This window comes from Amphiprion ocellaris, chromosome 5, assembly GCF_022539595.1.
Source record: "Amphiprion ocellaris isolate individual 3 ecotype Okinawa chromosome 5, ASM2253959v1, whole genome shotgun sequence".
In the NCBI taxonomy this organism is placed as follows: Eukaryota; Metazoa; Chordata; class Actinopteri; family Pomacentridae; genus Amphiprion; species Amphiprion ocellaris.
The window spans coordinates 2362617-2434705 of NC_072770.1; the positions used below are offsets into that span (position 1 = coordinate 2362617).

Below are 72089 nucleotides of genomic sequence, written 5' to 3' on the forward strand. Positions count from 1 at the left end.
TCATTTTTTGTCTTGTTTTTGTCATTTTCTGTCCCATTTCTGTCGTTTCGTGTCTTATGTACGTATGCCATTTGTCTCTTGTCCCATCCCTCTGATGACCAAACTGAATCTCAAATAAAACAGTTAAAATGAAATTAAAATCCCCATTTTTTAGTATTATTTTTTTCATTGATGTCTCTTGGAAATGTGGTGTTTTTTTTTGTCAAGATAATATTTTAAATAATAATTATTATGCATGAAATGTGTGTCCCACAACAACCTTGTTAGCATAACCTTTTTAGCTGAAAGCAGAAGAACATCATTAAACAGTTTTCCTACAGAAGATAAGATAAGATAAAGTTCTTTATTTCTCCCCACTCCAGGGGAAATTTACATTGTTACAGAATAGGTAGAGCAAAGCTATGTCCTCTCTTCTATTTTCCATCTTTTCATCCCATTGTCAGCCTTGATTGAATGTCTCACTCTACCTCATATTATCAGGATCAGACTAATTCTTTGGACTGTTTTCCATCAGTCAGTTTGTCCTCTTGGTCAGCAGTAACAGCAGCTAAATATCTAGCTTCTACTGCTGAGAAAAAGATCACATTAGCATGGATTAGCAACCCTGTTACTGTGATTAGAGTAGGGTTAGCAAACAACACAGAAAACATGGAATAAAAATGCTACCATTGATGTGGAAGCTGAGACAATCAAGCCTTTGATAGTTTATTACCTATTACTGATGAATATGGAGCAGAAAACTGTAAAAGAGAAGGTTGATTTTTCAAACATTTTCAAGAACCAAATGTCCTCCAATTTTGGAATGACCCTCATCATGGATTAGATTTTTCCAAACTTTGTTTCCCTGATCTTATTCTGCATCTTTGGAACTGTCTACAAACCACGTAAAATATTAAACCTGAAGCATCTGAGAGGCTAGAATTGTCATTTGAAGCTCAATCAATGAAATACAAAGTTGGCTTTGAAAATTGACTGTAGTATAATTTTCTGTACACAATTAATACATTCTTTATTCTTATGTAAAGAATAAAGAATTTGTAACAGACCACATCTTTATCATCCTTGCGTCTGTGAGACACGATGGAGATCACTAATGCTTACCTCCACTACAGCAACAAGAGGCACAAGGAATATTGTAGAACCAGTGAGGAAAGCAGTGACAACAAATGATAATAGATAACATCCATGCAGACTTACAACACAGTTCTCTGAAGCCCATATCCACAAACACATGACCTCCAACATACTTCACAGTCCCCATTGTCACTTTGGTGGATAGTCTCCCCAGCAACACGTGCTCATGACAAAGTCCCTGCGGTGTTGGACACTGACACTGTTACTGAGCTGATTTTAACCCTCGTGTGGTGCTGTGGGTCAAATTGACCCGTTTTAAAGTTTGAAAATGTGAAAAAAAAAAAACAAACATTTTCACAGTGAAACTTCTGATGTCCACATTTTCAACACTTTTGGGAAATTTCTTTAGTGGGAAAAAAAATGTTTAAAAAAAGTTTCTTAAGAACATTTGCAAAAAAATCAACCAAAATCCAGTGAAATCCACTGGATTTTGGTTGATTTTTTTTGGCGAATGATCTTAAAGAAAATATTAGAAGTTTTACTGATAGATTGATTTTAAGGTTCTTTTATTAGTTTTTAAATGTCTTAACGGCCTTGTGCCTTCTTATTTATCTGATCTCCTTTTAACTTATCGACCCTCGCGGATCCTGAGGTCCTCTGGCAGTGGCCTTTTATCCAGACCACAAGCCAGGACAAAAACCCACGGTGAGGCAGCATTTAGCCACTATGGCCCCCGCCTGTGGAACAACCTGCCGGAGAACCTCAGGACTGCAGAGACTGTTGATATTTTTAAAAGAAGGTTAAAGACTCACCTTTTTAATCAGGCTTTTAACTAACCTTTTAAATCTTTATGTTCTTATCATTTTGTATTTATTTTCATATGTATTTTTACTTTTTTTAACCTTTCACCTTTTTACTTATGTTATAGGTCTTTTATTCTATCTTGTAGTTTTAAATTTTTAGTTATTTAACTCCAGTGTTTTCCTCAGAGGGGTCCTCCACACTGGGGTCTATATCTAGTCTCCCACTGGGGGTGCTGTCCATGAGTCCCTTCGGCCCAGCTGGTTGGGGGGGCTCCCCACCTCGGTGTGGGGGTCCCCCTGTCCGTCGGGGTCGGGGGGTCTGTGGGTCTGGGTGCCAGCGCCCCCAGTGGTCATGGCCTGCAACTCCTCCCAGTGTGGACGACCCCAATGAAGGCGTTTTCCACAATTGTCAGTGTCATGCCATGTCTCCCTACAGTCAGTGGTGGGAGTGTGTGTCTGTGGGCGTGTGTGTGTCTGTGTATGTATGGGTGTGTGTGTGTATGTATGTGTGTGTGGACGTGTGTACGTGTGCGTGCTCCTGCAGTTGTGTGCATATATGTATATATGGAGGGAGGGAGGGAGGGACGGGTTTTCTTGTTTTTAATGTTTTTAATGTTGTTAAAGCACTTTGTGTTGCATTTTTAACTGTATGAAAAGTGCTCTATAAATAAAGTTTGATTTGATTAGATTTGATTTGATTAGATTTGATTTGATTTGATTTGATATATATGGAATCACTTTAGATATTTTTAGATTTTTTTTTTGGAAGATTTTTACTCATTTTTTAAAAATATTTACAAGAATTTTCTTGCCAAATTTGGGGGATTTTTAAATTTTGTAAAAAGTAAAAAAAAAAAAAAAAAACTTCTAAGGGATACTTTAAAGGAATTATTTGAATTTTCTTCCTGAAGGTTTTGCAAATTTTCTGAAATTTGGGGATTTTTTTGCTGTATTTTTGGATTTTTTCAAACAAGGAAACAATATTTTTTGGTGCCCATAAATGAGGACAACAGGAGGGTTAAAGGTGGATAGGAGCCTCTTCTGGTCCATGGCTTAGAACATTTTCCCAAAATTATGACTTAATGTCTCATTATTATAAGATAGTGAGTTATTATTTGAAGAATCTAAGTCATAATTAAGAGAAATGTCCCCATTTTTATGCAATATTAAGTTTTTTTTGGACAAAAGTCATATTGAAGACAGGATCTCATGACTATAAGAACAAATTCAGAATTAGAAGAAGCTTTCTGGGCTGTGCAGTGGCTTGGTGGTTTGCATTGTCGCCTTGCAGCTAGAAGATCCCCGGTTCCCAGTCTTCCCGGGATCTTTCTGCAGAGTCTCCATGTTCTCCTGTTCATGTGTGGGTTTTCTCCAGGTTCTCCAGCTTCCTCCCACAGTCCAGAAACATGCTGAGGTTAATTGGTGATTCTAAATTGTCTGTAGGTGTGAATGTGAGTGTGATTGTTTGTCTCTATGTGTAGCCCTGTGATAGACTGTTACCTGTCCAGGTGAACCTGTGATAGACTGTTACCTGTCCAGGTGAACCTGTGATAGACTGTTACCTGTCCAGGTGAACCTGTGATAGACTGTTACCTGTCCAGGTGAACCTGTGATAGACTGTTACCTGTCCAGGTGAACCTGTGATAGACTGTTACCTGTCCAGGTGAACCTGTGATAGACTGTTACCTGTCCAGGTGAACCTGTGATAGACTGTTACCTGTCCAGGTGAACCTGTGATAGACTGTTACCTGTCCAGGTGAACCTGTGATAGACTGTTACCTGTCCAAGTGAACCTGTGATAGACTGTTACCTGTCCAGGTGTCCCCTGCCTTCACCCTCAGTCAGCTGGGATAGACTCCAGGTCCCTGCGACCCTAATGAGGATTAAACGGTGTATAGATAGCGGATGGGTGGATTTTCAGAATGAGGCTAATTTTTAATGTCTGTTCATCACAGGAGTTGTCATTTGTCTGGAGAATTCCAAACTTTTGCGTTGTACTAAGAACCATGGTAAAATAATAAAATCCTTCTTCAAGACAGGGTTTCATTGTGAGGTAATACAGCTGGACCCGTTTTAAGGCCTTTATCATGTCAGTTTTATTGAGTAGTTCACCTCAGCTCAATGTTAAATCAGCTCAAACCAGCTAACACAGAATGTGGGCTACTCTTGGCTTCGTTTGATGACAGGAAGGTTTTTCTCTGAGATTTTTGCATCCACACCAGAATAACTGAAGTTTATGGTATTAAAAATGCTTGTCTCCAGAAAGTGTGCTCTGACTACCCTCTGACCTCACCAAGAGCCGCTTTTCCTTCTAATTTGGTTGACTGGACGTTAGATGCCAACTTTTCAGGAAACTAAGTTCAGAGTGCAAAGTCAGCCAAGACACAGCATCCCTGGAGTATCCCAGAGCCTGAAGCACTGAGCTGCTAAGCTCGTTGGAAGAAGACAAACAGGTAAACTCACCTTTGAGGATTTCTTTCTAACATCATGGATGCATAAGGCCTCAGCTGCTGCTGCTAATAGAAGGCTCTGCTACACAAACTGAAACGTGTTTAACTGTGCTTCCCTCTTGTGGCTAAAAAGAGGTCAATAGCTGTAATTTTCTGTTTGTGTCAACATTCTGCTCTTCATCATTTTAACGCAGGGCTGTCAAACTCATTTTCACTCCATAAGCATCATGGCTGCCCTCAAAGGGCCAGCTGTAACTGCAAGACTGTATGAATGTAACTACTTCTGAACATATTATTAAATTATCATCTCTGCATTCAATGTACAAATATTATGAATTCATTTACATAAAATATAAGTGGGCACATAGCTGTGTTATTGGAACAAAAATATAATATAATATAATATAATATAATATAATATAATATAATATAATATAATATAATATAATATAATATATTATATTATATTATATTATATTATATTATATTATATTATATTATATTATATTATATTATATTATATTATATATTATATATATTATTATATTATATTATATTATATCACAACAAGGCTCCAGACTAACTTTTCCACTGGTAGCACTGATTCTACCAACTTTCTTGGTTGGTCGTACCAGCTTATGATTTGGTCACCCCACTCCCACCCCCACCCCCACCCTCCTTGTTTTGACTGAGTATTGTCCCAGCTATTAATCCACAATGCATGCTGATGAACAACTGTTTCTGCATAACCAAGTTATGTTACATTGACTTTCAGTGATACAAGACTTGATATCTGTAACATATTGTAATCTGAAAATATATTTTTGTCAGGACTGCACAGTGGGGCTTGGTGGTTAGCACTGTCGCCTTACAGCTAGAAGATCCCTGGTTCTTCTCCTGGCCTTCCTGGGATCTTTCTGCATGGAGTTTGCATGCTCTCCCTGTGCATGCATGGGTGGTTTTCTCTATGTGTAGTCCTGTGACAGACTGCTACCTGTCCAGGTGAACCTGTGATAGACGGTTACCTGTCCAGGTGAACCTTCACCCTCAGTCAGCTGGGATAGACTCCAGCCCCCCATGACCCTGATGAGGATTAAACGGTGTATAGATGATGGAGGGATATTTCTGTCACCAGTCCTCTTCTAGTATCAGTCATGAACGGGGCACAGGCTCAACATTTCCTGAACACCTGCTAAATACTACATTTTCCTGATGGTCTCTAAATGCCTCACATGCTGGCTACAGTAGACACTGACAGGCGGCTGCAGTGTAGCACCAGTACTACTGTTCACTTAAAAAAGCCGTTCAAACGACTGACTGGTTCACAAACGTCACATCTTAAACACCTACCTGTGAGGCTGATGCTGTGGTCACTGAGTGGGATAACGTTGCATCTCTCTCTCCTAACGTTTAAAGCTTTGTTTTCAGTCAAGTAGAGGAAATAACACCCGACTATGAAAAAGTTTATGATTTTTTTTAATCCTATAAAAAGTCAGCTTTTAAAACACAAATAAAATGAGAGACAGAGGATTACAAAGATACATATCAGTTAAACGCAAACCATTTCCTAAAGTACATTTACAACATAATTACATACATTATTAGTGCTGGCACTGGTACAGAGGAGGCAGTTGTGTGTTCCTGTATCACTACTTCATCACTAATGTGTATAAAGCAGCCAACAAACAGCTCTGACCTGCAGTCTGAAACTCAACTAATTACTGCAGAATATGTTCCTCAGTATAAGAAAAGACAACCATGTTAACAGAAAATAAAAAGGCACGAAAATGGACTGAAAAAAACAACACTTCAAGTGAACCAGTTCATATGTAGTTAATGTATATGAGCACTGCAAAGGATCAAGTCTATTCTCAGAAGGTAAACTCCATCCTGGACACAAGAGTTTCAAACCACAAGCATGGCTATCTGGAGCTTCCATGTGTCACATCTGTCTAACTGACTGAAGTTAAGCAGCCAATCAGCTGCATTTGCCTTTACTCAAACATTTCCCATACTTCTTAGTGGCTCATGTGATACACAAAGCCATTAGTTAACATTTTCTCTACTGCTACCTGCCCCCTGATATTATGTTGGTTAAGACAGCTGATGATAGATTTACAGGCTCCAAAGCAGGCTGAATCCTCTAAACACACTTTACATTTGGAATTTATAAGGGTCTGAAAAGCTACTAATGCCAAAGTAATAATGCCCATTTTGCAGAAGTTGCTGAAAAGCATTGTGGCAAAGAAGATAATTCTAAATAGATTAAACAAGATAGGTGGAGGTGGCACAAAAAGAGTTGAGATGAAAGTTCATCATGAAATAATTGGTGGCATGGTGGACATCAGACTGTTCAGAAGTCAAATCAAACTTTGAACAGATTTTACCAACATTCTGTAGGTCTACATTACCGTACTAAAAGATCAGACAGATTATACATTACTTAATAATTGCTAATAGCACATGACATCATTCAGTGTATTTTACTACATAATGCCATTTCATGAAGCCATTTCCAATGCATATGCAACGTACAATAACAAGCCTCCATTACTGTAAGTGAAGGCAGTTTAACCACCAGTCTATCTTCCAGGGTTTATCTGCCCCAACAAAATGAGTCATTTGTCAAAAATCAATACTGCCAGACTGCAAAGGACACAAAGAACATGAAACAAAAATGAAAAAATAGAACACAACAGTAAAAATCAAGCACTGTTCAAATGAAACTCTGTTTGAGTTGAGAGATTCTGCTCTTTTGGTCTGAAGCATCAGAGGCAAATTGCCTTTTAACCACTAAAATATGACCAATCACATGATGAAACTATGATTCACCAAATTCATTCAAATATTTGTTACGTGATTTACAGGAATAAAATCCTAAAATGTAATAAAATGCAAACTTTAGTGATCCATGACAGGCTGTAGTTAAGTTCTACTTGATTTATTTAGATGTGAGAACTGAAAGCCATCACATCTCCATATCACAATTCTGTCATCATCACATAAAAGATAATAAAGAGTTTTACAGAAGTCTTACAGCACATTTGACAGAGGCATACGTTGTGTGTCAAAAGGCCATTAAAAGCAAAGTAGCAGCTACAACACATCATGTGGTGTCAGTAACTACCTGCAGATACCTTTATGTCTCTATGGGTCACAGCTGAGGCCATTCACTTGAGCATATCAGGTTAGCAAATTTGTCAAGTCAGCCCATTAGTTATGGTTATCACAATCCCTAATCAATACTGGTACCCTGATATATCTTACCAAAAGAGAATAAATTATGAAATGTTGCAGTTTATGTGTTGAAATGGAAATGCAACATAAAAATGCAAAACAGTGAAATCAAACTCACACCTGAGATACAGCAGAATTGATCAGAAGTCCTGAAAAGGAGTGTTCAAGTGTTTACAATCAAAGAAATGAACAAGTGGCTGTAGTATACATCAGAAGTGAGCACACAACTGTGCAACGTCACTACTGATCTTCTCTTCTGAACAACTGAAAACAAATTCTTTAAAAAGAATATACTGAAAATGCAGACTCCCCAAGTAGAAATTCAAGAAAATGAATACACACAAGAAAACCTGTGATCACTGAAACCAAATGACAAACACCTGTGATTTCCAATCAGCTGAACTGTATGACCACAGACCATGTATGTTAGAAAATGAGCTGTGAACATCAGAGCTTCTATCTGCCACCTGCATCATGGCTCCAGGTGGAAAAGAAGTGCAGAAGGATAATGTAAAAATCAGATTTGGAGACTTCAAAACAATGGAAAAGAGTAACAGAGAACTAAAGTAAAAATCAGTCAAAACACAGTCGCAGTAATAATTAGGTGGTGTAAAACAAACTGTAGTACGACTAAGAAGAGCCACAGAGACGGACAGTGTACTATTTTCACAATGTAGCTCTGAAAAACAGATGAACAGATGCTTCACATTTGGCACAGGAGTACTTAATGGATACTGGGAGTTTCTGTAACTGCTCTGACAGGAAAAGGACGGTAAATAACATCAAATGCTATTGATAACTTCCAAGGAAACCTTTGTTTACACTTTGGGACAAAACTGCAAGGTGAAACTTGGCTAAAAATATGAAGAGAAGTCAGATTAATACAGGGAGCAGACGATCAGATGATAGTCAGACGAGACCAAGATTTGTTTGGCTAAAAACGGGTCCAGCTGTTAGACGAGAACCCGGCCAGGAGTTCCACAATGAATGTATAGTTCCAGTGATAATATATGACATATACAGGTACCATGAATGAACTAAAAAATAAAAATAAAAAAGGCTGACAAGATGACTCCCAGTTGGCAGAAGCTTGGCAGTAGAGTAATATTCCAGAATGACAAATTCCAAAGCACAGTGGCAGCAGCTTCTAATAAAGAAAAAAAAGTGAAAACTATGACAAGTATGGTGTCAGACTTTAATGAAATGGAGCACTTTTGACCATTTCAGAGGGAACAGTAGAGCAACCCAACCCCTCCGGCAAATAGCAGCTGAAGATAAATCTCTGAAGAATGACAGAACAGCTGACCAGATACTTGTGGTATCCTCCATGCTGACAAGGACATTTAAGTGATATTGCACAGGGATGTACTTACTGAATGAATGAATGAATGAATAGTCACAAGAGGAAATTGTGCAAAACACAGAAATGAAACAACAATTTGGGAAAGACTTTAGACAAGAGCAAAGTGGCTAAGTGTGGTAGCAGCTGCTGAGGTAGCAGGTGGGTGACTACTGACAGCATCACCGTCATAGAAAGTGCCCTGATGAAGTAAAAACATGCATAACGAGTTAAAAACAAACTCCTCTATTACCCTGCACTTCATCAAGCATTCTGAAATGAATGATGGAGGGACGTACTTCATATTAATGAAATGAGTTTCAATCATTGCTTCCAGTTATTTCACAAGTTGTTGGTTCATTTCTAGATTTTACACGACGTATTCCTATGACTATTTGTTTATTAAATATCAAACGCCTGCTACCTTGCTGGCCAGAACCGGGATGACTGCTTTTTGTTCTTTTGTTCAGAATATGGCCATGCAGCATTATGTGCTTTATTTATTTTGTAGCACTCTTTAGTGTTGTGATGATGTCAGTACATGTGCACGGTTTGTGTTTCCTTTTTAAATCTTAAATCTGAAGTGTGTTTTTTAGATCTGGATCTGAACTATGAGTCTGTTCAAGGAAGACACGTCTTATACTTTAATTATTTTGGTTCTAGTGTTGGAAACAATTCCAAACTCATAAAGAGTGTCTACAAACCCAGACAGGGAAGAAGAATAAAATCTACGTAAATATCATCTGTGATCCTGAGCTTCAGTTGGGGTGGTGGATGATGGGACAGTGCAGCTGTGAGGACACAGGAGAAGACAGCAGCTGTCCTGCAACACCAGTGTGCTGTCTCAGCATTTGTGCCTGAGTGAAAGAGACTGATCTACCTGAAGTATTATCACTGGGCTGCTTGGATTATGGCTGTGGTGGTGGTGTGATGTTTGTGCTTGGTGGGGAGAAACAGCCTCTCACTCCCCTCCAGCATGTTTATTTCATACTGTGATGGATTCCTTTCTAAAACACTGCAGCCTTCATTCCAACACAACCACAGCCTCCTATGGAAGTGATAAGCTTTGTGCTTCTAGTGAATCCCATTGAAGATGTGATTGTGTAGCAGCTCCTGTTCATGATTGTGCAGGATGGGGTTGAGCTCCTCGTCCTGCAGCCGAGCATTTTTCCTGATCTCCTCCAGGGAGTAGTCCTGCACCAGGCTGCCGTTCTCAAACACAGTCACCAGCAGGTCCTGAAGGTTGCAAAGATAAATCATGAGACACACATGAGATACAGGAGGAGGGAGTCTGATGACAACAGTACTCACTGAGCACCAAGCAAATGCAAAATGTGCCTAATTTAAACATACAAGCACAGAACATTGTTTATTTAGACTGAAACATACATCCTTATTCTCCTTGGCTTTTGCATATTGTTAAATTTTGTACTCTTGATGGCAGTTGTACTATGCATACAGTAGTACTAGAGGAGCTTTGCAAAATGGAAATATGAGCCTTCATTGGACAGAAAGAGTCTAATGAAAGATGTATGGTTGCATTATAGGTACTGCAGCACCCAGCATCACTGCAGCTCCACCCATCCAAGGGACTAAAAGCCAGGGAAACATGGGCTTTCCCACTAGTTAAAATCTGTCTGTTGTCAGTTCTTATGTAATGGAGAAACAATTAAACTCCCAATGTGAAAGAAACATGCTAAAACAGAGTGAGCAGCTTTGAAGATAAAGCACACAACGCCCTAGTGCTTCCTCTAATGTAGAGAGTTCTGTAAGGAGGGACACAGACTGGCCGTTAGCAGATGCCACTACAACACGTATCTAACAAGTACAAGGTTCTAACACAAGTAAAAGGCCATGCTAGCCATTGTTGTAAAGTTTGCCAAGATATGACAGACTTATTTGTGCAGTCTGCTGGGGATGATTAGGACTGAAACATCAGTGAGCCTGGAGCAGCTGCTTGTCATACTTAAACGCTGTGCTTTGAGTTACAGAAATGTTAGAGGCCCTCTGCAAGTTTGACCATTTCCAAGGTTTAACTGTCAAGCTGAGAGCAAAAACATTTTGAAAAATTAATACTAAATGCTTAAAAAGTGGTTGAAAAACTTTGTCAACTTCAACTGTAAATGGGTTAAATAATCTTCTTTTAGGGGGCTCTTCATTTCTTTTATGCATTACAGCCTCCAAGGAAAGGAATATTTGAATAAAAATGATCTGATAAAATCTCTACAACCTAAAGCAACAGGTGAACATGGCTCTGAACAAGAAAGAGAAAAGATGGAACAGCAGGGAGCAGGATGAAGGACCAGTGAACTGAGCGAATAGATTAGAGCACCATTGATATGCGCAGGCTCAACACAGTTATTTACTCCTGCATTACAAGAAATAGAATGAATGGCAATTATGTTGAAATGTTAGAAATCTTTTAAACAATAAAAGCAGCTATTAGCTCCAACTAGGTGTCAACTTTGAATTTTTGCTTTCTGTACACGCAAACATTGGGAGGAAAACCTTGTCAAATGTGTTTTGGTGAATATTTTTGCCTGACACAAATGATACTACACACATCGATTATCTGTATTTTGTTTGGATAAACCACTTTGACCACTAAGCTTTCGAGCAGGCTGCTTCCAAGACCCCAAAAATCAACATTTATAATTTCAATCAGCATAAAAGTGCCTGAGTTGATGTAAATTCTTCTTGTCAGTCAGTCACTGCAGTTTCTATAGCTGCATTGTTGCATGCAGAAGGTTATGAACATTAAAAATTCCAGTCTAGTCTCAAAAGGACAAAACTGCAGCGCTAACAGTTACAGAAACAGAAGTTATGGAGACAGAGGGCAGTATGGCCTATATCTGTTAGCTTCAGAGCTCAATATTAATAAGATGAACAGAACAACTTTTTATCTGGTTGCTGTGTCCAGTGTGACTGACAGCACTGTTAGAGAGGCATAAGAGATGCTCTATGATGCTCATGGATTTCATGACTGAACTACAAGCAGGACACACACAGTTGCTCTGCCAGTAGTGAGGCATGGGTAGAAAAGCATCGGGATACCCTGCTGCTGAAAACAACACTTTTCAGTGGGAGAGTGGTGAGTGCAGCACTCTGCTTCCACTCTGCAGACATATCAGGTGGACCAATCACTGTTTTCTTTTCTCAACAACACACTACATCTATCGTTGGGACAATATGAAAGGCCAGTTTCCCAAAAAGTTGTCCACAAAATAGATGCACAAAGCAAAATATGGCATTATTTGGTTTACAGCAAACAGTCGGGACAAGATCACAGATAATACAAAGCCTGTCTGTAAAAGATGTTTTGCTTTTGCAGAGCTAGAAAGGCAACACATCCAACTTCTGCCAGCAGAAATGGCAATTTGTTCAGAGAGAGACTGCTTAGCAAATATGACAGATAACATTCAATTCATGCTCTTGACAAGTCAAAAAAAATGTGGTTTATTTTTTATTACTTTTTAGCTAACTTACCAATGTAGAAACCATTTCTATATGCAAATGCAACCTTCACACTGATAACATTAGTGTTGACATTACTGCAAGTTGCTTAAAATACGGCATTCACGCTCTGCAGTTCAAAAACACTAATGATAAATAAACAATCAAATTCTTGCACCAACAGTGAAAATAGGAGATTAAAATGTGCACGAGTTCTGCTGCACTTATCTTCTCAAGGATTGAACCTTTTTTTAAGCATCAGTGTGACAACTGAAGGTGGAGACACAAGAATGTGTTAAGAGCTGATCTTACTGAAGAGTTCCTCTGGTTTTAGTTGAAAATGAAAACATATGAACACACTGTGGCACAGCACTAGAGATGGGATTTGCGGCTCTTTGAAGGGAACCGGATTTTGAGGAACTGTTCCTTTCAAAGAGCCGTTCAGAACACTGGTTCATTGCTAAATTCATTTATTTTTTAGAAGTCAACCAGGGGTAACTGGTTTTCATCAATGCAACAATCAGTGGTATGTTGGGATTTATAATTTTAACTACTAAACTGAATGAAATCATTTATTTGTGATTTGATACTAATCATTACATTATCCCTCCACCACTGATTAATTACTAATTGTTATGTTATCTCTTCACTACTGATTAATCACTTAATCACTAACAGATCATTATGTTATCCCTGTATTATTAATTCCTTATTAATACACATGCAACTCACTTCCCTTTGATTGAGCACACTGATATACTTTGATATTAACCATTATGCATTTAACACAGACACACACATTACATTGTACGCATTATATCAGAGTTGTACTGGCCTGAGGATGGGTAAGAGGGTCACGAACATTACCTCACACTATATGAATTGAGGTAAAACAAAGTTGAAGAGCTGTGTCAAACAGAGGGCAAATGCACACCAGCTTACACCCAAGACACATCTGACGCACATACATACATTCCAGACACACACTGCTGACACGCTTGGTGCACACACAGAGACCTGGTGCTTCTCACTGAAGGCTGCACTTGTTTCAAGAACATTATGTGGATAAACATGGAGTGAGAACAACTAGAGACGTGCATCACCTCCATAAATAAGAACATAATCATTTAGGTTCATCAGACACATGACAAGATTATAAGTTCCTGCACATGATATACCTACACAAGCACACCTATCAATCTGTCACAGTTGTAAGGAGGATCTCCCCTCTTCCTACAGGAAGTCAGGAGTTAGTGATGATTGGAAGGATCGCTTGGCGGGAGAGGTGTACCAGGCTGACAACCAACGAGAGAATGCCAAGTCTAAACCGCAGCACTTCTCCATCAGTTTTTGACCAATGAGATTGTTGCACATTCCACAAATATGCACTGCATTCTGTATTCTGTATCCATTACTGGGAAGATGCTTGCAGATTAACACCCTTTGTTAACTCTGGTCCTCTAATCAGTGATGGTCCTTGATCAAGCTACTTGTTGGAGAATAAACAACTTTAACTGAGAGAAGTTGTTTGTCTTCGATCTCAAATAAACAAACACGCTCGACAGGTAGCAGTTACGATATGGGTCAGAATAATTCAGATTTACACATCCCACCAATAAATACTCTACTGAGTTTTATTTATAGTTTTTATATACACCACTGTTCAAAAGTTTGGGGTCACCCAGGCAATTTCATGTTTTCCATGAAAACTCCCACTTTTATCCATGTGCTAACATAACTGCACAAGGTTTTCTAATCATCAGTGAGCCTTTCAACACCATTAGCTAACACAATGTAGCATTAGAACACAGGAGTGATGGTTGCTGGAAATGTTCCTCTGTACCCCTATGGAGATATTCCATTAAAAATCAGCTGTTCCCAGCTAGAATAGTCATTTACCACATTAACAATGTCTAGACTGGATTTCTGATTAATTAAATGTTATCTTCACTGAAAAAAGTGCTTTTCTTTCAAAAATAAGGACATTTCTAAGTGACCCCAGACTTTTCAACGGGAGTGTACATATGTTATTCTTATTCATTATTTTTAGATTTTTTTTGTCTCTAATATCTCTTCCTCCCCGATGAAGCGGTAAATGCTCTCCAGTCTCCAGGCAGTCGGACTCGGATGGCGCTCACTCTCCTCCTCTAAGTTAGTTGCATATAGAGCTGCGCTCACATGAACAGAGCTGTTGTGGACAACTCAGACTCAGAGATATCATTAGTCGCTTATGTGAAGGCAGCGTGGACAACTCAGACTCATGGGGCACACAGGTGACATGTGGAGAAAGTGTGGGCAATTTGCTCATACTAACAACTTGTAAACGGTTCTCATCGTTCACTCATTAGAGCCGTTCAAACGACTGACTGGTTCACGAACGTCACATCTCTACACAGTACCTTCCTCCTGTTGTTCTGTGTCTTCATTTCACACTGCTGCACACTGACATTGTCAAAATATTTTCTTATTTTCTCTTTCAGTTGTTAAAAATGACACGTTTACTGCCATGTTCCGTCATGGCTTATTCCTTTACTTTATCTGATGTTATAGTTTTTTTCTGTGGTAATGTTTCAGTTATAGTATCGATACTTTCTGGTATCATGACAACACTATGTGCATGTGCACTGAAGTGCAATACAAAGGTGTATTTAGAGAAAACATCAGCAATAATTTTTTTATTGTAATTTACTAATTTCAATAACATAGTCTCTACTTAGAACAAACGAGTAATATACAGTACAGTAACCCGAATTTGATGTCAGCGAGAGTTCAAAAAGCCTCAACTAACCTCCTCTGGCTTGCCAGCTCCTCTCTCTATTGTCTCCAAGAATCCATCGGAGTTTCTCCTCAGTGATAATCTGCCCCTCTTTGACCCCTTGGATGGGTCGGTCACCGGCTGCTTGTACACATCCATCTGGAAGAAGATATAACTAGTCAAGTGAAAAGCCTGTCTTTGACATTTCATTTGTACAATCTGAATACATAAGCCAAAGAGATTGACTACCTTAAATTGAGGGATACTGCAATTGGGTTTTTACTGTCTGCTTGGTTTAGTAGCATGACTGATGTTTTAAATGTGCTTATCTTATCTTAATTTGATCTAGCAAGGCCAGAATAGATTTTCTAACATGTTTGAGATAAAAACTTAAATTATCCATATATAAAGCCAGACAGTGCTTCTGAAGTCCCGTGGCAATTCCTGGGATATTACTGTGGGTCCTTACTGCACTTGTAATGGTAATAATAATTACCACAACAGATAGCAGCGGAGACAAAATCCTGCTCTAAATTCATGCTTTATCTTTATAGTCCTTGAGATGTTGCTAATAGTCACTATTTCTGTATGTGGTTCAATCTAGAGCAAGTTTATCCACTTACTTCTCCCTCGGCCGAAACTAGGAATCTACTCTGCTCTATCAATGGAATTTCCGACATCCTGTGACAGTAAGGAAGTGTGTGGAGCGCCCTTTGGGTTATAAATAATATGTAAGTCTTCTGATGTTATGGAAGCCCTACCTGCCACAAATAAACCTGTTCTGATCATTTCAAATTATCCTTCAAACTACAATCTTTCACAAAACTTTTACATCTGCATTTAGGAGACTCACTGGCCTCACATGTATTTAGCTTAGAAGCTGTAACAGGATAGATTCATGAACTGTTGCAATGATACGTTATTCAAATGAGGAACATCATAGCTGTGCTGATCAAGTAACTTTAACCTTAACCTCCTGCGCTACTATATGCAGGCAGAAAACTCTTTCTTCAGCAAGACAGCTTGAATGAACCAGACTCTTGCCTTAATTTCAGATGGTACAACATGATTACTGAGCAAAAGGAGAAAATAAACTACACGATGAATCCAAGGCTATTTGTGCCCTGTAGGGCTCCTGGGGCATACTGTATGTCGAATAGCAGTCACACCAAAGCTGTCTACATTTTGTGACTTTGCTCTAATTTCTAAAAAATAAAATCTGTAAAAACATTAAATGATAATTCCTTTCCTCTATGGACGATTCACACTTTCTTACTTTGTGTGCTTTGTCACGATTAGTTGATCTTTAAGAGTCTATGAGATCAGTCTCAAATATCAGTCTAACCAATGTAATTCAATACTGTAACGTAATAAGCACCTTTAAATATATGTGCATTTCAAAGGGTCAAACCTGAATGAGTTCAACATTTAAGTTAAACCAGAATCCTGGCACTTACCCCCTTGCCATTGGTCTCTACATAGCTGCACTTGAAGGCACAGCTGAGTGTATCTCTGTTGAGTTTCTGAAGCAAAGCACTACCACAACCAAAGAACATGTTCTCAGCACTCCAGCCTTCATCACTCAGCTTCTGGAGAATCTACACAAAACATAAAAAAGGAAAGCTGAAAACACATAAACATATACCATAATGATTTTATTATATTTTGAAGCAGAGTAATACATATTCCTGTTTAACCTAGAGTAAGAGCTCAGTGCAGTAATAGCTGTAGCGGTGACAGTGTAACAAACAGAATAATATACAGTAGGAGCATTGCACTGAACTTTGTAGAAAAGCCGAACTCGTAAGGACTCTGAGACTAGAGACCGAAACTGCAACTTAACAAAAAGAGCCACTCCACTGTTAAATGGCCAGGATGGAATCTGTGGGATATAAGGGTTAACAATACAACAGAGCCTCCTCTCCAGCACCTTGGAATAAATGCTCCCAGGCAGGCTGACCCGTGTGATACCTTGATATTGGGGCACACCCTTCGGTTCCCTGTATTAAAAATAGAAACTATCCACCCTCGTCTGCCACTGTCTGTGTTGCTGTCTGTGATCTCCATGCAACAACAAAGACACACGCCGGCCATGACAGCCCAGCAGTGTCCTCCAGCATCTGAATTGAAAGCCCATCTATACGTGGCTCCTCACTGAGGAGCTTGCTAACTACCTCAGCGACCCTTAGCAGAGATGTGGGTGAGGCTTCTCCTGAGACTCTGCCTCATCAGAGGAGAAAGTGTTAGCTGGGTTTAGGAGCTCCTCAAACCATTCCTGCCACTGCATAACAATGTCCCTAGTCCATGCAAGCAGTTCCCCCTTGGCTGAACACAGCCTTGGGCTGTGGTGATGAGTTGACAGCTCTAATCTTCTCTTTACCAGAGCGTCTGAGACATATGGCTGCAAGTCTGATGACATAATAACAATAAATAATACATTTATTATAATATAATAAATAAGTCAATTGTTGACCTTTGGCCTAAGGTGCTCTGGTACAAATTACACATAAGAGAGACCTTATGTTCAAACATAGTGTTTGGTATGACCAGTCCATGGCATGCATGGAAGTCCAAAAAGAAAACAACACTATGGTTCAGGTAAGGCAAGGTGTTCATTCCAAACACTGCCCTCCTGGTGTCTCCTTCACTGCCAATGCAAGAGTAGAAACAGACCAGCTAATCTATGAAGTTCCCATGTGGAATTTCTTCTAGGACACCACTCAGAGACTCCTCAAAGGCTGAGTTCTCCAAGCTGCTGTTCAATGCATCAGCACAGACAACAGTCAGAGTCTGAGATTTCTCCGATTCAGGACAAAAGGGACAGGGTACTGGGATGCCCTTTTCAGTTAGGCTCTGGGAACAAACCGCAAGAATAAGTCCTGGGATCTAAGACTACAGCTTCTCATACTTTTATGACTGATATAGATATATAAATAAAGAAAACAGACCAAGAATAACTTTATAAATAATAGCATGCCAATGATAGTGTCTACAGATGGTCAAAGAAACCCACCTAGCTTAAGCATGTAACATGCAATGGTAACTAAGAGGTTTAAGATTTGTAATAATCCTCAGTGCTATGTGGTAGACTGTATCCAATGCATGTATAACACAGCACTATAACCCAGCACAAGCATAAATGTGGCGGCAGCAAGACAGTAAGACTTCATTTTGAAAACAAGGCCTAATGTTTTTAAACCAATGGACAGGTTGTTCCGACATTCACACTGATTAGTCTTGATACTGTTTGAGTGTGTGATTTTGTGAGGGCTTGAAGTGGTATTAAAAAAAAACACAATCATGACAGCACATTTTGATTGGAAGCATAAAAGTGAAAAAAAGTGAATTTGGACTTGTGTTTTATTCAGTGTTTGAGCAGCTGCTTAGCTTATTGCTCTCTGTTAGTGACAGTACTGTGTTCATGCGTGTTTGTAAAATGCAATGGCTGTCAGACAATGACAGAAACAAACACAGTGATGGCCTGCCTAATAACTAAATGACCGAAGGACTGGGACAAGAAAACTAAACCCTCCCCTGGAAGGAAAACAAAAACATAATTTTCTACATAAGATTTCAATAGTCAAGATCAAACCAGTACAGCAACCACACCATTTCTTACCTCATCTACTGAGGTGAGGTCAATGCCATCTCCTTGGATGATTCGCAAGTAAGAAGGCAGCACCTTGTATCCCACAGAGTTCAGAGAACAGCCAAAACACTCCTCCAAAATCTTGATGACCTACAAGTGACATAGCAATCATTTTTTATTTGGAATTTGATTCATACATGTAGGTATAAGTCATGTTAACCTCAGTTAATTTACATTTCATAACGTTCAGCAAAGACCAAGTAACTGACAACTGGACAATGATAAAAAAAATTAGTCCAATCTGCATGTCTTGTAATGGGACATATGTTTAAATGCTGAAGCAACGCCCAACAAGGTGCTGCATTGAGCATTAAGATTGTATATTTGTAATCTGAGGGATGACCATGGCAGATATATTCAACAGTAAGGAGCTGCTCAAGACAAGCATCTGTTTATTAGGATTTGTTCTTCATGCAACCACCGTATGAAATGTGTCTGTAACAAAAAAAGTGGGAACTCAGTTTATTGTAATGAGCATTTTCATCAAAGCACAACTGGATTCCTGAATACTACGCCTGTGTCCAGAAAAAAGTTTGGTTGAGGGGAAAGATGAACCCCTGACAGAAGTCACCCGCATCACTGTCAGTTTTAATGTGGTGTCATACACTAAATAGCCAAACTATTCCCTTGTGAAGGACTAGAAAAGTAATTTACATTTGTCTTTGGTACCTGAAGAAGAAACCAAACATGCCCGCATAGGTTATATTAAAAAAATTACAAAAAATTACAAATTTTGTCTACCTTTAACTTATAATACCAGGTGCTTTAACATCACCACACATTTTCAAATAGTGTTTTGTTGACAAAAAGGTGCATGCTTCTACTGTACAGAACAGCAGTTATGATATATATATATATAGCTTGCAAGGGTCAAATTTGGGTTCACTGAAACTCTGGTATCTTGTAGAATTTAAGCATGCCACACATCAACCACACATCAACCACACAAACATTTGTCCAAACATGAATTGTTGACTCACTTCTGCTGCCAGCTAATGTTCCCATTTGAGATGAAGTCACCTTTCCATTTCATTGTCTATGAATTTTTGTCAGCACATCACTCTCTTACCATTGTTTTTATATTCGGTTTGATATATCTATAGTGCCTTTTTATGTTCATGCAGCTTAAAGCACTACACTTTGGTGTTGAGCCTACAATTCACTATAGCATGGAAAAACCTGGACAAGATTAAAAAGTCCTTCAGTCTCGACATAAGAAACAATCCGTTTTTTTTAAAATGCAAAAACAAATTTCCATTAGTTTTCACTGCTTCCAGATTGCTGATGTTCTGTGGGTTTCTGTGACAATGAAAGTGAATAGCAGAACTGAGAGCTGTGCCCTCAATTAGAACATTTTGATATTTTATTTGTATGTGAAGAGCGGGGCCTGAGGAACTAAGGACAGTTATAAGAAGTTTTTTTTTGTCTGAGTAACTAATGCAGTGCATACATTGTGCTATTATGACTGCTTTTCATGTGCACAGCACACTTATCACTAGTGAAAAAGTCAAAAAAATATTATTCAAACTCCTTCTCCTGGTAATCAATTGAAAATAATCCATACTGCTCCACCCTGATCACACTCTGCTCAAACACTGTAAAACTACTGTACATTACACAATGACAAGTTATAATATTGGAGTAATGACATACAGACAAACAAGAAATCAACTCTGAAGAAGAAGAATGATACAGAAATTCCCTCTTCACAATGTGACAGGATTGGTTTCTAAGCTTTGTTATGTATTAAAGTCTGGCTTACTGGATCTGTGTTTTTTTTTTATCATCAGTACACTACAATTTAAATGTGGAAATGCTCAGCAGTGGTGTTGACTTTTTATTTCACTGATGATATGTCTTTTAGTACACAAACAACACCAAATGGGCATGTCAACATGGTAAAAACTCAATTTTTTCTGAAGGGTTTCTGAAAGTGAAAGATATCAAAGGAATGGCTACAAACAAGTGCAGTGATGGACTGTAGAAAGTAGAACTGGAGGTCTTGAGTTTCCCATACGGAAAAACATTCAAATTTTACAGACTTCTGTAAATTTCATTTTGGAAAAAAAAGGTAAACAACATCCGAATCATACAAAACACAACAGTTATGATAAAAATGTAATGCAGAAATCGCTGTACTGATCTAGTCATACTATTTACCTCAATAAGAGTCTCTGTTGGGTCTCCAGAGTCTGGACGGATCACCAGACAGGAATCCTGGCTGCGCTCCATGACTTGCTCCTTTAGCTTGTCTCCCCAGATGTGCTTACAAGCATTAAAGATGTCGTAGCTGTCACTGACCACTGACACTGGCCCAGAGGAGAATTGGTCTAGGACTCTCTCAAAAGCCTCCTTCTCCCTGTTCCTTCCCCATGAAATGATGGTACTGGAAAACAGAAGAAAGAAGTAGTGACCAGTCTTGTGGTGCTGTATATATCAATACTGGTTCAAAATAAAATAAAAAAAAGCAACCAGTTATGGTAGTTTCCTCACAATTCTCAACTCAACATATATTTGTATATTTAATGCCAAAATACTATAGTAAGTTGCAGGCAGGATAATCGTATGCACTTCAGTAAAAGGCAACTGAAACTAGACTTCTACTTTGATTCCTAAAGACGTTTCACCTCTCATCCAAGAGTCCTCCTCAGAACTTCAGTAAACTTTTAAAGTAAAGCAGTGAATTGGTCATCTACCTCGAGGTGCAACTGGAAGCCTAAACAGAGGCAAAATGTCTTCAAGACTTCAACACGTCCTGTTGCTTTCAACTGAAGCAAATAAGATCACCATGACCTGGATGACTGACAACATACACAAATACTTGCCAGCAGAGCCTTTTTAAACTAATTATGATTTTGACACAGACTACATTTATTGATACACGGTTTAGTTTATTTATACACTACCGTTTATAAAAAAGTTGCATACTCTAATATTTCATTGGACCGCCTTTAGCTCTGAGAATGACACCCATTCGCCACAGCATCGTTCCGATAAGCTTCTGCAATGCCACAGCATTTATTTTTGTCCAGAGTTGCATTAATTTTCTACCAAGATCTTATATTGATGACAGGAGAGTCGGACCGCTGCACAAAGTCTTCTACAGAACATCCCAAAGATTCTCAGTGGGACTGAGGCCTGGACTCTGTGGAGGCCAGTCATTGTGTGAAAATGATGTTTCATGCTCCCTGATCCACTCATTCTCAATGTGAGCCCCATGAATCCTGACATTGTCATCTTGGAATATGCTGGTGTCATCAGAGAAGAAAAACTCTACTGATGGAAAGACCTGGTCATTCAGTATCTTCAGGTAGTCAGCTGACCTCATCCTTTGGAAACATAACATTGCTGAACCTGACCAACCCCAGATCATAACCCTAACCCCCACAGGCTCTTCTTAATCTGATGCACCCATCACTTTGGAACAGGGTAAATCTGAACCTATCAGACCATATGACCTTCTTTCATTGCTCCAGAGTCCAATCTTTAGGTTACCTAGCAAACTGAAGCCTTTTTTTCTGATTAGCCTCACTGATCAGTGGTTTTCTTAGAGCTGCAGCTGTTTAGTTCCAGTCCTTTGAGGTCCTTTCGCATTGTGCGTGTAGAAATGCTCATACTTTTACTATTAAACATAGCCATGAATTCTACTGTTGATTTCTTACAATTATCTAAGAGTTTGTTCCGACCTCATCTGTTCGTGGAAGATGATGGTTCTCCACTACCCTTCAGGTTTTAATGATGCGTTGGACGGTTCTTAACCTGATTTTAGTCATTTCATCACATTAGTTGTTTTCTTTGCTTGATGCAGGTCAATAATTTGACCCTTCTGAGACAGATCAACATCCTTTCCACGACCACAGGATGTGTCTTCCAACATGGTTGTTTCAGAAATAAGAAGCTCCTCACTGTACCAAATAGGGTTAAGTTGTTGTCAGCTGAAACATATTCATCACTGCAGTAATTACTCAATGGAAGGCTCTGAACTATTTGCTTAGTAATATACAAGTGGTGACTATTTTTTTGGACAGGCAGTGTACATCATGTGAGTGATACCTGTGCTCAGCTGCTGGAATGGAGAAGCCAGCCATTGGACAGGCATAATATCGTTGAGCCATCAGCAGTCCAGCAACTGTGTCTGTACTGCAGAAATTAACCAGATGAGCTGCTCCACCTAATGCTGCAGACTGGAGACAGAGATGGAAATATCAATCAGAGAGATCACTTTGCTGTTCTAAAGACTTTCTTTCCATTAAATTTAAAATAGACTGTTTAAAATTATTCAGGAACCACAAATCTGCAGCAGGATTATTAGACCTGAATTGTTTCTTCAGTGAGATTAATGGAAATAAAAAATACTACATATAACAGTACTATATCATGCTATAGTTCAAGAACATCAGCATGACACTGCCATATGCACTATGTAGAAACCCCTCCATTTTTCTATTGATGCTAGCCCCAGGTTACAAGCTCTTTTCCAATTCAAAAATGTGTTCTAATCTCCACAGGAGTGCAACATTATTGTTTTTAAATCTATCTATGCTCTAAATGGAGATCTAACTGAGGCAATCCAGAATTATGAATACCTAAGAATCTGATGAGACTGCAGTGTCCTACAAAATTCATGTTGAACTTCTGTGGCAGAATTCTTACATTGATTGAAAGGGATCTTGTTTCTAATTTGAAAATACAAAAACCATTACACAATCCACCATAATGTGGCTATCGGATTATAGAGCGCTACAGTGCCTATAAAAGTATTCATGTCCATTGCTTTCCCCTTTAATTGATTTAATTAAATTAGGCTTTTTCAACAAGTATTTACAAAAAACCCTACAATTTCATGTTCAAGTAAGAATGGATTCTTATAAAACAATGTAAATGAGTATGAACTGTCAAATTAACAACTCCCTAAGCATTCACCCTCCTTAAAGTGACTGACTGAAAGGCTGAAGAAATTGGGTTACAAGTCACACAATTAGTAAAAAAAAAGAGACCATCTAAGTGCAGTAAATGTTTACATTTTTTATTTAGATTAACTGACATACTTTGTAGAAATCTAAGGACTTTTTTTTGTAAATTCTTGTCAAAAAAGTCAAATTACATTGACCTTGATTAGATGCTGAAAAACTAACCAGAATCAAAAACTTCAAGACAGGGCACAATATATTCTCAGGTTGTTACCACTAGTCCTAAACCAAAGGATGCTTTCTACCACATTGCTATCTGATTCATTGCTGCTGTTAGATGGCCATCACTGGCATCTATCTAGAGGGCATAAACATATATGTCTTCATTTATAATGCCCCAATACCTAAGATAGCAAAATATTAAACATCCTTAGTTGAACTCTGAATTAACAATCATGACACCAGATTACAGAGATGGGCTTTAAAAGTTTCCCATCCTCTTTAAAACGTGTGAGATTTTGAAACTTTACCTGTAGTGCAGACTGCACATTGAATAATAATGTTGTAACCTGTACATAAAATACAACATCAGAAGTAGGAAAGCGCAAGGACAAAAAGTCTTTGTACCTCCTGTGAGGACACCCCTCTGTAGCCAAAGTCATGCAGTTTCAGGTCCAGGCCTTCCAGACTCCCTGAGGTAGCCTTCAGGTGTTTGGCCAGGATCTTCTTGAACTCCCTGGATATGGTGGCTACTGTGATGGGATACCACATCTGGACCAGCATGGTCTACAGCCAGCAAGGAGGGAGAGTTTAAAAATAGAGTGGGTATGAAGAGACAAAAAGAACAAGGCACATAATCAGTTGGTAATTAAACAAATGGTTAAACAATGAAGTACAAAGTGCAGGCTGCAGTGTTAATGCTCTGCTCACAAAGTCTTCCAAGATAGGGAGTAACTTCCTAAATATATATTTGGATGACATAAGCTTTACACGACGTAAGAGTTGGAGGTGAAGTGACTGCTGCCACCCCAATGAAGATCCTAGTATTTGTTTTATTTCAACTTAAATTTAATAATTACCACAAGTTATACCAGTGAGGTGCACAATGTCCATTTCATCTGAAAGGAACATATTAACATGGAGGCATTGCAGGAATCACGCAACATCTCTATACATTATCTGTATTTATCCTCTGTAGGGTTGTGGAGGGCTGGAGTCTATCCCAGCTGATTTACGGTGAAGGTAGTGAACACCCTGGACAGGTAACAGTCTATCACAGGGCTACACATTGAGACAAACAATCACATTCACATCTACGGACAATTTAGAATCAACAATTAACCTCAGCATGTCTTTGGACTGTGGGAGGAACCCGATGAGAACCCACGCAGGCATAGGAAGAACATGCAAACTCCACACAGAAAGATCTCAGGCTGAGATTCAAACCTAGGATCTTCTAGCTGTGATTCAACAGTGCTAGCCAACTGCTCTACCGTACCACTGGTGACTGTTTCGTCTGTCGCTTTAATGGTGCTGAGCCACTACTGTCCACACTTAGTTCACGATGGAGACTCTCTCTGCTTCTGCTCTATTCAATGACCAACAGAGACAACCAGCACAGCTGAATAACAGGTAGCAGACACAGATGTGAATGAGTGTGAGAACTGGACATTTTGTGGTTTCTAACATTCTCTCTGAGTGTCCATTCCACAGCTGTTGTCTTTAGCTTTTTGTTTTGTGACTGAATTTGTCAGATTATACAGTTAGGGTCATAAAAATCAGGATTTGAGCGGTGCAGAGCAGCAGTTTGAAAATGGGTCTGAAGTGACTCAGTTCCACTGAGCTGCGTTTCATCACTATTTCATACTTGTTTGTCTGACAGCAGAAACTGAATAATATGTAAAATAAAATGGCTTTTTCATGAACTTGCCTGTATCAAAATGTAGCATTCAGTGCTGTCCAAAAGTGTTTTTTCACCTATTGAAATCTTCTATTTTTGCACATTTGTCACACTTAAAAGTTTAAGATCATCAAACTAATTTTTATGTAAGACAAAGATAACCCAAGAAAACGCAGAATGCAGTTTTTAGATGATGATTTTATTTTTGAATGAAAAATACTGTCCAGACTCACTTTGCCCTAAGTGAAAAGGTAACTGCCCCCTTGACTTTTTTTCATTTAAATGAGGACAAAATGTATTATTGTTGTTATTGTATTAGGCTCTAAACACCTCAGACACACACTATCTAGCCAGATAGTTACTCTATTTTTTTTTTTTTTTTTTTCAGATAGTTACTCTAGATGACATTGCCTTAGCCTCCAGGTCTGCTGTCAAGAATCTTGGAGTTATTTTTGATCAGGATATGTCGTTCAACATACACATCAAGTAAGTTTGTAAGGACGGCCTTCTGTCACCTACATAATGTTGTAAAAATCAGGAACATCTTGTCTCAGAGTGATGCTGATAAACTAGTCCATGCATTTGTAACCTCTGGACTGGAATATTGTAATTCCTTATTATCGGGATGTCCCAATAATTCCCTTGAACACCTCCAGCTGATATAAAATGCTGCAGCCAGAGTTCTGACAGGAACCAGTAAGACAGATCATATTTCTCCCTTATTAGCTTCTGTTCATTGACTCTCGGTAAAATCCAGGATATAGAATTTAAAAACCTGCTTCTCAAATATAAAACTCTTATTAACCAAGCTCCATTTAATTTTAAAGACCTTAATGTACCATAACATCCTAACAGAGCCCTTCACTCTCAGACTGCAGGTTTACTTGTGGTTTCCAGAGTTTCCAGAAGTAGAATGGGAGGCAGAACCTTCAGTTATCAGCTCCTCTGTTGTGGAATCAGCTCCCAGTTTAGTTTGGGAGGCAGACACCCTCTCCACTTCAAAGATTAGGCTTAAAATGCTCCTCTTTAATAAAACGCATAGTTAGGGCTGCCCGGGATCACCTGACCTGTCCCTTAGTTACGCTGCCATAGGTTTAGACTGCCGGAGGATCTCCATGATGCACTGGGCTCGTGCTTGTTCTCTCTGGGGATGTCTCTGGATGTGGAGCTACATGTTTTTGATCTGCAGCCGCTGGCCTCATCACCTGCTATCCTCCAACACCCCTCTCCCCCACACTCTCACCCATCTGGTTGAGGCAGATGGCCTTCTTCCCTGAGCCTGGTTGTGTTGGAGGTTTTTTTCACCCTCTCTACTCTAGGGATTTTTTCGTTCCTTCCCACCATTGGTCATAGGGAACCTAAAGCTAACTTTGGACTGTTGGGTTTTCCGTTTTTTGTTCTCTGTTTATAATTTGTAAGGTCTGTACCTTACTATGCTAAGCTCTGTGAGATGATATATGTTGTGAATCTGTGCTATATAAATAAAATTGAATTGAATTGAATTAAATTAACTAGTAGTCAAAGGGTCTCAAAAAGCAGCACATGATGCCACGTTCTAAAAAGATTCAAGTACAGATGTGAAGTCTGGAGGGTTCCAAAGCCATTGCTGAGGCTCTGGGACTCCAAAGAACCACAGTGAGAGACATTATCCACAAATGCAGAAACATGGAACAGTGGTAAACCTTCCCAGTGTGAAAGTTTTACCTATTTCAGAATGTCCTTGACTTTTACAATTTCCACAGAGGTTTTACCTTGTAGTATACGACCAGAATTAATGGTAAAGTTAGCCACACACACAAGCCAATGTGCCGACATCAATGATTTTCCTACTTTTGTAGGGACACTGCTATCAAACATGTAAGTCTTCAGTTTCACAGATGCCGGGAGTGTATGAAGACTATTTACTTTTCCAGCCTATAACAGAGTATATGGCGTGCTTTGCTCATCTAGGAGACAATTCAGAGTTAGCAGAAGAACTAGCTCTAGCAAGTAAATAAACTTGATGGACCACAAAGCAGCTGCTCATTCCAAGGCAGCAGGCAGTGAGGGGGCAGAATTAGGCACATTTTCAGCTGGACAACTAATGGCTACCCAATTTGTACATAGAAGCTGGAAAAAAAATCTTACTTGCTTGTAAAGCTAGGAGCGGGCTAGAGGAATTGCACTGGTCAGCATCTTTATATGTTCACAGCTTTCAGGTTTATAAAACATATGAAACAATAAAACATTGATTTTCACCACATGGGACCTTTAAACAATTCTGCTGAAGTCTTTAGGCAGACACCACAGCGCTCTCTCAGACATCTTGGCTGTTTGAGCTGTTCAGACAAGTAAAACAACGGAAACACTCTATACTGTCTGACTAATCTGCTAAGTTAATCCCTTCCTCATTTAAAACTAGAATCATAGTCATTGTGGAGTTTCTGTCCATATCTATCCAGATGTGACTTTTGCTGTTTGGATATTAAATATTCTCATTTCATCATTTTATCTCATGAGATATTTGTGGGAGATTTTGTCAAAATAAATGGAAGAATTGTAGAGTTGTGGCCAAGAACTTCACAGAACTTTTAAAACATAATCCTCAACTCCAAGTGAACATTTGTGCCACATTCGAGGTAACTCCCATCAGGCATTTAAAAGATCCGTTTTTGGGAATGGATGAACAGACAACCCAAATACACAATGCCTCTGGCCTCGGCGTGAGATCAAACACTTAAAATACCTTTCTGAGTTTACCTCAATGTAGTTAGTGAGCCAGTAGAAGTTGGGATCAGTGTTTTCCACAGTGAAAAGCACATTGCCTCTCGGTATGATTCTGCCCTCAGGGACGGCTTTGATCCGGATAGGAAGGCGGCCATCATGTTTCTGACACATTAACAAGCAAATTTCCTTGAGTTTAGATACATGACAATGAATGCCTCTGTGTCTGTGCATCTATCTAGACAGACTAACAGATGAAAACATCTCCGTGTTTACCTCGAGTACCTTCCTCCAGCCTTCTTCATCAAACACAGCCTGTTTAAAGTGCATTTGGTAGAAAAGCTTGGCTTCCTGAATCTTCTCCTCTGTGATCACTGGGCCTGCAGAAAGCATACTTAGTTAGTACGCATGCACAAACACACACGACTCAAAATCCAGCAAAACTACTGTAGTCTTGATATAAGAAAGTATGCAAATGTGACTTATCCATTTAGTTTCCAATGGCATTTGTTTTACCACCTCTGATAGAAAGATAGATAGATAGATAGATAGATAGATAGATAGATAGATAGATAGATAGATAGATAGATAGAGAGATAGAGAGATAGATAGAGAGATAGATAGATAGATAGATAGATAGATAGATAGATAGATAGATAGATAGATAGATAGATAGATAGATAGATAGATAGATAGATAGATAGATAGACAGATAGATAGGATATGGATATGGATATAGTCTATCTATATCTAAGGGATATAGCTCCCTAGATCATTTCTTAGATTACAGGAGAACATACCTGTAAGGTACTTCTTCAGTAGATACTGAAGACCAAAGAAGACCACTTCACTAAACTGGGAATCTTTTTTGCGCCTGCATTCAAAGTATGAGTAGATTTTGCTAACATTTGGAGGATACTGTTTGTAGTGTGTGATCTGAAAGACAAGACACAGACAGAGGTCAAGCAGATCCAGTTAGCTGGCAGCTATTAAAAACAAAAGCAGGTTACAATGTAACTTTCATGTTCATTTAACATTTTCAAATCTTATCACACCCCACAAATTTGGTCCAGCAGTGCCTTAGCGTGGCTGACCCTGTGCTGATCAGATCTCAGCTTCCTAGGATATGCAAAAACAGAATTTCGTCTGTGGCTCAATAGAGTATCTAACACTAAAATGAATTACTAAAACTCTAGGAAACAAACATATGCTGACCTTTAAAGCTTGAGGACATTTTTGGCTGAAAATTCATACCTAAATTCAGTCAGTAGCTCCATAACTGTAAGGCCTAGATGAACAAGCTTGGACTTTGAAATACATTTAGTTTCCCTGTTTCCATTAACAGGAAGGAGTGACATTTGAAAAACTCTAAATTAGACAGTAAATAAATGCCTTATAACAATAAGTCAGAACACACAGATGTTCCTGAACCTGTTCTAAAAATTAGAGGTGGCCACCCTATTCTAGTTATTTGTACTTTAACAAATGCTCCACACTTGGCTAGCTTCTTGTTGTGCTTGGTCATGCTTCAATAACAGTCAAAATGTCATGGTAATGGAAGGCTTGGGTGGAAAAGGTTACGCTGAAAGCCAGAGGATTGTGTACTCAACATGTAATGACCATAACAAGTACAAATCTCCCTTTGTGCTACTGCAGCACTAACTGTAAACTCAACAGCAACAAGCAGTCAGTCACTGAACGAGATCGCTTCAAGAGACATTCACTTTACATTCTTCAGCTTGATATTCAAGTTCTATCTCTTTTTGTTCTCTAACTTCAGGACAGGAAACTCAGAATCAATTAAGTTACTAAACACAGAAAATTCAAAAGTCTTTAAAAGAAGTGATTTTAAGCTTAATTTTCTAAGTAGTTAATTTTGTCACTGAATGTATATATCTGAGTAGCATTTGCTTCAAGGATTCGTTTTATGGTTTGCGGACAGCATATAAGGCATCAGTAAGCTTTATAAAAGGTACTTGGAGCCTTGTGAGACAGGTTGTGAAACTCCTCACACCTGATCCAGATTTGTATGTTTTACCACTTCTCACCTCCTCTCTATTACCCAAGATGCCTAGTTCACTTTCTATGCTAAATAAAAATCTTAACATATTGTAGACTAAAAGGGAAATTAGTTGTGAGAACCATTTCACAATTACAGTTGATTTTAGTAAGAACTAACTGTATCCAGACAGAGAGTGGAAAACAAATAGTAGTAATAGACCAGGAAATGGAAATTCATTATGGTATGACAAAGTAGTAACATGAGAGACATATTTTCACTCCTGTCTTTTCTCTGCCAATATATCAGTACTTTGTAATTTGTAAGTTGTGCACATTATGAGCAATTCTTCTTACATTTTTGCATTCTGCTGCTTTAGATGTATGTTCAATAGTAACTGTGTTTACTGTTATTATTGTCCTTACTTGTTTAAGTTCTAAAGACTCTGACCGTGTAATCGCCTGGTGTTAAGAATCTTGTTCAAGTTGCCTGAGGAACTTCATTTTGTCTCATTTATTAGTCTTCCACTAATAGGTGGCTCCATATTAATAAAACACTCATGTAATGAAGAAATATTAACAGAGTTTTCTCCCTCACCTTATTTCTACAAATTCCACTGAGTACATTTCTTTACAATAATTAGTGCTTGTCTCTCAATCAGAGGTTTCACTTCATGTCTAGTACAGTAACTAATACCTGAAACTTGCATGTCATGGTAAAATCTATTACAGGTAACATTTACTCTCCATTACTTTTTGCTAAAGAGGGGCCAGTTTTAATTCAAGGTGCGATCAACTTCACAATTTTTAAAGCAAGGCACGTACTGTGGCACGTGTCAAAATATCACTGCACCTAAGCTGACATTGCATCTACTTTAACTTTCACTCTCAAAAAGTGTTTGCACTGCACCTAAGGTCTCCCACAGAGACATAACAGTGCTGAAGAATAAAAGAACAGCAAGAAACAGACGTGCACACACCAGCATGTTATTATGTTGTTAGCATGCCATTAATGCAGCATTAACATGCTGTGTAGTAGAGTATTAAGATTTGCACAGAGTCAGACAGGAGGATGTATCAGACCCCAGCAAATTCCTCACAAAGTTGAGCCATGAAAGCTAAAACTCACAGTGCCCAGAGTTTAGTGCTGTGGGTCCACACTGGATATAGTGGTTGATTATTACATACGTTATGCAACTAGGAATTTTAGTAGAAAACAAAAACACCCATTCACATGTAGACCATTGACTAATGGTCCTATGAAAAAGCATGTAGTTATGCAGGCAACATCATAATAAGAATGATTACTGCTCTGAAAATTCAATCATGCACAAGTGAATAATGAAACCCATGTGTGGAAATTTTAGAATGCATACACAGCAAACATAACTCAAGTGTATAGAGAAGGTAAAGCATCTGAACTGAGGCTAATGGGACTGTCAGCAGTTTTGCATTTTGATTATAACATAGAAATCCAGCTGAGTTGGACAAGGACATACTGTCTGGAAAGCACCAATACAGGGCTGCACACGTGGTCACATGTACTGTGGCTGTGGCTGGAAGACTGAATGCATTTAAATGAATATTTCTAGAAAAATTTTAATAAAAAGGATTTCATTGTCTAATCCTGGAAGCTTGTGCTTTCAGTGTGAGCACATGATACCATCAGGACTATATGTAATGAAGCTGACAAAAGCTGATCATCAATGCAAAACTCTTTTATGAAAAGACAGTATAATTTTTTTTTTTAGATATTTTAATTGCTGTGCAGTAAACCTTGTAACTCTCAGTGAGCTTTCAGATGAGCTCATGACAATGCATCCACTTGGTTTCTATTATGTGAGTGGATAACACTCACACATCCTCTTGAGTATGCTGCTGGTTTTGATTCATTTTCAGGGGTCAGTGGAGCTAATAAAAGCCTGTTTGGTTGTCATCTAGACCTTTGCCATTTGACTGCAGTGCAGACCTTTGAATGACATCTAACAGTGACATCTGACATTTAACTCTACTGAGCTGAGTTACTGTATATGTCCACATAGCCTGCAAAATCAAACTGAAAGCTATACAGTCACTGACTGGTTGGACACTGCAGCTGCACTACAGTGTAGACAAGGAAAGCTCTCTATTAGAATGGACTGAATCACTTCATAACTTGCGCTTCACTGATGCCTTGGGTTCATCAAGCGTGAGTTCAGGACAACTGAATGGCCCTGGCCTTCCATAGTCTCCAGCAAAAACAAAACTGATTGTGACAGTCAAATCATTCCATTGAGGTTAGCACCATGACATAAATCATTGACAGTTTCAACTTTGAAAACTGTTTTCTTGTCTTCTGTCCATGAAAATTCTATGCTAGCCCACCAACAGGATATCAACAGTCTATTTGTTCCATTCCACACAAACAATAAATCATAATTTAGCACCAAGTCTAGAGCTTCTTCAGAAAATTAGGGCAAACTGTGTTCAGAGCTACTTCTAGATGAAGACTTAAATTAAATGGCCCTTGTGGTTATCTAGTGCAGTCCATACTAAGTATATGGTTATGGATACATGTGTACAGTGGGATATACACTGATCAGCCACAACATTCTGACCACTAACAGGTGAAGTGAAAAACATTGATCATCTTGTCATATAATTCAACATTCTGCTGGGAAATGTTAAGTCCTCACGTTTATGTGGATATTTGACATGTACCACCCACCTAAACATCACAGGTCAAGCAACCCTCCAACCCCCACCCCCCCATGGCAACAGCAGTCCTTGATGCCAGTTGCCACCTTCAGCAGGTCAATGCACCCCGACACACCACAAAAACTGCTCAGGAGTGACCTGGGGAACATGACAGAGCTAAGCTGTTCACCTGGGTTCCACACTCCCCAGATCCAAATCTTATTGAGCATCTGTGGGATGTGCCAGGATAAGTCTGATCTAAGTAGGTCCCACCCTGCAACCCACAGGACCCACAGACCTCACTGCCACCATCCCGGTACCACAGGACATCCCCTGAGGTCCTGAGTCCATGAACCACTGGGTCAGAGGAGTTTTAGCAGCATAGCATAGAATAACTTTTATTGTTGCTATACACAAAAAATGTAAGATGAAATTGGTGGGAGCATCTCCTCATAGTGCACTTAAAAAATACAAATATGCAAAATGCATACATAATAAAACTATTAAATAGAAAGATCAATAAAAGTCTGCATGTACACACACTCGTGTTGCACTGCCCCATGTCTGACCAAGAGAAAACTGTCCAGATGTATCTGTGGGGGATAGTCCACACAATATTAGGCAGGTGGTCATAATGTTATGCCTGATCGGTGTATATGCTGTATGTTTTGTGTTTATGATTGTCGGTAATTGCGTGTATACTGTTAAAGCGATTCCAATGGCTCAGGAGAGGGGCATGGGTGAGTTGGGGAACATAGTTACTGCATTGGTCTGTGTAAACCTGTATAAACTAACATTACTATTGTTTCCACCATTTATTCAGCCAACGGAGCTTCCCACATCCTGCATATCTACCAAGGTGATGCAGTATTTTGATATACAACAATTAACCAAAGCATTAAAACGGCTGACTCACCGTCCTTTTACAATGCAATGGTCTGCTATGAAACCTTGGGTCCTGGCAGCATATTGATGCTACTTTGACACATACCGACCAACTACACATTGCTCTAGATCAAGCCCACCCCTCCATGGCCACAGCACTCCCTGAGGGGAGCAGCCTCAATTCCACAAGGCAAGTAGTCCCTGCCACACTGCAAATACTGCTAAAGGACAGGTCAAGGACCATGCCAAAGAGACCAAGCCACTGAGTTGGCCTCCAAATACCCAGACAGAGGATCTATGAGATGCTTTGGAACATGCCGGTACATGGCAGTCCCACCACCAAGAAATTGAGCCTGAAACCCATAGGAGCCCAAGAATCTGCATTCAATGTCCTAGTGCCAAACATCACACCACACCCTCAAAGTTCGCCTGCCCATGCCCAGATGGGCCAGAGTTATTTTGGCAACATGAAATGGACCTACACAATATTTTGCAAGTGGTTTTAATGTTGTGGCAGGCAGCTGAAGAAAAGAAGAGAAAATGATTCTGAGCACTTCAAAAACCTGACGGGAGAGTGAGTAAGTGATCAGAAAGATACACAAATGTGGATTTTACACATTAAAATATTTAATACTTCATTTCGATAATGGTAAGGCAGGAGAACCTTCCCCATAAACTGAGGTTTGAAGGATTTACTATCTTATTAAAGTCCTGGACATTTTCAGGAGCGTGTCAGACATTGGATATCCAGTACAAACATATGTTTACAATCAGCAAATTCTGTAAATGTACATGGATGCCGTCTCTACAGTCAAATGTATAGACATGATGGGCAGATAATGAAATGACTTTGCAGTTTCTGCTGGTGGGCTGTATCCACACCATTTAGTCATTCCCGATTCTGCTTCAGGGCCATTTGTCATACTGACCTCAGAGTGTGCACCTGCTACACCTGGCCATATCTGCAGGAACCAGTTATCATAAACTGGATTCTTGTCACCAAATGCTTCATTAAACTACTTACTTCACTGTCTAATAAATGTGTGCGGATGTGTATGTATGCAGGTGTGTATATGTGTATATATATTTATGTGTGTGTATATTGAAATATATACACTACACTTCAAAAGTTGAGGTCACTTAGAAATGCCTTATATTTGAAAGCAAAATATTTTTTTTCCAATGAACATAACAGTAAATGAATGATAAATCCAGTGTAGACATTGTTAATGTGGTAAATGACTATTATAGCTGGAAACGGCTGATTTTTAATGGAATATCTCCATAGAGGTACAGAGGAACATTTCCAGCAACCATCACTCCTGTGTTCTAATGCTACATTGTGCTAGCTAACGCTGTTGAAAGGCTCATTGATGACTAGGAAACCCTTGTGCAGTTATATTAGCACATGGATAAAAGTCAGAGTTTTCATGGAAAACATGGAATTATCTCGGTGACCCAAAAACTTTTGTACAGTAGTGTATGTAGTTTGTGTAGAAAGTAGAAGAGCTGACAGACATGGTTGAACATGTTAACGCAACATGCCAAAATTCTTTTTTTTTTAATGCTAGGTTGAACAGCAGTGAAGCTACAAATGCAGTATTAGAAACTATTTAGTCAAAGCATGCATATGATGTATAAGAACATAAATAACATGATGTGTAAGGCTATATTCAATGACAACAAATTATATTATCTGCATTTATGGCTAAGTGTGTCCTAATGTGGCCTCAGAAGACTTAACATGAAGAATTTTTTTCTTTATAAAGCTACAACATAATTACAGTTGGACAAACTATCTATAAAGGCAGATGGTTTTGTAGCTACTATGTTTAGAAACATTCAGCTAAGACTCCAAAAGCACGATGCAGGAACCTCAGCAAGGTCAGAAAGATAGATATATATTAGGGCTGGGACTTTAACGCGTTAATTTCGATTCATTAATTACTGCACAAATAACGCGTTAAATAAATTAACGCATTTAATCGCACCTTTCTCAGTTCCCTAATTTGTGGCACACCAGTAACACTGCTGAACACTCCAGCCCAGTAGGTGGCAGTAATGAAACTAAAGTCTATCTGCAGCATACGGTCTATGGTCTGTAGTGAAGAAGATACACAGGCGTGACGTCAGAGCACAAGGAGGTTTGGTAAACAGTGAAGGAAGATGAGACTCATTGTGCTTGTTGGGAAGAAAGTTTTCTTTTAAAAATCTTCCTGATGGCAGCTTGGATAAAAGCCTGGTTGTTTGCATATTTTGCAACAAAGAATTTTCTGATCACAGCAGCACTTTAAGCCGACGGTATCACCTCAATGTAAAACATGTTCCTGTTAGCACCTGAGCTAACGTTAGCCATGACAGTCCTGCTAACGGCTAACGGTGTAGCCATCCCATAATAGACCACTTTAGAAGACACTGAAAGTGCTTTAGTTTACAAAAAAACGTAAAATGTTGAATATAATCGCTATAATTGCATTTTCAGTTCGCAGTAATCCGTGAATGTAGCAGACAGATGAAAAATGCAGATAAATAGAAATGAAGCAAACATTTTTGTGGTTTAAGTTTTTACACTGCCAAAGTGGTGGAGTAATAAGTTAAACCACAAAAATGTCTGTCTTTTAATAACTTAATTATAAACTTTTAGTTTATGAAAAAATATTTTTGTTTATAAATAACAATGTATATTCCTAAAAAAAAGAACATCAAAATGACACCATTTATCAGACCCAGAAACTATGAAAACAGAATGAATCTGTGGATTTTCAACTTTTTGAAGGTCCTTGAACCACTTATGCTGATGTTATGTACCATACAATGAGAAAACCAAACTAAGTCCAGGCCTTAAATCATCAAAATCACTTTTTTTCTATATGTCCCATTTTAAAATTGCATTAATTTTATAAATTTTAAATTATAAACACGTATATGTCTATTCATTGATTCAACTGTCAACCAAAATTTATTTGAATTGAAAATAATAACTTACTGTGTCAAATATTGCGATTTGACAATGCGATTATTGCGATTAATTAATTACAAAGCCTGTAATTAATTTTTTAAATCGCGTCCCACCACCCAAAAATGTATTTATATATTGTAAATATTTCTTTACTCTCTATTTCGAATAATTTTTGTTTTTGTTTATTCATGTGCACCAGCTAGTGTATGTTCTGTTTGACAATAAAAGTGTCTATTCTATTCGAGCAAATATCACTTCATTAAAAGTGTAACTTTGATATACATTTTGCCTCTAACATTTAAGATTAAGAAATTTGGGTTGAACAGCCATAGTTAATAGGGTCCATATCTAGTTAAGTAAGATAAGAGAAAGAGTTTTGATAACCATGCATTAACGTCACTGTAACCCATTCCTGACAAGTCACATCTCCTCAGATTAAACTTCTCCTGCTGGGACTCTGTGAACTGTACCCAGTGTAACCCCTGCTCCTAATGCTAACGAGCTGTAGGGCGGATCAGTAACACGGCATTCATTCACATTCTGCTGTGGATACACCTCACCTACTGCTGAGGTCTCACTTTCAGTTTTTCACACGCTGCCATTTGTCACTACGTTGTAACGCAGACACAACATTCAACTGACTAAAACGTTACGGCTAACGTCATGCGTCCCGGTATGTAATGAACTCCTCGTGTTGTGTAAAAAACAAACAGAATTCGTCTCAGTTTATCAGGAAACTGAACGAATAGCAAGCAGACCGAAGGGGTCAACTCACCTTGTAAGAGTCCGTCGCAAGTAAGAAATTAAAATCCTGCGCTGCCATTGTTGTTGTGGCTGGATGAATGAACGTAAATGTCAGTTGAGTCTCCTCCCCGGAGGTTAACCAGGCAGCACCCACGGGCCGGGTGAAGAAGCCGACGTTAAGCTGGCCGAGGACACGTCGGAGCACGGCAGAGAAAACGAGTCTTCACCGTGGAAAACCTTCAGAATGTAGCCGTGACTTGGTGCTGCGAGCCCAGGTTCTGGTGCTGCGGCGGTCATTCGGTGGTCTGGCTCCGGTGGGGGTTGTTGGAAAGGGGCGGGTTCCGCACGCATGGCCTCGCGCACGTCCTCTCAGCGCCCCTCTGACTTGCTACGTCATGCTGCGTTCTGGGACACAGAGGATTTTTTTGGAACGAAGTTAAGGCAACACTTTATTAAGCTCGCTATCTGCCTAATTTCTCGTTCCACTTTGTCCTGCGTTTTGGTAAATATTTTTCATGAATTGGAATGCTGAGTGTGGTGAATAACATACTTACCTACGGACAGGAATAGTCCATTGTTGTTTTGTAACTTTCTGTGGTAACGGGGAGACTTGAAGGCAACACAATGTGATGAAGAGTTACCACCCGCCCCCAATGGCCTGAGAGAGCAACATGGATGTTTGAAGAACTGGACACGGGATTACAAGAAGGCCTTTTATTCAAACGAATGAATCCGCAAATACAGAGAGACAGCAGAGGTTTCCATGCTTCCTCTTCGAAGTACCCGTTGGAAATTGAAAATTGCAATGCAAGAGCACAAGACTGAATGTAGCAACGCTGTGTTGTTTAGGGTTAAGAGAAGTGAATATACTCTTTTTTCCCACATTTTCTTTTTGTTCGGCCTGTGCTGCAAAGAATAAATGCCCTTTGTTATAAACTGTGACATTTCTTAACATAATTTGCATGTTTCTGTCATTTTAAGGTGTCCAAGGAGGCATTATCTGACGCTGTCATCAGTCTTTCCAACCGGGTCTGAGAGGGCGCTGTGCTGCTGTTCGCTCATGTCCCCACTAACAGACAGCTGAGATGGAGTATCTAAGTAAGGTCGTTTGTATTTCTCAGAGTGAAGTTGTATTTAAGAAGTTTGCTTCATTTTTTCCCTATTTTATATATATATATATTACATTAACTACACACACACCCATACATATATATGTGTGTATATATATATATATATATATATATATATATATATATATATATATATATATATATATATATATACACACACATATATATGTATGGGTGTGTGTGTAGTTAATGTAATATATACAATCAAGGAAAAAAATATTAGACCACCCTTGTTTTCTTCAGTTTCTTGTTCATTTTAATGCCTGGTACCACTAAAGGTAAACTTGTTTGGACAAAAATAATGATAAGAAATAAACCTCATAAGAGTTTAATTTAAGAGCTGATATAATAACCAAAATCATTCAAGTTCTTCCATCAATAGCTATGGCATTGTACTGCCAAAACAGCTTTTAGGCACTCCATGTTTTCTTTTCTGTCTGTCTTAGTCCCATGATCCACACAGGAGTTAGTCCTTGATTGCATAACCATTTTTTTTGGTGACTGCAGCCATGCATCTTGGCTGCTCTCCACCAGCTTCTGACATTGTTCTGCTTTCACAGCAGCCCATTCCTGTTGCACAAATTCAAACTACTCACGTGGACAAAATTGTTGGTATCCCTCAGTTAATGAAAGAAAAACCCACAATGGTCACAGAAGTAACTTGAATCTGACACAAGTAATAATAAATAAAAATTCTATGAAAATTAACCAATGAAACTCAGACATTGCTTTTGAACCGTGGTTTAACAGAATTATTTTAAAAAATAAAATCATGAAACAGGCCTGGACAAAAATGATGGTACCCTTAACTTAATATTGAGGCAATCACTGCAATCAAACCATTTGTGTAACTGTCAGTGAGACTTCTGCACCTCTCAGCAGGTATTCTGGTCCACTCCTCATCAGCAGACTGCTCCAGTTGTCTCAGGTTTGAAGGTTCCTTCTCCAGACACCATGTTTCAGCTCCTTCCACAGATGTTCAATAGGATTTAGATCAGGGCTCATAGAGGCCACTTCAGAATAGTCCAGTGTTTTCCTCTTAGCCATTCTTGGCTGTTTTTAGCTGTGTGTTTTGGCTCATTATCCTGTTGCAAGACCCATAACCTGCGACTGAGACCAAGCTTTCTGACACTGGGCAGCACATTTCTCTCTAGAATACCTTGATAGTCATGAGATTTCAGTGTACCTGCATAGATTCCAGACACCCTGTACCAGATGCAGCAAAGCAGCCCCAGAACATAACAGAACCTCCTCCATGTTTCACAGTAGGGACAGTGTTCTTTTCTTCATATGCTTCATTTTTGCGTCTATGAACATAGAGCTGATGTTTGAGTTGATGATTTCAAGATGGCGCCGTGAGAGCGGCAGCTAGTTACAGCAGCTCCAGTTAACTTTAGGTCTGTTTAGTTATTTTTGTAGTTTTCTTCCCTTTTTAAGTTTTTTTTTCATCAAGTAGGGTGACGCTTTTGTACGGGACAGACATGGATGTGCAAATTGCGCTTCCCCTACTTTGTTTACTACTGATTTCAGAAGTTTTTAAATCCACATCTGGTGAACCGTTCAGCCACGGCATTGTTTACAGTCGGGAACAGCTGTTGGCGCTGAGCCAGGCCAGGCCGCCGTCGTGGGAGAGACCAGACATCCCAGCTGAGCTCCGCAGGAGGAGGAGAGGATGCCGGGCAGGACTGAAGCGTCGGGAGAAGAGGAGACGCACATCGGACTTCCACTACAACTCTGGGAGCTGTCACCTCCAGAAGTTCTCTGATGATACAGCCATTGTTGGGTGTGTATCTGAAGGGGACGAGCGGGAGTACAGGATGGTCATCTCTGACTTTGTTGACTGGTGTGAGCTAAACCATCTGCAGCTCAACGCCAGTAAGACGAAGGAGATGATCGTGGACTTCAGCAGGAGGAGGACACCTCAGACTGCACCGGTGAACATCCAGGGTTTGGACATTGACATGGTGGACACATACAAATACCTGGGTGTTCACCTCAATAATAAACTGGACTGGACACACAATACAGAGGTTCTGTACAAGAAGGGCCAAAGTCGTCTCCACCTGCTGAGGAGACTGAGGTCCTCTGGAGTGTGCAGGACTCTGCTCAGGACATTCTATGACTCTGTGGTAGCGTCTGCTATTTTCTATGCAGTGGTCTGCTGGGGAGCAGGGAGCACTGAAAGGGACAGAAAGAGACTAAACAGAAGGTCAGGAGGAGGTTCTGTCCTGGACTGTTCCCTGGACTCCATAGAGGAGGTGGGTGAGAGGAGGATGTTGTCAAAGCTCACATCCATCATGGACAATCCCTCTCACCCACTGCATGACACTGTGGGGTCTTTAAGCAGCTCCTTCAGCAGCAGACTGAGACATCCACCCTGCAAGAAGGAACGCTATCACAGGTCCTTCATCCCATCTGCTATAAGACTTTACAACATCAGCATCACTGGCTGATGTTAACATAAACTGGACTCACCCCAAACCATAAAATTTACACAGACATTATTGCACTGCTACATCTTTGCACTTTTAAACTTAATTTATTTTTTAAGCCACTTTATACTGTCATTGTCTTACAGTGTGTCAATACTGTATTATTTCATCCTCATCGCTCACCCCTGTATATATTGTAAATATTATTACTACTGTTCTATTATTATTTTATTCCTATTACTATGTCTATTGCTACATAAGCTGCTGTAACAATGTAAATTTCCCCTGGCGTGGGGAGAAATAAAGGACTTATCTTATGTGCCTTGCCAAAAAGTTCCAGTTTTGTCTCGTCTGTCCATAGGACATTCTCCCAGAAGCTTTGTGGCTTTTCAACATGCAGTTTGGCAAATTCCAGTCTGGCTTTTTTATGATTTGTTTTCAACAATGATGTCCTCCTTGGTCGTCTCCCATGAAGTCCACTTTGGCTCAAACAATGACGGATGGTGTGATCTGACACTGATGTAGCTTGACCTTGGAGTTCACCTTTAATGTCTTTAGAGGTTGTTCTGGGCTCTTTTGTTACCATTCCTATTATCCGTCTCTTCCATTTGTCATCAGTTTTCCTCCTGAGGCCACGTCCAGGGAGGTTGGCTACAGTCCCATGGATCTTAAATTTCTGAATAATATGTACAACTGTAGTCACAGGAACATCAAGCTGCTTGGAGATGGTCTTCTAGCCTTTACCTTTAACATGCTGGTCTATAATTTTCTTTCTAATCTCCTGAGACAACTCTGTCCTTGGCTTCCTCTGGTCCATGTTTAGTGTGGTACACACCATGTCACCAAACAGCACAGTGACTACTGTAACCCTATAAATAGGCCGACTGACTGATTACAAGTTTGTAGACACCTGTTTAGGATTTCTTAATATATGTTTGTAAGGGTTAAATAATTTCTCCACCAATTATGACTGTAAGATTACTAATAATGTTTCTCCACCAATATTAAAATGTAGGCTAAATGTTTACTTAAATGGGGTTAAGGGTTTTATGCAGAATTATTATATAGTCTACCTGATATTTGACCAGCAAAGTATTTAGATTAGACCGATATAGTAATGCAGCATATGAAACACTTCTTGTTGCGCTGTCAAGAAGAGCTTCAGGAATTGAAAGGGGAATTATTTAGCTTGACAGATTCTGTATAAAATTGAGGTAGCTGGAATCTATACAAGTTAGAGACCAAAATGTGAAAAACAAAACAACTGAGGCAGTGAACTTATATTTATGTACATTTATTAAACTAAACTAAACAATAACAACAACAATAACACACATTCAGATGAATAACAACACAAAAAAAATAAGAGGGTTAAATGTGAATGATGGGAAAAGGAAGGAAGAGAACACTATTTTAACGTAACACTGGGATTAATATTACGCTTGAAATATGGTGTTCTGAGGCAAAGGGGAAAATAGACCACACCTGAAAGCAGCCGTCAATTTGGTAGTAGGCTAATTTGATCGCCTGTGAATTTTATCTTTGAAAAGATAATTTGAGAAAGTTGCACCAAGTTCCAGTGACTGAAAGGTACTTGCGTGCCGTGATGGTGATGATGATGACGATGATCAAATCAAATCAAATCAAAAATTTATTTGTAGAGCACTTTCCAACAACATAGAAGAAGACCAAAGTGCTTTCCAGACAGAATAATAAACAAAACAATACAATTGTTGATTACTATAGAACCATAAAACCCATAAAAACACAAAACTAAGAAAACCATAAAAACCATAAAACAGTCCTAGGGTTTGAAAGCACGTCTAAATAGATGGGTTTTTAATCTAGACTTAAAAAGCTGCAGGTTGGTAATAACGCAGAGCTCCAGTGGGAGTGCATTCCAGAGTCTTGGGGCGGCTACAGCAAAGCACCGATCACCCCACTGCTTATACCGGGACCTGGGCACATCCAGCACCATCTGTGTGGACGACCAGAGGGCTCTACTGGGGCGGTGGATGGTTAAAAGCTCCGATATGTATAAAGGAGCTAGGCCTTGAAGGGCTTTAAAAACAAATGTTAAAATGATGATGATGATGATGATGATGCTGTCTCAGTGGATAGTACGGTCAGCCTTTGTTGATGTGGGTCAGAACAGCGGTGGACAGAGTGGAGCCTTGGAGTCAGGAGAGCTCCTTCTTCGAACGTAGGACTCTTCCGGGAGGACTCTGATGGTGCAGGACTTACTGTGGTAAAAAAAAAAAAAAAAAAAAAAGGACTCTCAATGGTGCTTTCAGATGTGGTCTTTTAAAGTGGGCCTTTGCATATCATTAACTCAGCAGGGGTCTGGTACATCCTCCATCAGGGAGGGCTGATGTTCAGATGTCCCTCACAGAGTTACATTTTCAGGTAATTTTTGTGGTGTCTGTAACTCCAATAATATTGCAATATGGTGAACGGGATGTATCTGGGTGTATTACTGACAGAAAGGGGATCAGAATGATACCAAATATCATGTGAATGGCAGACATGTTAAGAATTATCATATTGATACTAATCACGAGGAATAAAAGATTAAAGGCAAGGCAAGATGTAGATTGACCATGAAGTTATTGAAAAGTTCACTTGTCCTGTGAAATGGATGTACATGAAAAGGAATTTAGGCCAAAATTGTGAGATGATTGTCTTTCTTGGTTCTGATGTGAGTCCAGAGTTTCTTTGTCAGTGAGTGGAATGTCTTTGAAGTTGTCATTTAGGTTCCTGAGCCTCCCCCAACAAAATTAACTTTGGTGGTGCTAGGCAATTGAGAATTTGTATGCAATGTTTGTTCAAAGAACTAAGAAATACAGTACACATTAGTATATTACGCACATGTAGTCATAGTCTAATGTGTCATTCAAGTGTTTTCCCTGCATAGAAAAGAGGATTTTTAAAGTTTTCATCCTTCAAGTGTCCCATTTGTTATCATAAAAGTGTACATCGGAACACAATGAAAAGAGCAGCTGATATAATAAGTCTTGTTCACTTCTGTAGTTCTGTGCGAGAACATACAGCAGACAGAGCTTCACAGTTAAGTCTCTATTTTAATTCCATTAGTCAAAAACTGTGTATAGTTTTTAATGTGGAATATCACTGGTTATGCTTAACAGGAGTCTCATTAAATACTGCTTAACTGTAAAAGTGAGGAATGAAGTAGAAACAGTTAATAAATGCACCAGGATTTTAAAGCACACGTTCAAGTCTTGCACCTTCTATAACTCTCTTTTGAATGTGATCTGTTTTCTATTACACAAAACAAAAGCTCTGTAGACGCATTACTTTTCTCAGTAGTTGGTGCAGTATAAGTTTCCATGTTATCATGTGTACCATCCATTTAATTACATGTGCAATACTTCATTATCGTGTGAGATAGATAGATAGATAGATAGATAGATAGATAGATAGATAGATAGATAGATAGATAGATAGATAGATAGATAGATAGATAGATAGATAGATAGATAGATAGATAGATAGATAGATAGATAGATAGATAGATAGATAGATAGATAGATAGATAGAATTCATTGGAACAAAGGTAAGTGATGGGTTACCCAAAACTGAAAACTGAAAAATTATGTACATTTCAGAATTATACAAAAAGGCCTTTTTCAGGGAACAAGAAATGGGTTAACAACTTAAAGCTGTTCTGCAGCAATGGAGGTTCATCAGGCCTTAAAAGTTGGTTTTACCAAATCCTACAGGTTTCCCGACTTTTCTTAATTATTTACATCCCCTCTGTCTGCATAAAAATAGTTTTGGAACACACTGTGGCACCATACCCTCCAGAATATTATTTGAATATTATTTTACTGCAGAAAATAGTGTGTTGCTATAAAAATGGAGAGGAAAAGGCAATTAACAACAGAAGAGAGACAGACCATCATAACACTTAAAAATGTAGGTCATTCCTACAGAGAAACTGTAAAGAAAGTCAAGATGTCAGTGAGTACAGTTTTCTTCACCATCGAAAGGCTCAGAAACTGAAGGAAACTCTGCCAGGAAGAGGTCTGGAAGACCCAAAGCCACAACAGAATCATTAGACAAGTTTGTGAGAGTCAACAGCTTGGTGATAGGAGCTCACAGGACAACAGCTTTAAACACAGCTTACCAGTGGCTGTAGTAAGAAGTCTCAGTTTCAACTGTGAGGAGAAGACTTGGAGTTGCAGGTGTAAAAAAAAGAATAAGAAAAACATGGCAAATATGTGACAACAAAAGGTAAGAGGGGGGTCTGACAGACAGTAACAAATAACAAAAGATCAGAGAATTATGAATAACAGTGGGTAATGAAATGAAGGAGTGACGTGACACTAGAAGGTATATGTGGCATCTGTGCTATTTTCTTCATCAGTGTGAATGTGAGTGTGCTTGTTTGTCTCTATTTGTAGAGATACATATAGAGAGATTCCCTGACGGAGTCCAACACCCACTGGAAACGTATCTGACTTTGTGCCGAGTATGCGGACACAGCTTTCACTTTCATTGTACAGGGATTGAATGGCTCATATCGGTACTCCAGCAGTAACCCCCACAGATTTCCTCGGGGAACACGGTTGTAGGCCTTCTCCCGACCCACAAAACATGTGAATTGTCTGGTTGAACTCCCAAAGCTCCACAAGGGTAAAGAGCTGGTCCACCGTTGCACGACCAGGACGGAATCTGCATTGCTCCTCCTGGATCGAAGGTTCGACAACCGGTCGGAGCCTCCCTTCCAGCACACTAGAGGAAACTTTTCCTGAGGAGGCTGAGAAGTGCGATACCCTGACGGTTGGCACACACACCACCACCCTGGTCTGCTACTCCACAGGCCCTATACCCAATGCCCACACAACATTGACGATTGAAGAGACATGTAAGCCAAGACAGTCCAACAATGTCCAGAGCCTTCAGCATCTGAGGACCATTCTCATAAACACTTGGCACCTTGCCACCAAGGAGCTTCTTAACTACCTCGGCAACCTCTGCCACGGATATCGACGAAGATTAGAGGATGTGAAGGAGGCACTCCTGGATTCAGGAGTTCCTCAAAGTGCTCTGTCCACTGCCTGACAATGTCTCCAGTATGGGTTAATAGTTCTCCCCTCCAACTGTGCACAGCCTGAGTAAAGCCCTGCCTCCCCTTCCTGAGGTGTTGAACGGTTTGCGAGAACTTCCTCGAGGCCAACCGAAAGTCCTTCTCCAAAGCCTCCCCGAACTCCTCCTACACCTGAGTTTTAAGAAAGAGAAGCTGGAATATATTGTCACAACTGGAAAAACTAATGGGAAGAGAGGCCGAGGCAGACAGAGAATAAAAATGATGGACTGACTGACATCATGGCTACATGTGGAACGGGCAACAGACACAATTCAGAAAGCAAAAGATCGGATCAGATACAGAGAAATGATCGCCTATGCTGAATGGTATGGCACTTGATTTATTGATTGATTGATTGATTGATCGATTGTATCAAATACAGTGAAAAATGGGGTGGTCAACCAATCAACCAATCAGCTTTCAAACCACACCTGTGCAGTCATTTGGTTTCCTAATAACACGTGAGCATCCAATCAGCATTGAGCTTTACTGAAGGGACTCCAAACAGTTCACTTGAACACATTATTGAGAAGGACTACTCTTACTCCCCAAAGACAAAGGAAATGAAGTAAGTCTTGAGCTCAGAAAGAAGATAGTGGAGGCTGACAATAAGAGGGAAGGCTATGCTGCTAATTCCAAGCGTTTTACAGTGTCTACATCATGCTGTGGGGCTGTTTTGCAGCCTCAGGCACAGGGAGCCTTGTTCACATGCATGGCATCATGAAAAAAGAAAATTATGCTGACATTTTGAGGAATAACATGAAGAAATCTGCTCTTAGTCAAGGCTTAGGTTGTTGCTGGGTCTTCCAACGAGATAATGACCCAAAGCATAAATCACAACAGGTCTAACAGTTCTTAAAGGACACCAAAACCAAGGTCCTGGAGTGGCCCACACAGAGCCCATATCTCTACCAATCTGTGGCGGGCACTCAAAGAGAATGTCCATGTTTGGAAACCATTCAGTTTGGACCAGCTGGAAAAAATTTTATATGAAGAATGGGCCACATGTGCCAACCTTGTAAAGAACTACTCTAAGAGGTTGTTGTCAGTTGTGGCTCCGAAAGGGTACACTATTGACTAATAATGACCACGGGGCTAATCATTTTGGCCGTGTCATTTTTTCTTTTTCTTGTTTCAGCGCATTGCATCAATAAAATATCTTAGTCAAACTTCATGAAGATTTTGTCTTTGTTATTCTGGAAACAAATAAGGTACAAAAACTTGTTGTTAATGGTCATTTCCATGGAGAAATCAAGAAAAGCTTGTAAAACTGTAAAGCTTGCTTATAAATATCACAAAGAACGCTAAAGACATCGCTTGTGCTTTTAGCTGACAAAAGCAAAAAAACAAAACTAACAGCAGTTTGAAGTTTAGTTTGTTGCTTCCAGCTGTTTGTAGCATGTCATAGCACATCATATTGTAGCGTCTTAACTTTAATATCAGTGTACTTCACCTGGTAACATGAGGGGCAACTTCCATTTTGGGTCAGCTGTATACTATAAAGTCTTATATCAGTGTCCACAAAAGCTCAAATGCTTGAAATAATCAGAGAAAAGAGGAGAGGAAAGCTTCAAGCTGGCTGCTGTTACTCCATGACAATGCATCCGTCCACACTGCACACGAGGCAGAAGCAGGAAAATGTTGCTTTCAACTGTTGCCCCATGAACCTTCATCATCTAGCCTGCACTGTCTGACTGCTCTCTGTTTCCACACTGAACTTGTGTGATAACTATTTTCAGAATGATGAGGAAGTCACTACTGCTGTTGAGGAGTATCTGGAGGCCCAAGATGGGATTTTCTTCTGTGAAGGGACAGTGAGACTTAAACATCAGTGGACTGAGTGCATTGAAGTTAAAGGAAAAAAATGCAAAAATAATCTTTCTCCTGTGACACTTTCTGATTAGGCAGAGAACTTTTTGAAATATCTTTGTAATACTGGAGGATCTAAACCTTAATATTTAAATTTGTAAGTAACTTTATTTATTTATTACTTTATTTATCTTAATGTTATTTTTTTCTATTGGAAAGCACTTTGGCTTAACATCTTATTACTACTGATGTAGTATTGAAAGTAGTTGTATGGAAGGGCCCAGATGATTAATGACCTCAGCCTTAACCTATAGCCCCTTCTCTTTATTTTGCACAGCTCTGCCTTTGAGGAGGTTAAGGGGATAACAAGTCAAACACGCCTGCTTGTGCCATTCACCCAAAGCCTGCTTATATGAAGATTCATGTAGGTATAATCTAATGGCTTATTATAGAGGAATGTTGGTTTCCTTGAAGCCTTTTGTGGTTTACAGTATTTTTGTCTTCTGTTTAGTTCTGACAAAGTGCTTTAGCTCTGTGGTCCAAATGTAAACAATTAAAATGTGATATGCATTAAAAAAAATAGGATTATAGCAACAATGAAAGCTCTGAATTTACATGGTTGCTTGGTTGTGTTTTGGCCTGAAATTTAGGTTTTGGATTGCTTTCTAAAACTGGATTCTTGATGGGAAGATCAAAAATCTGCCAATGTGCTGAATATATTAAAGTTTTGAAAAGTGCTTGACTTTATTTTCATTTCATTAATTTCTTTATTAGAGTAACACATTTTGGCATTTAGTCCCAGATGGAATTATCACACACAATTTTTATGAGGGAAGTGGCACTGGTCTAATGTCCATTCCTGGTGTTTCTGGGTCCAAACTAATCTCTTGTGCTTGTTGCTTTTCCTTAGCAGTGGTTTCTTAGCAGCTATTGGACCATAAAGGCCTGATTGGTTCAGTCTCCTCTGAACAGGTGATGTACAGATGTGTCTGCTACTAGAACTCTGGGTGGCATTTATCTGGGCTCTAATCTGAGCTGCTGTTAACTTGTGATTTCTGAGGCTGGTGACTGGATGAACTTATCCTCAGCAGCAGAGGAGACTCTTGGTCTTCCTTTCCTGTGAGTCAGTTTGTTCGTAGCATTTGATGGCTTTTGCGACTGCACTTGGGGAAACTTTCAAAGTTTTTGCAGTTTTCCGGACTGACTGACCTTCAGTTGTTAAAGTAATGATGGACTGTCATTTCTCTTTACTTAGCTCATTGGTTCTTGCCATAATATGGATTCTAGCAGTTGTCAAACAGGACTGTTAACTGTAGACCAACCTGACTTCTGACAACACAGCTGATGGTCCCAACCCCATGAAGAAGGCGAGAAATTCCACAAATGAACTTTGACAAAGAACACCTGTGAAGTGAAAACCATTTCAGGTGATGACCTCATGAAGTTCATTGAGAGAAGGACAAGGGTTTGCAAAGCTGTCATCAAAGCAAAAGGTGGCTACTTTGAAGAATTTAAAATATAAAACATAATTAGTTATTTCACAATTGTTTGTTACATAATTCCATATATCTTGCTTCATTGTTTGCATGTTTTCAGTATGTATCTACAGTGTAGAAGTAGTAAAAGGAAAGAAAAAAAAACACTGAGTGAGGTTGTGTCCAAACTTTTGGCTGGTAGTGTAAATGTCATATTAACTGGTGACTCTAAATTGGCCATAGGTATGACTAGCAGACTAGCAGACTCACACACATGACTGCATGGTTGTTTGTCTCTGTGTTAGCTCTGTGATGGACTGTGACCTATCCAGGGTACCCTGCCTCTCACACAATGTTAGATGGAACAGGCAGCTAGCGGGTACAGCAAATGGATGGATAATTGTAGTGATCAGTTCTATTTCTCTATTCTGTTTAGTAGCACATCCTTCCGGTGGCTCCACAAAAATGAATGGATATTTTTTGCAATTCTATTTTAACAATCAGAGAAAATAACGATTTCCATCCCACAACAATTAATAAAATGAAATAAAATATGAACAGAGCTTTCGACACACTGGCCAAGACCTGAATTTAAAACTAAAACGGATGTGTTATGGAATACAACAATAAAAATAAAGTAAGACACGATGAGATTAGATTACTGACTGAGCGGTGGTTCAGTGGTTAGCAATGTCATCACAAAAGCTTAATCTAGGTCTTGGGTTTCTGTGTGGAGTTTGCATGTTCTACCTGTGTGTAGGTTTTCAAGGCTGCTGGTTACCTGGTGTGAGCTGCACGGTTGTGTGTCTCTGTGTTCTTCTCTGTGATGGACTGGCAGTCAGCTGGTTATGTTTTATTTGTCTTTAAATGCGACTTGGATACAAAAATGCAGATACTTGGAGAACCATCCACTGTACAAAGATGCTTATGTATGGATAAACGAGCAGATCGACTCGTCATTACATGAACCTTTCGCCTGATCATTTGATTGCGAATTGATTTGAAAGCAGGATTGAAGCTCTTATTGTGAAAGCCCGAGCGCTGTGATTCCTCCTCGCTGCTGTGTGAACCTTTCCTCTTTGACTCAGCTGGATCATCAGGTGGCCTTTCATCCATTGTGCTCACAGTGTGATCAGACTGATCCCAGAGCAGCCTGCGTTCAGCACCGCGGTCAGCTCCCTGCCTCCTCCTCCTCCTCCAGGCAGCAGCAGCAGCAGCAGCAGCAGCAGCGTCTCTCCTGTTTGTTCCGGCGACCCCTCCCCCTTTAGATCTGCTCTTATCATAAATCCCTCCTATGTGCTGCTGACTGGCAGAGTTGAACGGCTTGTAAGTCACGCAGCCAACTAGTCTCCACAACACTTTAATTTTTCTTGCTGAGATTGACGGCAGTTTCTTTTTTTCTTTTCCTTGAGAAGCAACAGTGTGAGCGACTCAGCAGCCAGGTCTCCGTCTCCATAGCGGCTTCCCTGGAACCTCTCCCTGTGGTGGACGATTGATCTGCACCCTTTTCCTACTTTTACAGTTTTACCTTTGAGCTGAGATTTAGTCTCCATCCAGACCCGAGCAGCATGTTGGATCCGTCTTCCAGCGAGGAGGAAGGAGATGAGATGCTGGAGGTGGAGCGTAAAGAGGTGGCGGCCCCGAAGAGCCTCGGAGGAGCCCGACTGTCACCGGGCCGAGCCGCCGACGGCCACGGAGGTGTCCAGCCCCGGGGCCATGGGAGCGGCGGTGGCCGACCCTCCAGTCCAAGCCCGTCGGTTGGCAGTGACAAGGAGAAGGAGGACCTGGAGAAGATGCAGAGAGAGGAGGAGGAGAGGAAGAAGAGACTCCAGCTGTATGTGTTTGTGATGCGCTGCATTGCCTATCCGTTCAACGCGAAACAACCCACTGATATGGCCAGGAGGCAGCAGAAGGTAAGATCAGTGTGAAAAGCGACACAAAACCCCAGAGCTAAGCTAAAGGAGGTGCTTTAAATCCATGTTTCACTCCGAGCAGCCGTCTGCTAGATACACACCAACTGTTGCTTCAGTCGCACCATGTCGCTGCTGGTCTTTTGGTCGAATGTTCAAGAGAGCAATGCACCTCACTTTACTCCAGCTTGCAGTCTTAGGTGAAGACTCTTCTTATATCACATTTATTACACATCACAAGATGATCTAAAGGTGGTTGATAGTGTGATGGAGGAAGCGCAGCATCAGGTGATAGTTTACACTACATCACTGCATAAAACATGTTCCAGGGGCTGAACTCTGTAAGAGCAGATGTCTGTATGAGTCCATATCTCTTTTTTAAAATTCAAAATACTTCATTTCGCCTCTTTCCTTCGTCCTGGCGTTAGGGTGACAAAGCTTAACTGTTTCATAAAACTGTTAAACGGGTTCCAGAAACAATGAAACCACACTAAAGAATGACACAGACAACAAAAGTAGAGGCTAAACGATGACAAGAGAGAGACATTGATGTTGTCACCACCCGTTGTAACAGCGCTTCCATATGTGAATTGCCTCTGGGCATAGCAGAGTCAATGTTCCCTCCTTCTTCTGGTTCAAACAACACTCCCTTCAGAACAAGTCAATGCACAGAAGAGGCGGCTTCTGTACGCTTCTCACCATGACAGCTTCTTTCTGGAAAAATGTTCTTTGCTGATTATAAAAGCTCCAAATCAGCCATTTATGAATTCATGGAATCATACCACTTTATTTGTGAGCAAGCTGTGTGGCCGTGGGGGTGGGGGGTAGACAGACCCCTAGTGTTATGTGCGGGTATTGCAGGTCTTTAAGAACAGCAAGGTGTTTGTACATCATGCTGATCGCACATGCTCGAAGCAAAAGCGATTATAGGTGTTTCAAATGAACACACCAGGGAGTGGGGTGAAAAACATGATGTCATAGTAAGGAAAGAAATCCAAGAAAATCCAATATTGTTGAATACGTCTCATACATCTTATGTTGGAGACATCTCAATTGCAATGTCAGAAGAGTGTGAGGGCAAGCTGTAAATAAGCATCTGACACTTTACTGAGTAAAATCAAGCTGACATCGTTACCTTGTCAGAACTTACAGAGACCCAGTGGTCTGTACTTCATAAATATTTAATGATAGTGTGACTCTGCTGCACAGTGATGTGGTAGTTAGCACTTTGGCCTTGCAGCTAGAAGATTCCCGGTTCGTGTTCCCCCCCTCTTCCATGTTGTCCCTGTGCATACGAGAGTTTTCTCTGGGTGCTCCACAGTCCAAAAACATGCTGAGGTTAATTGATGATTCTAAATAGTCTGTAGGTGTGAATGTGAGTGTGATTGTTGTTCTATATGTGTAGTCCTGAGATAGACTGTTACCTGTCCAGGTGTCCCCTACCTTCACCCTCAGTCAGCTGGGATAGACTCCAGCCCCCCGTGACCCTACTGAGGATTAAACGGTATATTGATAATGGATGGATGGATGGATAACTCTAAATCCACACCTGGTGGATACCAATGAAAGTGACTGTAGTACTCCAACAAGTTTTAACAGATATAGTCACAGCAGTTACATATGTAAGCCGGGAAGAAAAGATGCTTTTGGCTGCAGTGATAGATGCAAAATGTGATCCCATACAAGGCTGGTTTGGACAGCTGGACTGACAAAAACGTAGTAATGAGATAAACAAGTGAAACATGCCCAGTGTGTGTACTGATGTGGCAACATGAAGTTCTGTCAGCAGTGTGGCTCAACCTCACGGGTCTGATTTTTGTCTTGTTGTCTTGTGATTGTCTCAATTTGTTTCTCTCTCTGGATTCTATCCTTCTTATTTTAATCATTAATGTCATTTTAAGTGATCCTCCTCCACTCTCCTATTCAATTAAGTCCTTGTGGTTATTTAGCTCATCACAAAGGACTCAGGACTGTGTAGGCTGAGATCCACTGCAAAGAATAAACTACAAACATCAGAAGACATACACATTACTTTTTTTGAATTTCAATATTATTGACTACAAATAAATTGAAACTTTTGCATGCTTTGTTGTGACAGCTTAACTATTTGTGTTAAGTGGTCAAACTTTTGCATGCATACTTTCTTGTTCTTATTCATCACAGAATTCATGAATAGACTTAACAAGAGCACTTGTTTGCATAATGATTCATACCTTCTGTCTTTCTAAAGCCTGAAGTAATACAGCAAAGTTATTGAAATATTCTTCCTGCATCTATACCACAGCACACAACAGAAAGCTAATTCAGTGAACAGGGTGCTTCTGTCAGCCTGACTCGTGATCCTACCATCAATGGGAACACCAGGCAGCACACATTAATATACACACCGGTGTTTTCCTTTTTTTTTTGTGAATGACACCCTCGTCGATGCTTTGGCAATATTATTAACCTGATATTTATGCCAATGAAGCACACTGAAGTGAAATGACTTGTATCCGTGACTATTCTGCTTGGATATCCTGTTCCCTCTCTTGGGTAAAAACACTCTTCATGTCTGAGAAATGGACACATTTGTAGCAATGGAGGGAACAGTGTTTCAGACTTCAAAGTATCTACTGTTGCAGTGTTTTCATAGGAGCAACAACAGAGATAGCTTGACAGTAGCATCACCTGGCTTCAGATGCTTGATTAAAATGGGGACACACGCAAAAACAGACCGGTTGTGAATCTAAAATCAGTACATGACGTAAGTGGTGTTTCATTGTGAAAAACTATTCAAACAAGCCTTGCATAGTTCTGCTTCAGTGAATGACATTTGATTTTTCTTGCATTTTACAAATCCTGATTTTAGAAATGTATAAAGAGCAGAAATATGTGTAGTTATAAAACAGAAAAAGCACTCAGAGAGCACAGTACTCCGCTGAGGCTGCTCAGTCGTTGTATGATTTCCAACAGACAAAATCTTTAAAACATTTGTGGTCCTCAGTGGTGGATTTGTAGCAGGATCACAATCATGATCGTCAGCAGGCAGCTGACGTAGTGTTCACTTGTTGTCATGGTTACAATGATGCCGTGCCGCTATCTGGCAATGATACAGAAATCTTTAACAAATCCATGGATCCACACTATAAGCTGCATCACTGACAAAATCTAATCAATTGGTCCTTGTGTCATTTCTGACCTTCCCTGAAAATTTCATCCAAATCCGTTAGTCTGTCTTTGAGTAATGTTGCTGACAGACAGACAGACAGGCAGGCAGACAGACAGGCAGGCAGGCAGGCAGGCAGACAGACAGACCAACACTCTGCCGTGTTCCGTGGTAGAGTAATAAATGTTACTCATCAGTTTATCCTGTGTCAAATGTTCTTTTGTTTGTTTGCTACTCAGCCTGAATCCTACCGCTGGTGCTGTGGACCACCAGCTTCTGTTAGAAAGAATAAGTGAGTCCTGCCTGGGATTGTTTTTTAACTGTTTATCTCATATTGTTGTGGGGAAAAATAGACTACTCCTACAAACACGATGAGGTTACCGATGGAGTGTCACAAGGATAAGTTTTAGAATCGCTGCTTTGATTTGTAGATGTGACCAGTGGGCAGTGTAATCCGTAGGAACAGTCTTTCTTTCCATAGCTAAGCTGATGACGCTCATCTCTGGGGTTGTGTCTTCTGAGGACACTGGGTTGTTAACTGTATTGACATAAATGCCGAGGTGTCACAGAATCTTTCACAGTTTAAGCAGAAGTTCAGAAACATTAATCATTGGTTAAAAGGCTCTGAGAGAGGAACTGGCCCTCTGACTAAATACACAAGGACCAAAAAGCAAGAAATCTTGAAATGATTTTTGACTCAGATTGTAATTTTAATTGTTATGTAATGAAAGCAGCATTTCATCATTCGAAGAACATCTTCAAATTGAAGTCATTTTCTTTCTCTGATCCACACAGAGAGACTGATGCAAACTTTTCGTACTGCCAGGTGAGACTATTGTAACGCTGTTCTTTTTGGTCTTCCAAGGAATACAACAAGTCAGCCAAAGTTCATTCAAAACTCTGCTAAAGTTGAGTTTGTTTTTGTACTGATTAGAACTTTCTGGCATTAATTTGTGAGGCTTTACATGGCCTTGCATAGACTACCTCACAGAAATGCTTTTGGTCTGTGTAAGGCCTGCTGTTCATCTCTTGTAGCTGTTCATCAAAGCAGAAAAAAACATCCAGTGATGCTGCTTTCAGCCATTAATCTCCAAGTTGTATTGTTTAGTAGTTATTCTTTATTTTATCATTTGCGTTATTTTGTTGTTCTGTTCTGATTTAGAAACATTTAACTGTTTTATGATTATTAGATTAGACAAGTGCAGTTGCAGTTTGGCAGGACTCATTGGCTGTATTGAGTGTAAAACTGCCATTGATGACTAATTTCAGGCAGCTTTGTCCTTCCCCTCCACTATTTGTTTGTTGCTGTTTTTAAAATCTTCTTTGCTACGACAAACAACAACAACAGCTCCAGGCTAACAACCTACCACAATGAAAACCACAAGTTTAGCAGAGGATTTGGATTGTGCTGTGAGGCTGCCTGGCTCTGTCTTTTAGGTGGTTTATCCATTTTTCAGACAGTGCTGGTATCTCTGCATGCAAATGTATCCACTACCACAATTATATTCATCTGTAGTTTGAAGGAACACTGAAGCTGCATCCTCTGCTTAGGTCTACCCAAGATGATTGGGATTTATTAAAAGAAATGCAAACAAGTCAGAGCATGCAGCCAGACCACTGTGCATTAAAAAATCTGCTTTCGAAACAAGATTAGTTAACTTGAAACTGTTGGTCGATTAACCAATTAGCTGACTGATAGAAAATTAACTGGCATCCATTTTCATAATCAGTAGTTTCAGTAAAATCCAACCGTCACATCATTGCATCAACAACAAGAAAAGCACTCAGAGAGCTCAGTTCTCCGCCAAAGCTGCTCAGTTGTTGTATGATTTCTGACGGATGAAATCTTTAAGAAATTTGTGGTCCGCAGAGGTGGATTTGTAGTAGGATCGCAATCATGTCATCATCAGCAAGCAGCTGATGTAGTGTTCACTTGTTGTCATGGTTACAGTGACGCTGTGACACAATCTCACAATGATACAGAAATCTTTAATAAATCCATGGATCCAGACTATGAACTGCCAAAATCTAATCAGTTGATCCTTGTGTCATTTCTGACCTTTCCTGAAAATTTCATCCAAATCCGCTGGTCCGCTTTTGAGTAACGTTGCTAACAGACAGACTGACAGACAAACCTGCAACGCTTATCACATAACTCCACTGCGTTCCTTGGTGGAGTAATAAATATCAGTAAAAAGAATACAATTAAAAATGCTGTGACAATGCAATACAATATACCAGACATTTACTTAAATATTCTGTCTGATGAAAATCCTTTTTTTTTTTTTTTTTTTTTTAAACCTGGTCAACATATGTTGTATTTCACTGAAAGACATCATGCGCATTTTCACCTTGGAACTACAGTGCACTGATGGCAGTTTCAAAAACAGGAATAGCTTTTTGTGGAAACCTTGTAGTTTTACAGTATTTGAGCCGAATCAAGGGTAAACTGTGTGGCGAGTGGTGAACGGAGACAGAGGCCAGGACTTCATAGATCTGCACATTCTAAAGAAGGCAGTAGTGCTGTATTACAGCTAGGCCATTTTAAGACAGTTAGGGTCTGAATAAGACCATCCTTGATGCTTTGGCGATATTGTCAACATTACTAATAATGGCAATAAACAATACTAATTTGTAAATGTAGCTGGATTATTTTGATGAAAATATTCTTAATATTAAGTGTGATACAATGAGGTGAATTTTTAGGAGTTTCATAACTACTAGACCAACTTATAATAATCCCCAAACTTGTTTGATGACACTTACTCAGATTCTGAGGACATTTCCAGAATCATCGAGACTCATCTAACTGTTCGGTTAAAAAAAAAAATCTGTTCTGGTAAAAAAAAACAGAAATCAGTTTGATTTAAAGTTATTTGTTGGGTAGTAAAACTTTTCCTGCTGATGTGTGGTGACAATGAATTCCACTACTTTCACAGTGTGAGGTAGTTGCTAAATTACGCATATGAGCTTTTTGGTGTGTTTTTGAAGGAAATAATGCAGGTGACGAAAAATACTGACTGTATCAAGTTATAGGAAGTCAAAAAGAAATGGAGCTGTAATAGTCCACTGCTTTGCACTTGGAACACATTCAGTAATAGATACTAAAGTGTTTTGTAGTGGTGTTATAGCACTGTGTGAATAAATGTACACATACAGTAAACATGTAGATTAAATGCTGAAGTGAGGCAAACAGGATCAGCTATCCCCATGTTTACTGAATGTTTCATGCAGATGGCACCTTGAGGATGCCCCTGCAATGCTCACTAAAGGTCTTGTTCTTTTCTGTCCTTGTCAACAGGTTTTTTTGGTGCTGTCATGTTACACTAAGATACACAATTTATCACTGCTCCCATGAGAATCTCCTCCACTTAAGGGACGGGAAGCTGAAAAACACTGCGGTTTCATGTGCAGCTTGGCCTTCAGTTCACCACTGTCATGTATGAAGTGTGGCATGAACTTATGTTGCTTGTTTGCTGGCGAGCATGTTTGTTGAATGTACTCACTTTCAGTTTAGCAAGGCAGAAGGCTGCATTTAAATGACACACGCACGCACACACACGCACACGCACACACACATATATATAATTGCTTGGCCTTTATTATAGTGCACAGTGGAGAGAGCGACAGGAAAAGTGGGGAGAAGTGTGGGGGAAAGACATGCAGTAAAATGACATATTTTAACTCCCAACAGATGTGTACTTATGCGTGTAAAAACATAGACTGGAAGCTTAACAATATACAGTAGTAGTTTGTAACATAGTAACCAACCGCCTTCATGTTGCCTGTGGAGACATGATGCTAGCAACACTGCACTGGTCATATTTGGTGATCACACACTCCTGAAAAAGTGAGGTGTATTGATACAGATGAGAAGATGAAGTCCAGTTTCAATAACATATGCTTGAAAACAGGTCAACAGTTTATCTGGAACCAATTTATTATCTGACTCACTGCAATAGCCAGATCAAATATATCACATGCATATTTCTCTGCAATTTCATAATTTCTTGCCCCAATAGTATAGATTTTTTTTTTTCAAAATCTTGGTTATTTTCAATTTACGCCATTAAAATAGATACATCTTAGCTTTACTATGATATTGAAATTTCTTAAAGCAGCTTGAATTACTGTTGTTTCTTGGGATATTGTGTCCTTTTGTTTGTATTACCTTTGGCTATCGTTTAGTGAGATGAGCCATGTGTACTCTATGATGTATTTTGAGGCTGAGTTCCTGGAAGAGTAGCAATCATTGTGGAAAATAAATAAACAAATAATACTGTAAAACCTAATTATGAAGGAAGGATTTTACAGCATGCATGTCTTTGATTAGCTAAACTGCAATGCAGCAAAAGTGTGCACTTGTGAGTTTGTACGTGTGCCATGTTCTACAGTGTAATCTTCGTCACTGCATCATCATTACATTGTATTGCTTCTGACCAACTAATATGACATACACTACTGTTCAAAAGTTTGGGGTCACCCAGACAATTTAGATAGACAGATTAAACCTTTACTGATCCTGCAGCAGGGAAATTTATGATGTAACAGCAGCAAATAGAAAAACAGTTTGAATAAAAAGAGTAGCACACAGTGCACATGGTGTATAGATACACTTTCTCCATCTAGAAGAAAAACACAAATATTTACATCAATATTTCTATGAAATTGCACAGCATCATTATGTACATTTTTATTGCACAGTTTGTAGGTGGGTGAACTGAGCTACTGGGAGCTTGATTGTAAAGTGTGACTGCAGCAGGAAGGAAGGACCTGCAGTATCTCTCCTTTAGACACCACGGGTGAAGCAGTCTGTCACTGAAGGAGCTGCCCAGTTTGCTTGTTTATTTATTGTTTTGTTATTTATTTTTTAAAATAGGGCCATTTGTATTAATGTACATTTCCATGTAAATACAAGAGATTGTAGCCATACAGCTAATTTCCATCTCGAGTCCCACTGGCACATAAAAAATAAAGAAATTACAAATAGCATAACACCATAACTGAACAATGACATACAAAAAAGAAAAACAAGCAACAAGCGATAACACATAGTGGACATAACAGACAATAACTGGGGGACCAAGGCAGCTACCAAGCAGTAATTAACATTTACACATGATTATATTGCAAATATCCCTTTGTTGCTATTGCACATATCCCTCTATCATTATTGCACATTGCTGTACTACACTCATCCCTCTGTCACTATAACATAAGAGTCCACTACACATGTCCCTCTGACACTGTTACATTTAATTGTATTGCACATTTCACATTGTCACTGTTGCACAGGATAATATTGCACATTTCTCCTAATCACTATTGCACATATCCCTGTCTACATTACACATAATTACACTATACATGTCCCTTGTAACACTATTGCACATATCCCATTATCACTATCACTCATGATCCTTAAACACTATTATATATGACTATATTGCACGAAGCCCACGTCTACACATTTAAAACAAATTACACAGAGTCCTCAATAACAAGCCCCATCAATGGACAAACAGATTTACACAGTGTTATGATCAAAGATCTTATTTTCCAGTAGCCATGCTTTGAGATGTTTCGTAAATGAGTTGAGATGTGGTTGTTCACAAATGTCACTTGGTATAGTATTCCAGGTTTGTGATGCAGGAAAAGAGAAAACTGACTGCCCAAGAGCACTTTTCCTAAAAGGTGCAACACAATTACCTCTAGAGCTGCTCTGGTTGATCTGCTGGAATTTTTCTTTACAAATTCTTGTAGAGGAGTGGCAGCTTGGCCATGAAAAATTTTGTAAAGCAAAACAGAATCAGTGCATTTTACAATATTATCCAAGTTTAATCGTTCGTATCGCTTAAGAATATAACAATAATGATGCACTTTTGGTTTTTTATCTAGAACCTTTAAGTGTTAGGTGCTTTATGATCTACTCAGCAATAATTTTTTCCATTATCTTGGAAAAGGGATGTTTCTGTTTCCTGCAAGGGGGTGGGAGGTGTCCTCCATGACAGACAACAACTTTGCCACCATCCTTCAATTCCATGTCTTCCATGAAAACTCCCACTTTTATCCATGTGCTAACATAACTGCACAAGGGTTTTCTAATCATCAATGAGCCTTTCAACACCATTAGCTAACACAATGTAGCATTAGAACACAGGAGTGATGGTTGCTGGAAATGTTCCTCTGTACCTCTATGGAGATATTCCATTAAAAATCAGCCATTTACAGCTACAATAGTCATTTACCACATTAACAACGTCTAGACTGGATTTATCATTCATTTAATGTTATTTTCATTGAAAAAAGCTGCTTTTCTTTCAAAAATAAGGACATTTCTAAGTGACCCCAAACTTTTGAGCAGTAGCCTAAATGTGCATAAATAATACCCAGGACAGTTGAGGCCCCAAGACATTTACCTGACTAGCTCATTTTTTGATTAGTCAAAAGTTAGAGGCCGGAGCCACCCACTGAGCTTTGAAACTACTATTCAGGAATTTTATGGGTGACATCACAGACACTTCACCCATCTATATATACTGTCAGTGATGTACACACATTAGTGCCAGTATAGTCTGCACCAATTCCACAAGATAAAGGGTGTTTAAAGCTGTAGTTGGGGCACTGCTGCTCTTACGTTGCATCAGTAAATTCCTTGTTTCAGTTGGTGTAGTGATATTTAGTTTTCCAATCATATCACAAAAGAGGAAGAAAAAAGAAAGATCCTGATTTCAGCAGTGAATAGACATTTTGATCATCAGTTCATACAACTATTGCATCGTAGAGAACACCTGAAAGTTTAATTTGACAGTGTTTAGATCACACGATAGAACTCATAAGGCTTCTCAAACACATTTTCCAGTCAGCTGGGAAGTGGGTGGCACTGGCTTAAGATCCTGTGGGCTGAAAAGAGAGATAGCATGGCTGTTCCCTGCTTTAAAGGTTTCTTTAATGTACACGATGTCTTATGAGGATTGGAAATTGCAGTCTTTTGGTCTTCAAACACTTGCTCCAGGTAGAAGTGCTTTGAAGCTACAGCAGTAAGCTATGTGGAGTTGAACTTCAGTAGTTGATGCCAAACAAGAAACATGATGCTGATATATTGTCATCTAATAAAGCTGGTAATGCTGAATATATTAGCAAACTGTTCCTTGTTTACACACCTACAGTGGATGGTAGAACAGCATCTGGAATTACATTTCTAGTCACCAATAGTGTAAAAAGTACTGTTTGTAAACACTTTGTAAGCTTAGAGAGGTTTGCAGCTGAGAGGTTGATTCTGTTTGTCAGTCTTTGTAGCTTTAAGATGCTTTATGGAAATGAGATTGACTCCTTAGATCATAAATACTCCACTACATTAACCAGTTAGTCACTAACCGTGTAGCTGACTGCTGCAGCTGGAAATAAGGTTGATGAGAGCAGAAGTAAATGTGTCGTGTAACACAGAAACTTTGAGTGAAGGGACTTTATCTAGTAGAAGATCATGGAGGTGGAGCCTATCCTAGCTAACTTTGGGCTGGAGGCAGGGACAGGACAGGGGTATTAGTCCATCACAGGGCTAATGCAAAAAGACAACCACTGACTCAAATCAAATCAAAATATACTTTATTAATCCCCAAGGAAATGGAGGTATCCAGCAGCATATTACACTGCAAATATACAATAAGGGACAGTGAGGTATAAAAACAATATAAAACATAATATGAAGATAGGACAGTCTGCTAAATAAGTCCAGGTCCCTCATCCCTACTGGGACGAGTTGGAGATCCAGACTAAGGACTTCCTGATTCTGTTTGTGGAGCATTTCAGCGACCTTAGCCTGCCACTGAACATGCTCCTCTGTCCGTCCATGCTGCTGTATAGGGGATGGTTGGGGTTATCTATGATGCACAGCAGCTTGTTCAGAGAAGGTCATTCAGCTACCAGGACCACAGAGTCCAGCTTTCTCCTCACAGCTTTGCTAGCCTTGTTGACCAGCTTGTCAAGTCTGTTCCTGTCCCTGGCCTTCATATGCCCACCCCAGCACAGTACAGCCCAGAAGAGTCCACTGGAGACAATAGACTGGTAGAACAGGTTGAGTGGTTTGCTGCAGATGTTGAAGGACCTCAGCCTGCGTAGTAGCTACAGCCGGCTCTGGCCCTTCTTGTACAGCACATTCGTATTCTCAGACCAGTCCAATTTGTCATCCAGGTGTACACCAAGGTACCTGTAGGTGTGAACCATCTCTACGTCCTACCACTCTCACACCTACAGCCAATTTGGAATCACCAATTAATCACCATTACCCTAACATGCATGTGGCATGTGAGAGGAAGCCGGTGCTCAAGGAGAAAAGCCATGCAGACTTTTGAAAAGTAACTTTTATCAGTCTCTCAGCCGTTGTACATCAGGAAACTTTTAAAAGGGACATGTCATGCAACATTTCCACAGCTGTATTTTTAATTTTAGGGCTCTAGCATGCCTTTGTTTGTTTCGTTTTGCTTTTTATTATCTTGAAAGCAGACAAATAAACAAAATACTATGCTGGCTCTTTTTGCTGCTTTTAAACATTAGCAATAAGACTATGGCAGGGATTTCTGACACTGGATTTGAATGAACGATCTGATATCAGTTTGATGAGAAAGAGGCCCATTATTAGTAAATGTTAATATGCAGGCTGAGGTCTGCATTTTGACTTGTAAGGAATATGTTTACACCATTTGTAACCTGACCTCCGCCAGTTAATGACCTAATTCTGTCCAAATTTCTGACCTCATAACATTCATATGGCAAGGTTAATTTCCTGATATAAATGACAGAAATAATTAAAAGCTTGAAATTTCATGACTTTAACGATCAGATTGTTTTGTTCAAAATAATGTTTGAGTTGGGAAGACATCTAATGACAGACCTGCATTTAAACACTGATTCATAGTATGAAGACAGCTAGATCAGATGTAAATGAGGTAAGTGATGACCTCTGTAACCTGGCTCCTTTAAGTTCTTCAGGGTTTGTAAACGTACATTGTGAGATATGAATAGCATGGGATGAACAGCTGGGATTGAGCCTTGGATGTTGAAATTGAAGGACATTCATCAGTTAGGTTAGATGTAGCACCATTGTTTTATGCTGAGTTCAATGAAGCCATGTTGATACAATCTCCTTCAATTAAGCATGCACCCAATGGGGGGCGCTGTCTGTACCATACAGGTTATGGAACACCAAAGAACAAGATGATGATCCTAAAGTTGAGCTTTTATTATTATTAATGCTGTCATGTATAAAAATATAACTTCAAAAATGAATAATGAATCAAAACTAATTAAGAATACTTGTTTTATTGCTGTGGCACACAGTCACATATTTTATTGCTTAGCACTTCAATTCAATTCAGTTTTAACTGATATAGTGATGGCGATGCCATCCAGAGCAACTTTCTGGTTAGAAAGTGTGTTTCTAAGGTGTTTAGAACCACAATAACTTCAATTTTGCCTGAATTTAGAAAAAAATACAAAACAAAGAAAAAGGTAATCAAGGTGTTTATGGCCTTAAGATGTGCTTAAAGTTTGAGTAACATGTTTGTTTAATCTGGTTCATAGATAAATAAAAATAATTAGAATAACAGCAGCTTTTTAATTTGACCAGTAAAGGTACTGTACATTTGAATGCTTTCTTGTCTCTTTCTCTCTTTTAACATTGCTTTTCTTTTCTAATCAGGCTGGGGGATTAGTATTCCCAGGTGAGACACTCAACACAGTAACATAATAAGGCCATCTGTCAGCTTGTTTTCTGCGCCACAATAGGGGCTCTGATGAATCCACTCCTCTTTCCTCTCCTGCTCAACACCTCCTCTTACTTTGCTTCCAATTCTGCTTTTGTCATTTCTACAAATCAGCATGGGCTTCAAGGGAAGCTTCACTGATTTTGCACATCAAAGTGTGTTTAGTGTCCCCATAGGGAGCTGTGTGAAGGCCGATAAATGTACTTCAGTGAGTAGAGTTATAAAGACGTGTGCTTACCACACCTCTGTAGCCTGCTCATCGTCTGCTGCAGGGTCCAGGCTCCAGGACGCATTAGCTGCTACCACTATGGGGGTCATTTCAGAACTGGAAGACATCTGGGCTTCAAAATGTTTGAAAAATTAACCTTCTCTTTCACAGTTTTCTGCCACATATTCATCAATGATAGGTTTGAAAGGCTTGATTGGCTCAGTTTACACATCAATGAATGGCAGCATTTTTATTCCATGTTTTCTGTGTTGTTTGCTAACCCTACTCTAATCACAGTAACATGGTTGCTAATCCATGCTAATGTGATCTTTTTCTCAGCAGTAGAAGCTAGATATTTAGCTGCTGTTACTGCTGACCAAGAGGACAAACTGACTGATGGAAAACAGTTAAGAAAAAAGTAAAAAGAATTTGTCTTATCCTGATAATATGCATGTTAATGCAATGTGGGACAAGAGAAAAATGACATTTAAAGGGGAACTCCAGACTTATTTGGTAATATAAAAAATATTTTCAAACAGTCTTTTCTCCTATTTTTTATATTTTAAGATTTGGTCTCAGGACAAGTAAATTTACACAACAACTGCATGTTTTAATATTTTGTACATGGATTATTTTAAATTTGATGGGTGGGATGTAAAATGTCCTCCAGTTCTGGAATGCATAAAGACGTGCATTCAAATGTTACATAGGTTAAAGTATGTGAGTAATTATAATATTGTACATAAATTATTAAAAGTAAAAGTACTGTCTGGTTATGGCAGCACTCTGGTAAGATGTGCCTTGCCACAATCTGTGCCGACTTCTGATAATTACTAATGAAACACCTGGTTCTGCAGAAAAAGTAACAGAAAACTACTCTGCTAAGTATTACGATTATGACAACTAATAAGATAAGTAAAGAAAAAGGGAAAATGATGAAGCAAGCAAAGTTGACTAACTTTAGCACTAGCAGTGAAGCCCAGTAAGCCAATGACGATATGGAAAATAGAGACAGAGTTGCAGGTGTAGAAACTGAGACCATACTGAAGGCAATTAACGACATGAAATCGTAGTTTCTCTCTGAAGTTGATGGAATAATGATGGTCATTACTGACATGGGACAAGACATACTGGACTGCGTCGCTAGAGTGTCACAAATCGAGCTACAGATATCAGCAGCGTAAGATGAGACGGCTACACTGAGAGCTAAAGCACAAACACTGGAGACATCCAACAAAACTTTGCAGGATGAAGTGTTGGACTGAAGAGGGTCGCTAACTCCACACCAAAAACGCTAACATTAAAGTTCCTCAACCAGAGGGACAAACTGAAGGTAATCTAAGCTGCACGGATAAAGAAAGAGGTTAAATACAAGAATCAGCAGGTGAGATTCTACTCTGATCTGTCTGCCTGAATTCACAAGCAGCGGAAAGAATACGACCCAGTCAGAGCCTGACGATCCGACATGGACTGATTCTTCCAGAGAGACTCCACTGTTGTTAAATCTGAAACAGCTTGACCCCCCAGAATTCTTCTCCTTAATAATTTATATTTATTGGTGTTAAAGTAATCTTATTTGTATATATTTGGGGACAACATAAGTTGGATGTTGCAGATCAGTGTTTATTATGGAAACATGAAGTCCATTTTCTGTTGTGGCTATTTTAGAGGAGTTCCACACAGAGTGGAACAGCCAATAGCGATAACTGGAGGAAGAATTTGTAGTGGGGAATATCCCATTGGTGGGAAGAAAGGAATTATTTTCACACAACGTCAGTATGGTGGATGTGGATTGTTGCATCCAGTATCCAGTATCAAATGTAGTCAAGGAAAAGATAGGCAGATACCTTATCTTCCACGGTTCACTCTTGTCAAAAAATCTGAACTTATGTAACTTAGTAAATACGTACAGCCCAAATGTAGATGATCCAGGCTTTTTTTTTTTTTTTTTTACAAATCAGTTTCTTACTCTGTCAACATGCAGGGCAACAAATAACAGCAGGAGATTTTAATTGTACACTACTCAACAGGTCTACAGGCTACAGTCAGTCACATAACCAATGCAGAGGGACTATTTAGCATTTTACTAAAGAACCAGGTCTGATAGACATATGGAGGGAACTGAAACCAGAAAACATGCCTTATTCATGTTACGCAAGTACACATAATACATTCTCACATATCGATTACTTAACATCAGTGGGATTATACTCCAAAATACAAAACTGCTTCTGCGTTAGCATTGTAATTTCAGACCATGCACCATGTTGTGTAGTGTATGAGGATACTAAGTTGGTAAAAGACCCACCTAGATGGCACTTTTAGCATAAGTGACTACAGGACCAGGTCTTTACAGACTATTTGGGAAAACATATAAATGAGTTCTTTGAAATTAATAAGACACAAACTTCTGCCATTACTAGGTGGGAAGCATTTAAGACTTTTCTTAAGGAACATATAATAAGCTACACCAGCTCTAACTGTAAAAAATCACAACAAAAAAGGCAAGATTTGGAGGACAAAAGTAGAAGACATTACACAAGAAAAAGTTTATCAGAAAAATGACCCAAAAACAAAAAAAGAACAACTAAAGTTAAGAGCAGAGTACAACAAACCAACAGCCTCCTGAGCAGCCACAAGTCTCGAAAGACTCAAACAAATATTTTATGAACAAGGTGATAAAACAGGTACATTATCAGCATGGCAAAAAACAAAACAAACAAAAAAATCCAGACAGCAACCAGATTTAGAAATTACCAAAGAAGAAATTGGAAGTGCAATTGACTGTATGAAACCTGGAGAAGGGGCAGGACCAGATGGTTTTCCAATAGATTTGCATGTATATATATATATATATATATATATATATATATATATATATATATATATATATATATATATATATATATATATATATATGCCTTTCCTAGGGGGTCTGCCAGCCTGGGAGCTGCTGCTGATCCTTGACTAAGCCTTTCCCAGCATGGAACAGCTTAACTCAGTCATCACTAACATAGAGTTCATTTGCATCTAATAAACAATCAACCCTCAAATTAATGTTGTGGTCCTAGCTTGCAAAACACTCTGTGGCTTATAGATATTGGTCTGGGACATGTTAGAACATGTATCGAGACTTAATTAAATTCAGTAGCAATGGCTGTTTTGATTTGCCTTTAAGCTGCTGTTAGATATGTCCTGGTGACAGAGCACACTATAACATTATACATAGTCAGTGGAGACAGCCATGTTTGACACTAAACTGAGAAATTAGGACTCCAATCAGCCAGTCACCTTGTTCAGTACAGAGCAGTGAAAAGAGGAGACAGAGTCAGAAAAGGTATCAAACATGGATTTAGACTAATCACATTCGAACTTAAAATTTAATTGAAGTTTCTACTGTAAAACATGCCAGAACTACAGGGTTCCAAAGATGGCTGGGCATGGCAGCTGTCTGGCATACTTCCCATTCATTTCAGTAGGGACTTTTAAGGCATATTTTACGAATTTCATAAAATAACAAAAACACTACTCAGGAAAATCCACATCACAATAAATCTATAGGGACTGAAGGCCTATACTTACAGCTTGTTGGTCATTTGTACTGCCAATCATATTCCTGGAGATTGATTTGGGGCAATGGCTGTTATTATATTATTAATGGCTTGACTTAATATCTCTAGATTCCAGTCAATACAAATATCTCTGGCCCAGGATAAGTTGGATCTATTCGGAGAAGTTTTGCAGATGCTAATAACTAATGTTTTGCAGACAGATGGCCAAGGAGCTCTTATCCTTGCCTGCTAGCCTCCAGCTTACCACTCTCCTATAAACTCTTCCCAGGAAGATAATTTGTATCGAAAACAATTATTGTGTTTTGTGACAGCGGACCACCATATTAGGAGCACACCTCAGCCACATGTGCCCCACCGATTCCGGTTCACCCAGAAGGCAACGATAAACATTTTCAAGTCAGTTCTCACTAAAGGTCCGGGTGTTCTAGTTCTTACGTAGATACCCTCTTAGAACAGTCCTTTTTGTGGCTTAGGGTGTTTCTTAGTCATGGGAAGTTAATTTCATGCACTGAAAAATTCCATCCCTTGCATGGCTGCATTATATCCATTTCCTCTAAGATAAGCTTAAGCAATCCATTAACCTTAGGCTTTTAAAACCAATGAATATTATTGTAAAGGCTGATCTTCACTCAGCACTTACATGCTTTCTGTCCCTTCTCTTCCATGACTGTTTAGCTCAGACTCTGGGAAGGCCGTGTTAAGGCTTTGGTTTGCTTGCCTCCATATCCCATACCAACGCTGTGGTCTCCCCCTAAGCTACACAACCCATTCTCATCCTCTGTAGCAACTGAACATTTTATCTGCCTGATATTTCATATTACACATCATCGGTCTAACTACATATAATGGGGCATTGTTTCATGTCGATTTCCTTGTTCATTCTCTAACTTCAGTATATTTCTTTTGTATCAAGTCACAATAATATTGGCGTGCCAGATGTTCATCTGTGTGCGTTCAGCACGTTAGTGATCTAGATGTGAAGGTCATGCATGCTTATATGATTTCAAAGGAAATGTGCCATGATTAATGCCACACATAGCCACAAATCTCACATAGTGTATTTCCCTTGTATTAAGTCACTATAATAGTGTCTTGCCAGATGTTCATTGTTTGCATTCAGCATTTTGTTGATCCCCTGCATCCAGAAGTAAAGGTCATGTCCCTTTGGCAATGAATTCAAAGGAAATGTGTCATGCTTGACACTACACATAGTCTCATATCTCACAGAGTATATTTCCTTTGTTTCAGATCACTACAGTAGTGTCTTGCCAGATGTTCATCTGTTTCCATTCAGCATGTTGCTGATCCCCTGCATTCAGATGGCAGGGTCATGTATGCTTACATGATTTCAAAGGACATGCAACATACTTGCCGCTACACAAAGGCTGATGTTATTAAATTCCATTTCCTTACAAGGTGACAACTCATCTGTGCCCTTTGGGAGTGCAGGTTTGGGGGTTTAATCTACTGCTCATTTAGATAGAACTAAGGAAAGGGTGTTTCCATACTTCTTGGGATTGTAGAACACAGATGGTTCATAATTGTGTCCTACAACTAAGTAAACTAGATTTTGTATAATGTGGACCATTTCAGGTGGATTCCTTTTTTTTAAAGTGCTGTTAATCTCAGGGTCTGTCTGGGAGGTTTTTGATCTCAGAGACTGTCTACGTCATACTTGCTCAGGTTTTTCCAGAGTCTTGCTCAAACAGTCCCTGCCAAACACATATGCATGTGATTCTGAAAAAAATGGTTGAATTTGATAGTGTCCTGCCTCAAATACTGTTATGTTGAACACACAGTGTAGACACATTCTGATTACAATTTGACCCGGATTTGTTTGGGTCTTATGCTGACATACTACATGCAAATAAATTACAGACATATGACAGAGTCTGTACAGAAGTTATTGCATTTGTACCAAATGCAGTAGGCTAATAGGCTAATATTTATGGTCACACTTGCCTTGGGTTGCAACCCTCTCTCTAAGAAATTACATTTTTACTCAAACATTTTTGTAGTTATGTTTGAATTGTGATTAGAGACAAGATTTGTTCATGTTTTTAGTCAGTGAAGTGCTGCACCTATCAACTGCATCAGAGCCAACAGAGGCTGGTCTGAGTGGATGGTGGGTATATAGAGTGTTGGAGTCTCATGCCCAGGGTTCACATGCAGTCTATTGCTTGTTGTTTAGGCAACAATTGTAGTTTGGTTAAGGTTGGGGAAAACTGGTTATTTTGCTTAAACATAAATACATAATGTCTCAAGTGATCATTGTGTGTATGAAAGAAAACCACTATATTTCTTGGACTCTTGGACATAAAGAAGCTGAACAAGAAAAGCACTCAGACAGCACAGTGCTCCGCCAAGGCTGCTCAGTCGTTGTATGATTTCCAACGGATCAGTCCTAATAAGTCCATAGCGGTGGATTTGAAGTAGGATTGCAATCATGTGCAATCATGTAGTGTTCACTTGTTGTCATAGTTACAGTGACACCGCGCCGCTATCTCGCAATGACATAGAAATATTTAACAAATCCATGGATCCAGACTATAAGCCACATCACTACCAAAATTTAATCATTTGGTCCTTGTGTCATTTCTGACTTCCCTGAAAGCTACATCCAAATCTGTTTGTGTGAGGTGAGTAGACCTCGAGAACGTTACTGCACAGATAAACAGATGGACAAATGTACGGCGATCGTCACATAAATCTGCCACATTCCTTGGCCGAGTAATAATGCAGTAGTCACTACAAGTGCATATTTACTACAAGATTATGTTCCCTCCACAACATATTTGTTGTAGTTGAATTGTAGATTAATTTCAGGCTGCACAGTGGCGTGGTTAGTACAACCTTGCAGCTAGAAGAGCCCAGGCCTTCCTGGGATCTTTCTGCATGGAGTTTCCATGTTCTCCTGTACATGTGTGGGTTTTCTCCAGGTTCTCCAGCTTCCTCCCACAGTCCAAAATCATGCTGAGGCTAATTGATTATTCTAAATTGTGCGTAGGTGTGAATGTGAGTGTGATTGTTTGTCTCTATGTGTAGCCCTGTGATAGACTGTTACCTGTCCAGGTGTCCCCTGCCTTCACCCTCAGTCAGCTGGGATAAACTCCAGCCCCTCCATGACCCTAATGAGGATTAAGCGATGTATAGATCATGGATGGATGGATGGATTAATTTAATTTCTTTGAGAGAGGGTTGGGAGGGAGTTAGGGAATCACAGGTTTCATTTTCATGCTATTTATAAAGAAATGGACAACATTAAATGGCTGTTGAAGAAACACGTTAAGCTTGCATTTATGTAAATCTTTACAGTCAAACATGGTAGTCTAGACAAAAATCTAGAAAGTAGAAGACTAACTGACACAGCGGCAGATTTCTAGGATGTTTGTGTCTCTTTTTACTGATGACTTCTTGGACTAATCCCCTGTCACTAGATGAGTGAAATCTGACTAAATCACACGAGATCACAGGCTCTACATGCTGCCTCTAACATTACCAGCTCAAGAAACTAATGACAAAAGGTCGGTTAATTTTCACTGAATAGGAGAAATACATAATCTTTTGGCATCAACTATCTTTTGGCAAGTAAAGTGAAGCTGACTGCAGTTTAACATTTGGCAGAATGTGTTGCCAGCAGCTGATCTGGTGTGAATAATGAGTGAGTGGTGAGTGTTTTAGCTGTCTGAATGCAGTATCAGTACACTCTGAATCAGAATTTAATTGCTCCAAAAATAGATTGTGAAGTATTGATATTTAGTGTGTGTGTGTGTGTGTGCGTGTGTGTGTGTGTGTGTGTGTGTTTGCAGTATTTGCCACTGCCCTGTATTCATGTGAGAGCCTTGTACAAGTGTGTGAATAGCAGCTCTCGCCCTGATGAGCACTTCTTCAATCCTTTGTTGGTCTGCTGTGCAGCGTATAATCTGGGATTAAGCATCCATTTGATGTTACATCATAGCCAGGAAGCTTGAGTAGGTTTCCTGCTGGGGGAGGGGAAAA

At 39.4% G+C, this 72089-nt stretch overlaps 2 protein-coding genes across 19 annotated transcripts in view; one reads left to right on the plus strand and one right to left on the minus strand.

Moving 5' to 3' along the window:
- Window positions 1-5787: 5787 nt before the first annotated feature.
- On the minus strand, window positions 5788-37858 carry nampt2 (nicotinamide phosphoribosyltransferase 2). The gene is made up of 11 exons (XM_023282555.3): window positions 37567-37858; window positions 29074-29209; window positions 28550-28653; window positions 28310-28438; window positions 24298-24456; window positions 22814-22944; window positions 20921-21146; window positions 18731-18850; window positions 16569-16709; window positions 15145-15270; window positions 5788-10139 (listed from the first exon to the last, which is right to left on the minus strand). The coding sequence occupies exons 1-11, from the start codon at window positions 37612-37614 to the stop codon at window positions 9978-9980; spliced, it is 1482 nt and encodes a 493-aa protein (XP_023138323.1). The 5' UTR covers window positions 37615-37858; the 3' UTR covers window positions 5788-9977.
- Window positions 37859-50795: 12937 nt separating this feature from the next.
- Window positions 50796-72089, plus strand: part of cadpsa (Ca2+-dependent activator protein for secretion a) — a 179218-nt gene continuing 157924 nt past the window's right edge. For 7 of the 18 annotated variants that reach the window (XM_055010582.1, XM_055010583.1, XM_055010587.1 and 4 more), the window contains exon 1: window positions 50798-51404. In XM_055010582.1, the coding sequence (XP_054866557.1) occupies window positions 51060-51404 (345 nt within the window). In that variant the 5' untranslated portion in view covers window positions 50798-51059. Of the gene's footprint in view, window positions 51405-72089 lie in introns of all 18 variants that reach the window. The other 11 variants (XM_055010575.1, XM_055010576.1, XM_055010581.1 and 8 more) reach the window with 3 other exon arrangements.

Excerpts from the sequence above, each read along its gene's own strand:
- nampt2 (XM_023282555.3), bottom strand. The coding sequence starts at position 37,614 with ATGGCAGCGCAGGATTTTAATTTCTTACTTGCGACGGACTCTTACAAG. Across the intron at positions 28,439-28,549 it reads GCTGGAGGAAGGTACTCGAG|AAACATGATGGCCGCCTTCC; the intron begins GTAAACACGGAG and ends TTAATGTGTCAG. Across the intron at positions 16,710-18,730 it reads ACCTCACCTCAGTAGATGAG|ATTCTCCAGAAGCTGAGTGA; the intron begins GTAAGAAATGGT and ends TGTTTTGTGTAG.